This window comes from Mesoplodon mirus, assembly GCF_964341445.2.
Source record: "Mesoplodon mirus genome assembly, contig: SUPER_3_unloc_2, whole genome shotgun sequence".
In the NCBI taxonomy this organism is placed as follows: domain Eukaryota; kingdom Metazoa; phylum Chordata; class Mammalia; order Artiodactyla; family Ziphiidae; genus Mesoplodon; species Mesoplodon mirus.
The window spans coordinates 268,069-327,655 of record NW_028295808.1 but is presented as its reverse complement, the minus strand read 5'-3'; the positions used below and the strand labels follow the sequence as shown (position 1 = coordinate 327,655).

The 59,587-nt window shown below is 53.6% G+C and overlaps 8 protein-coding genes across 8 annotated transcripts; all 8 read left to right on the top strand.

Annotated features, from left to right (window-relative positions):
* Positions 1–3,100: 3,100 nt before the first annotated feature.
* Positions 3,101–3,913, top strand: LOC309801673 (Golgi-associated RAB2 interactor protein 4-like; the record flags this gene model as incomplete). The annotated part of the gene is made up of 1 exon (XM_082646748.1): positions 3,101–3,913. A coding segment is annotated over one exon (813 nt), but the record flags the coding sequence as incomplete, so codon positions are not given.
* Positions 3,914–8,700: 4,787 nt separating this feature from the next.
* On the top strand, positions 8,701–14,304 carry LOC309801672 (Golgi-associated RAB2 interactor protein 4-like; the record flags this gene model as incomplete). Its single annotated transcript, XM_082646747.1, has 2 exons — positions 8,701–9,543; positions 14,299–14,304. 2 exons carry the CDS (start codon positions 8,701–8,703, stop codon positions 14,302–14,304), a joined length of 849 nt encoding a protein of 282 aa, XP_082502873.1.
* LOC309801671 (Golgi-associated RAB2 interactor protein 4-like) lies at positions 14,301–15,080 on the top strand (the record flags this gene model as incomplete). The annotated part of the gene is made up of 1 exon (XM_082646746.1): positions 14,301–15,080. A coding segment is annotated over one exon (780 nt), but the record flags the coding sequence as incomplete, so codon positions are not given.
* Positions 15,081–19,905: 4,825 nt separating this feature from the next.
* Positions 19,906–27,845, top strand: LOC309801670 (Golgi-associated RAB2 interactor protein 4-like; the record flags this gene model as incomplete). Its single annotated transcript, XM_082646745.1, has 2 exons — positions 19,906–20,748; positions 27,831–27,845. 2 exons carry the CDS (start codon positions 19,906–19,908, stop codon positions 27,843–27,845), a joined length of 858 nt encoding a protein of 285 aa, XP_082502871.1.
* Positions 27,846–31,094: 3,249 nt separating this feature from the next.
* On the top strand, positions 31,095–33,429 carry LOC309801669 (Golgi-associated RAB2 interactor protein 4-like; the record flags this gene model as incomplete). The annotated part of the gene is made up of 2 exons (XM_082646744.1): positions 31,095–31,937; positions 33,415–33,429. 2 exons carry the CDS (start codon positions 31,095–31,097, stop codon positions 33,427–33,429), a joined length of 858 nt encoding a protein of 285 aa, XP_082502870.1.
* Positions 33,430–36,683: 3,254 nt separating this feature from the next.
* On the top strand, positions 36,684–44,620 carry LOC309801668 (Golgi-associated RAB2 interactor protein 4-like; the record flags this gene model as incomplete). Its single annotated transcript, XM_082646743.1, has 2 exons — positions 36,684–37,526; positions 44,606–44,620. 2 exons carry the CDS (start codon positions 36,684–36,686, stop codon positions 44,618–44,620), a joined length of 858 nt encoding a protein of 285 aa, XP_082502869.1.
* Positions 44,621–47,875: 3,255 nt separating this feature from the next.
* LOC309801667 (Golgi-associated RAB2 interactor protein 4-like) lies at positions 47,876–48,688 on the top strand (the record flags this gene model as incomplete). Its single annotated transcript, XM_082646742.1, has 1 exon — positions 47,876–48,688. A coding segment is annotated over one exon (813 nt), but the record flags the coding sequence as incomplete, so codon positions are not given.
* A 4,780-nt stretch (positions 48,689–53,468) lies between these two features.
* LOC309801666 (Golgi-associated RAB2 interactor protein 6-like) lies at positions 53,469–55,250 on the top strand (the record flags this gene model as incomplete). The annotated part of the gene is made up of 3 exons (XM_082646741.1): positions 53,469–54,191; positions 54,540–54,599; positions 54,855–55,250. 3 exons carry the CDS (start codon positions 53,469–53,471, stop codon positions 55,248–55,250), a joined length of 1,179 nt encoding a protein of 392 aa, XP_082502867.1.
* Between the last annotated feature and the right edge of the window lie 4,337 nt (positions 55,251–59,587).

Genomic DNA, 59,587 nt, shown 5'->3' with positions numbered 1-59,587 from the left:
GCACTCTCATCTAGACTTAGCCGTTCCCTGCCCAGGTATATACCCTGGAGAAACACACATGGTCTAAGAAACAACTCTGAGAATGTTTAGAGCAAAAATAACTTAACAGCACAACACGGGCAACAGCCCAAATTTCCATCAGCAGAATTCATACAGCAGGATAGGATGAGATTGGCATATTCAATAGTGAAAAATAAATGAGCTACACACATTAGCATAGATCAACTTCTCATGGTTTTTAAAAACATCAAAAGAATGGGATACAGTTCCACTCATGGAACCATTCTGAAACAAGCTCAAACAACGGATTGCATAGGGTCCATGTTTAAAAAAACGGTAGCTAAACCTGAGGGAAGAGTAAACACAAAATTGAGGACAGTTTACTCTAGGGTGGAAAGGCTAGCTCAAGGAGGTTGACACAAGGCTGTTAGTGCTGCTGGGAATTGTTCTGTCTCGGAAGCAAGATGGTAGGTACACAGGTGTTGTAGTTTTCACATTTTACTAACTCTGAAATCAGGATGGTCCTACAATCACCGTGGCAGTTGTGATGAAGTTATTGGCCAATGCCTTTCTCTTTTAATCACTTGTATTTATGCACAAAAATGATGTCAGAAAGGCTTGGCATCTTTAAAGGACATTTATTTAAGGTAAAGTACAAGAACACTTGTTTGGTTATTAGGAAAAGAAGGAACGATATGCCTATTTTACAGATGAGAACACTGAGGCTCAGAGAAGGTAACCTGCTGCAGTCGCACAATGGGATCTTTGCAGAACAGTGATCCACCAGCCCACTTCTCTATGCAAAGCCCTGTCTGTAGTATGCGAAGGAAACAAGCAAACAAGCCTGAGCTAGGACCAGCACAAGAACCCGCGGCACCACCATCCTTACCATCATGTTCCAACACTACAGAGATGAGCATCAATTTTACTAGATTGAGGGGAGGGAGGGGTGGGGGCCGGGAGCCGGTTTTCGAACTTCAGTGAGCTCACAGCTCTTAGCTGGCCTTATCTCGAGAGCATCCAGTCCACCCTTGAGCTGTGTCTGGCTCCCAGGCTTCTACCTCTAGCCTCTGGCATGACCCGGGCTGCGGCCAGAAACAGGCTCCCACCTGGAATTCCAGCGTTCACTCCTGGAACGTCCAGCATCCAGTCCTCCTCCAGCCACTAATTCAACTTTTGAATGCCCTGCTCACAAGGGTTTCTCCACACCAAATCTGCAGGAACTTTTTTCTTCTGGGGCTCCAAAACCAAATCCTTAAACCTCACATGAGGGAGAGTATTTGTTAGGTCAGAGCATCCTTGTTGATTGGACCTCCAGTTTGTGACTTCCACAGACCTCATCACGGGAGGCTGGGGAGAGGTCTCTTCTGTTGGTGGACGGAATGGTGGGCACTTGGTGGGGAGCACTGATGAGAAAGGGAGCCAGCCCAAGACCTACACATATGCACTGTTTCCCCTGGCCAAACAAGGTTCCTGACCCCAGAATTAACCCAGAGTTTCCCAGAAGACTAGGAGCTGCAGGGAGCCGCAATTAATGCTTTACTCTCCACCAGCTTTTCCTTGGACCCAAGGAGGAGAAATTACAAAAAGATCACATCACACTCCTTTGATCTGATGATTTCCACACAGGCAAGTGCAGGGAAACACTAGTCTGAAGGAAGAAAATGCATTAAAAACACGTGCACAGGGACTTCCCTGGTGGCGCAGTGGTTAAGGATCCGCCTGCCGACGCAGGGGACCCAGGTTCGAGCCCTGGTCCAGGAAGATCCCACATGCCACGGAGCAACTAAGCCCGTGCGCCACAACTACTGAGCCTGTGCTCTAGAGCCCGCGAGCCACAACTACCGAAGCCCGCACGCCTAGAGCCCGTGCTCCCCAACAAGAGAAGCCAACAATAAATAATAAAATAAATTTACGGGGAAAACAACACGTGCATAGCCCTTAGCTGTTTATAAAGTTCTTGAATGTGTGTGCCCCCTTCCGATTCTCACGTCTTTCCACTTTGCGGATAAGCAAGCGGAAGTTCAGAGCATTTGAAGGACTTGCTCAAGGTGGCAGGTGATGGTGCAGAGAGGGAGCTACCTCGGTGCAACAACTTTCAGACAGTGTGCCACCCCGGTCCCGCACAGAGGTACACAGATGGTGGAGGAGACAGGACAGCACGAGTCATGATCACAACTCTGAGTGACAAATACAATGAGAGACGTGTGTTTGGGGACTGGATCTATTCAGAGGAGGGGGTCTGGGGCATGGGAAGGAGTTCTGGGTTAGGGAAGGCTTCACAGGGGAACTGGCACTCACCATCGTCCACGTTTACTGAGATTTTATGAAAGGACAGAGTAAGGACCGCCACTGCCAACTCTGCCCTATTCGATACAATTAAACCATGAGCTTAAATGGTTCAAATTGATCCCATCGTCTTACATTGCTATAGATTTCATCCAGTAGCTGAATTTGGGGGAGGAAAAGAAAAAGGACCCACACAAAACTTTCCCACTTGAAGACATTTTTATTTTGGTAACGCACCTGAGTCCCTGGCAGGATGGGCCTGTCCTCCGTGGGGGCAATGGGGTGTTTGGGAGAGGATGGGGGCCCTGCCCTGAGGGGGCAGCTGGGGGATGAGGCAAAGGGCTCTGTGACAGTGATAGGTCACAAAGGGCTTTGTGACACTGATAGGTCACAAAGGGCATCAGAGGATAAATAGGCTGTGCCAGGGGGTTAGGCTGACAAAGTGGTTACTTCTCTCACTAGGACGGAAGTTCACCACAGCCTCTTGGGGAGATAAAAACCCAGAAGCAGAAGTGAGGTGAGGCGGAGGGGGAGCCTACCGTACCTCTCGACACACTTGAAGAGATTCAGCCTGGGCTCCAGGTGCCCTACAGCGTCCCAACTGTGATCATCTGTGCCCCTACACACACCCCTGCCTCTGGGAGACCCGGAGGCAAACGTGGGGGCCTGTGGGGCGGGCTTGGAAGACCTGCCACAGGGCCGCGTGTGTGACGCAGGAGCATCACAGCTCGCTCTTCTGCCAGTGAGGCCGAGGGAGGGAAGGGCCAGGGAGCCGCCTTAACCGCGCTGCCTGTCGTGATCAAAGACAGCCATGAGTGGGGACTCTCTGCTCCCGTATCACACGGCCCGGAGCAGCACCTGGGTGGACCTGTTCAACACCACCACGGGGAAGCTGCAGCAGCAACTGCACAAGGGCGAATACGACCACTTCAAGTACGCGCCGATATTCGAGAGCGACTTCATCCAGGTCACGAAGAGGGGAGAAGCGATTGACGTGCACAACTGGGGCGGCCTGGTGACCATGGGCATCACATCCACCAGCCCCGTCCTCCCGCTCCCAGACATCATGCTGCTGGCCCAACGGGCCACCGGCTGTGAAAAGCACGCCGAGTGCAGCCAGGCCACCAAGGGCAAGAGCCACAAGGCTGCAAAGACCTTAGAGCTCACCAGGCTCCTTCCCTTGGAGTTCGTGAGGATCTCCACTCACAATCGTGAGAAACAACAGCTGCGTGTGAAGCTTGCCACTGGCCGCTGCTTCTACCTGCAGCTGTGTCCCCCTCTGGACGCGCGGGAAGACCTCTTCGCCGATTGGGAACAGCTGATTTACCTCCTGCGAACACCAGTGGACAGTGAAAGCAACACCTATGCCGTTCCCGTCTGGGACATGCCCTGCATGCCTGTGTTCGGGGAGCAGCAGGACGGGAGGAGCCCGGCCGTGGAGGATTTCCAAGGAAAGGGGCATCAGGACCAGGTGAACGTCAGCAGCCTGCACACGTGCCCTGAGGTGGCCGGGGCCACGCCTGCAGCTTTTGCTGGGGGGCACGGAATCCAACTGGACTCCCACAAGCCCGATACCGTGCCCGATGTGGCCACTGCGAAAGCAAAACCTACTACAGGGCTCGACAAAGCATCAGCATCGCAGTCAACGATTAAGGTGGAGACAGCAGGGATGGCAGGAGGCACCGCAGCGGGTGCTTTGAGCATGGCAGTGATCAAGTCTCCTGCCGCTGAAGAGCGGAGCACGGCCATAGCAGCCACAGCCAGCGACGGGCCCGGAGGAAGCAAAACCAACAGAGCCACTGGGGACACTGCCACAACATCCCTGAGGAGCGGGAAAACGGCCTTGGCAGGTGCTGAGAACAATTCAGAGTATGCTTCCAGCACGTCCACCAGCCTCTCCCCAGGGGCCGGCATGACTGTGGTCGGAGCAGAACCTACCAGCAAGACTGTCAAAGCAAGAGCCGACAAGGACGATGAGGGGACCCTCGTCTCAAGCTTGCCACAGGAAGGCAAAGTGAGCGAACAGGATGGCAGCTCACAGAGAGTGTCCCAGGCCTGCAAGGGAAGAAGGGAGAGGAGGGAGCACTGGGGAGAGGACAGAGCTCTGACGAGCCCCAAGCTCTGCAGTTCCGTGGAAAGCCACCACAAGGCAGCGGGGAGCAAGACAATCCCCAAAGCAGCTGGCCCGTGCTCAGGCGGCCGCAGAGCCACTAGAGAGGACCAAAAGGCCAAAGGCCACGGCAGCCCGGGGGGCAGCGAGCAGGGCGCTGCTCCCAAAGGCATCAGCCGTGCTCCTATCACCAGTGAGTCCAAGACCTCGCACAAATCGGGCAGGAGCTTATCTCCAGCGCGTTCAGGTCCCACCACCAACATACTCAGCAGGATCAGCTCTTTCTTCAGGAATGTGAGAGCCAGACTTACAAAAAAGACAGTGGCCTCATCACGAAATAAACATGGGAGCATCCTGGCGGAGCCAGTGGAAGGGACCCGAGTGGAGGCCATGACAGAGACAGCAGAGAGTGGCCAGGGCCTGGAAATCACCGGTGTGACATCTGAGACCATGGAGCCAGTGACCGTTGAAGCCCATCAATAGGACCTAGAGCTGGGAGCTGCAAAGGGGAACAGGGCTCTGGGAAATACCCCTGGAGAGCCCATTTCAGCTTCCTTACTGCAATTTAAATAAAAAAAACATACAGTCTGAGAACGCATGCAGTGTTTTGTCTGAATTTCTAGGTCCCGAAGCCCAGCCGTAGCCTCACAGTGGATTCTGTGATGTCAGCTGTGCCACAGTCTGAGACCCAGTGTCCAGGCAAGGGCAGCCCCGCCTCACACGCATGCTCAGCGCCAACAGCACTGCTCCATCTGGCTTCCACTCCTTTCTGGCTTTGCCCCCCAGGGCCATGGCTCAAAGTCAGACTATGGTCTGGGAAGCTCTCCTTCACTATCCCGCTATTCTTTGATTTTTTTTTTTTTTTTTTTTTTTTTGCGGTACGCGGGCCACTCACTGTTGTGGCCTCTCCCGTCACGGAGCACAGGCTCCGGACACGCAGGCCCAGCGGCCATGGCTCACGGGCCCAGCCGCTCCGCGGCCTGTGGGATCTTCCAGGACCGGGGCACGAACTCATGTTCCCTGCATCCTCAGGTGGACTCTCAATGACTGCGCCACCAGGGAATGCCCGCCCCTATTCTTTTAATAAACGCTTATTCCCCCTGAAGGTCTGTAAACAGAGCCAGAACAGGACTCATGTCCCCTCGGGCTATTCAGTGGACAGAAATAAGGGCGGCAGTATTAGCTAGCAATCAGAACAGCAAGCACTCTCATCTAGACTTAGCCGTTCCCTGCCCAGGTATATACCCTGGAGAAACACACATGGTCTAAGAAACAACTCTGAGAATGTTTAGAGCAAAAATAACTTAACAGCACAACACGGGCAACAGCCCAAATTTCCATCAGCAGAATTCATACAGCAGGATAGGATGAGATTGGCATATTCAATAGTGAAAAATAAATGAGCTACACACATTAGCATAGATCAACTTCTCATGGTTTTTAAAAACATCAAAAGAATGGGATACAGTTCCACTCATGGAACCATTCTGAAACAAGCTCAAACAACGGATTGCATAGGGTCCATGTTTAAAAAAACGGTAGCTAAACCTGAGGGAAGAGTAAACACAAAATTGAGGACAGTTTACTCTAGGGTGGAAAGGCTAAGTCAAGGAGGTTGACACAAGGCTGTTAGTGCTGCTGGGAATTGTTCTGTCTCTGAAGCAAGATGGTAGGTACACAGGTGTTGTAGTTTTCACATTTTACTAACTCTGAAATCAGGATGGTCCTACAATCACCGTGGCAGTTGTGATGAAGTTATTGGCCAATGCCTTTCTCTTTTAATCATTGTATTTATGCACAAAAATGATGTCAGAAAGGCTTGGCATCTTTAAAGGACATTTATTTAAGGTAAAGTACAAGAACACTTGTTTGGTTATTAGGAAAAGAAGGAACGATATGCCCATTTTACAGATGAGAACACTGAGGCTCAGAGAAGGTAACCTGCTGCAGTCGCACAATGGGATCTTTGCAGAACAGTGATCCACCAGCCCACTTCTCTATGCAAAGCCCTGTCTGTTGTATGCGAAGGAAGCAAGCAAACAAGCCTGAGCTAGGACCAGCACAAGAACCCGTGGCACCACCATCCTTACCATCATGTTCCAACACTACAGAGATGAGCATCAATTTTACTAGATTGAGGGGAGGGAGGGGTGGGGGCCGGGAGCCGGTTTTCGAACTTCAGTGAGCTCACAGCTCTTAGCTGGCCTTATCTCGAGAGCATCCAGTCCACCCTTGAGCTGTGTCTGGCTCCCAGGCTTCTACCTCTAGCCTCTGGCATGACCCGGGCTGCGGCCAGAAACAGGCTCCCACCTGGAATTCCAGCGTTCACTCCTGGAACGTCCAGCATCCAGTCCTCCTCCAGCCACTAATTCAACTTTTGAATGCCCTGCTCACAAGGGTTTCTCCACACCAAATCTGCAGGAACTTTTCTCTTCTGGGGCTCCAAAACCAAATCCTTAAACCTCACATGAGGGAGAGTATTTGTTAGGTCAGAGCATCCTTGTTGATTGGACCTCCAGTTTGTGACTTCCACAGACCTCATCACGGGAGGCTGGGGAGAGGTCTCTTCTGTTGGTGGACGGAATGGTGGGCACTTGGTGGGGAGCACTGATGAGAAAGGGAGCCAGCCCAAGACCTACACATATGCACTGTTTCCCCTGGCCAAACAAGGTTCCTGACCCCAGAATTAACCCAGAGTTTCCCAGAAGACTAGGAGCTGCAGGGAGCCGCAATTAATGCTTTACTCTCCACCAGCTTTTCCTTGGACCCAAGGAGGAGAAATTACAAAAAGATCACATCACACTCCTTTGATCTGATGATTTCCACACAGGCAAGTGCAGGGAAACACTAGTCTGAAGGAAGAAAATGCATTAAAAACACGTGCACAGGGACTTCCCTGGTGGCGCAGTGGTTAAGGATCCGCCTGCCGACGCAGGGGACCCAGGTTCGAGCCCTGGTCCAGGAAGATCCCACATGCCACGGAGCAACTAAGCCCGTGCGCCACAACTACTGAGCCTGTGCTCTAGAGCCCGCGAGCCACAACTACCGAAGCCCGCACGCCTAGAGCCCGTGCTCCCCAACAAGAGAAGCCAACAATAAATAATAAAATAAATTTACGGGGAAAACAACACGTGCATAGCCCTTAGCTGTTTATAAAGTTCTTGAATGTGTGTGCCCCCTTCCGATTCTCACGTCTTTCCACTTTGCGGATAAGCAAGCGGAAGTTCAGAGCATTTGAAGGACTTGCTCAAGGTGGCAGGTGATGGTGCAGAGAGGGAGCTACCTCGGTGCAACAACTTTCAGACAGTGTGCCACCCCGGTCCCGCACAGAGGTACACAGATGGTGGAGGAGACAGGACAGCACGAGTCATGATCACAACTCTGAGTGACAAATACAATGAGAGACGTGTGTTTGGGGACTGGATCTATTCAGAGGAGGGGGTCTGGGGCATGGGAAGGAGTTCTGGGTTAGGGAAGGCTTCACAGGGGAACTGGCACTCACCATCGTCCACGTTTACTGAGATTTTATGAAAGGACAGAGTAAGGACCGCCACTGCCAACTCTGCCCTATTCGATACAATTAAACCATGAGCTTAAATGGTTCAAATTGATCCCATCGTCTTACATTGCTATAGATTTCATCCAGTAGCTGAATTTGGGGGAGGAAAAGAAAAAGGACCCACACAAAACTTTCCCACTTGAAGACATTTTTATTTTGGTAACGCACCTGAGTCCCTGGCAGGATGGGCCTGTCCTCCGTGGGGGCAATGGGGTGTTTGGGAGAGGATGGGGGCCCTGCCCTGAGGGGGAAGCTGGGGGATGAGGCAAAGGGCTCTGTGACAGTGATAGGTCACAAAGGGCTTTGTGACACTGATAGGTCACAAAGGGCATCAGAGGATAAATAGGCTGTGCCAGGGGGTTAGGCTGACAAAGTGGTTACTTCTCTCACTAGGACGGAAGTTCACCACAGCCTCTTGGGGAGATAAAAACCCAGAAGCAGAAGTGAGGTGAGGCGGAGGGGGAGCCTACCGTACCTCTCGACACACTTGAAGAGATTCAGCCTGGGCTCCAGGTGCCCTACAGCGTCCCAACTGTGATCATCTGTGCCCCTACACACACCCCTGCCTCTGGGAGACCCGGAGGCAAACGTGGGGGCCTGTGGGGCGGGCTTGGAAGACCTGCCACAGGGCCGCGTGTGTGACGCAGGAGCATCACAGCTCGCTCTTCTGCCAGTGAGGCCGAGGGAGGGAAGGGCCAGGGAGCCGCCTTAACCGCGCTGCCTGTCGTGATCAAAGACAGCCATGAGTGGGGACTCTCTGCTCCCGTATCACACGGCCCGGAGCAGCACCTGGGTGGACCTGTTCAACACCACCACGGGGAAGCTGCAGCAGCAACTGCACAAGGGCGAATACGACCACTTCAAGTACGCGCCGATATTCGAGAGCGACTTCATCCAGGTCACGAAGAGGGGAGAAGCGATTGACGTGCACAACTGGGGCGGCCTGGTGACCATGGGCATCACATCCACCAGCCCCGTCCTCCCGCTCCCAGACATCATGCTGCTGGCCCAACGGGCCACCGGCTGTGAAAAGCACGCCGAGTGCAGCCAGGCCACCAAGGGCAAGAGCCACAAGGCTGCAAAGACCTTAGAGCTCACCAGGCTCCTTCCCTTGGAGTTCGTGAGGATCTCCACTCACAATCGTGAGAAACAACAGCTGCGTGTGAAGCTTGCCACTGGCCGCTGCTTCTACCTGCAGCTGTGTCCCCCTCTGGACGCGCGGGAAGACCTCTTCGCCGATTGGGAACAGCTGATTTACCTCCTGCGAACACCAGTGGACAGTGAAAGCAACACCTATGCCGTTCCCGTCTGGGACATGCCCTGCATGCCTGTGTTCGGGGAGCAGCAGGACGGGAGGAGCCCGGCCGTGGAGGATTTCCAAGGAAAGGGGCATCAGGACCAGGTGAACGTCAGCAGCCTGCACACGTGCCCTGAGGTGGCCGGGGCCACGCCTGCAGCTTTTGCTGGGGGGCACGGAATCCAACTGGACTCCCACAAGCCCGATACCGTGCCCGATGTGGCCACTGCGAAAGCAAAACCTACTACAGGGCTCGACAAAGCATCAGCATCGCAGTCAACGATTAAGGTGGAGACAGCAGGGATGGCAGGAGGCACCGCAGCGGGTGCTTTGAGCATGGCAGTGATCAAGTCTCCTGCCGCTGAAGAGCGGAGCACGGCCATAGCAGCCACAGCCAGCGACGGGCCCGGAGGAAGCAAAACCAACAGAGCCACTGGGGACACTGCCACAACATCCCTGAGGAGCGGGAAAACGGCCTTGGCAGGTGCTGAGAACAATTCAGAGTATGCTTCCAGCACGTCCACCAGCCTCTCCCCAGGGGCCGGCATGACTGTGGTCGGAGCAGAACCTACCAGCAAGACTGTCAAAGCAAGAGCCGACAAGGACGATGAGGGGACCCTCGTCTCAAGCTTGCCACAGGAAGGCAAAGTGAGCGAACAGGATGGCAGCTCACAGAGAGTGTCCCAGGCCTGCAAGGGAAGAAGGGAGAGGAGGGAGCACTGGGGAGAGGACAGAGCTCTGACGAGCCCCAAGCTCTGCAGTTCCGTGGAAAGCCACCACAAGGCAGCGGGGAGCAAGACAATCCCCAAAGCAGCTGGCCCGTGCTCAGGCGGCCGCAGAGCCACTAGAGAGGACCAAAAGGCCAAAGGCCACGGCAGCCCGGGGGGCAGCGAGCAGGGCGCTGCTCCCAAAGGCATCAGCCGTGCTCCTATCACCAGTGAGTCCAAGACCTCGCACAAATCGGGCAGGAGCTTATCTCCAGCGCGTTCAGGTCCCACCACCAACATACTCAGCAGGATCAGCTCTTTCTTCAGGAATGTGAGAGCCAGACTTACAAAAAAGACAGTGGCCTCATCACGAAATAAACATGGGAGCATCCTGGCGGAGCCAGTGGAAGGGACCCGAGTGGAGGCCATGACAGAGACAGCAGAGAGTGGCCAGGGCCTGGAAATCACCGGTGTGACATCTGAGACCATGGAGCCAGTGACCGTTGAAGCCCATCAATAGGACCTAGAGCTGGGAGCTGCAAAGGGGAACAGGGCTCTGGGAAATACCCCTGGAGAGCCCATTTCAGCTTCCTTACTGCAATTTAAATAAAAAAAACATACAGTCTGAGAACGCATGCAGTGTTTTGTCTGAATTTCTAGGTCCCGAAGCCCAGCCGTAGCCTCACAGTGGATTCTGTGATGTCAGCTGTGCCACAGTCTGAGACCCAGTGTCCAGGCAAGGGCAGCCCCGCCTCACACGCATGCTCAGCGCCAACAGCACTGCTCCATCTGGCTTCCACTCCTTTCTGGCTTTGCCCCCCAGGGCCATGGCTCAAAGTCAGACTATGGTCTGGGAAGCTCTCCTTCACTATCCCGCTATTCTTTGATTTTTTTTTTTTTTTTTTTTTTTTTGCGGTACGCGGGCCACTCACTGTTGTGGCCTCTCCCGTCACGGAGCACAGGCTCCGGACACGCAGGCCCAGCGGCCATGGCTCACGGGCCCAGCCGCTCCGCGGCCTGTGGGATCTTCCAGGACCGGGGCACGAACTCATGTTCCCTGCATCCTCAGGTGGACTCTCAATGACTGCGCCACCAGGGAATGCCCGCCCCTATTCTTTTAATAAACGCTTATTCCCCCTGAAGGTCTGTAAACAGAGCCAGAACAGGACTCATGTCCCCTCGGGCTATTCAGTGGACAGAAATAAGGGCGGCAGTATTAGCTAGCAATCAGAACAGCAAGCACTCTCATCTAGACTTAGCCGTTCCCTGCCCAGGTATATACCCTGGAGAAACACACATGGTCTAAGAAACAACTCTGAGAATGTTTAGAGCAAAAATAACTTAACAGCACAACACGGGCAACAGCCCAAATTTCCATCAGCAGAATTCATACAGCAGGATAGGATGAGATTGGCATATTCAATAGTGAAAAATAAATGAGCTACACACATTAGCATAGATCAACTTCTCATGGTTTTTAAAAACATCAAAAGAATGGGATACAGTTCCACTCATGGAACCATTCTGAAACAAGCTCAAACAACGGATTGCATAGGGTCCATGTTTAAAAAAACGGTAGCTAAACCTGAGGGAAGAGTAAACACAAAATTGAGGACAGTTTACTCTAGGGTGGAAAGGCTAAGTCAAGGAGGTTGACACAAGGCTGTTAGTGCTGCTGGGAATTGTTCTGTCTCTGAAGCAAGATGGTAGGTACACAGGTGTTGTAGTTTTCACATTTTACTAACTCTGAAATCAGGATGGTCCTACAATCACCGTGGCAGTTGTGATGAAGTTATTGGCCAATGCCTTTCTCTTTTAATCATTGTATTTATGCACAAAAATGATGTCAGAAAGGCTTGGCATCTTTAAAGGACATTTATTTAAGGTAAAGTACAAGAACACTTGTTTGGTTATTAGGAAAAGAAGGAACGATATGCCCATTTTACAGATGAGAACACTGAGGCTCAGAGAAGGTAACCTGCTGCAGTCGCACAATGGGATCTTTGCAGAACAGTGATCCACCAGCCCACTTCTCTATGCAAAGCCCTGTCTGTTGTATGCGAAGGAAGCAAGCAAACAAGCCTGAGCTAGGACCAGCACAAGAACCCGTGGCACCACCATCCTTACCATCATGTTCCAACACTACAGAGATGAGCATCAATTTTACTAGATTGAGGGGAGGGAGGGGTGGGGGCCGGGAGCCGGTTTTCGAACTTCAGTGAGCTCACAGCTCTTAGCTGGCCTTATCTCGAGAGCATCCAGTCCACCCTTGAGCTGTGTCTGGCTCCCAGGCTTCTACCTCTAGCCTCTGGCATGACCCGGGCTGCGGCCAGAAACAGGCTCCCACCTGGAATTCCAGCGTTCACTCCTGGAACGTCCAGCATCCAGTCCTCCTCCAGCCACTAATTCAACTTTTGAATGCCCTGCTCACAAGGGTTTCTCCACACCAAATCTGCAGGAACTTTTCTCTTCTGGGGCTCCAAAACCAAATCCTTAAACCTCACATGAGGGAGAGTATTTGTTAGGTCAGAGCATCCTTGTTGATTGGACCTCCAGTTTGTGACTTCCACAGACCTCATCACGGGAGGCTGGGGAGAGGTCTCTTCTGTTGGTGGACGGAATGGTGGGCACTTGGTGGGGAGCACTGATGAGAAAGGGAGCCAGCCCAAGACCTACACATATGCACTGTTTCCCCTGGCCAAACAAGGTTCCTGACCCCAGAATTAACCCAGAGTTTCCCAGAAGACTAGGAGCTGCAGGGAGCCGCAATTAATGCTTTACTCTCCACCAGCTTTTCCTTGGACCCAAGGAGGAGAAATTACAAAAAGATCACATCACACTCCTTTGATCTGATGATTTCCACACAGGCAAGTGCAGGGAAACACTAGTCTGAAGGAAGAAAATGCATTAAAAACACGTGCACAGGGACTTCCCTGGTGGCGCAGTGGTTAAGGATCCGCCTGCCGACGCAGGGGACCCAGGTTCGAGCCCTGGTCCAGGAAGATCCCACATGCCACGGAGCAACTAAGCCCGTGCGCCACAACTACTGAGCCTGTGCTCTAGAGCCCGCGAGCCACAACTACCGAAGCCCGCACGCCTAGAGCCCGTGCTCCCCAACAAGAGAAGCCAACAATAAATAATAAAATAAATTTACGGGGAAAACAACACGTGCATAGCCCTTAGCTGTTTATAAAGTTCTTGAATGTGTGTGCCCCCTTCCGATTCTCACGTCTTTCCACTTTGCGGATAAGCAAGCGGAAGTTCAGAGCATTTGAAGGACTTGCTCAAGGTGGCAGGTGATGGTGCAGAGAGGGAGCTACCTCGGTGCAACAACTTTCAGACAGTGTGCCACCCCGGTCCCGCACAGAGGTACACAGATGGTGGAGGAGACAGGACAGCACGAGTCATGATCACAACTCTGAGTGACAAATACAATGAGAGACGTGTGTTTGGGGACTGGATCTATTCAGAGGAGGGGGTCTGGGGCATGGGAAGGAGTTCTGGGTTAGGGAAGGCTTCACAGGGGAACTGGCACTCACCATCGTCCACGTTTACTGAGATTTTATGAAAGGACAGAGTAAGGACCGCCACTGCCAACTCTGCCCTATTCGATACAATTAAACCATGAGCTTAAATGGTTCAAATTGATCCCATCGTCTTACATTGCTATAGATTTCATCCAGTAGCTGAATTTGGGGGAGGAAAAGAAAAAGGACCCACACAAAACTTTCCCACTTGAAGACATTTTTATTTTGGTAACGCACCTGAGTCCCTGGCAGGATGGGCCTGTCCTCCGTGGGGGCAATGGGGTGTTTGGGAGAGGATGGGGGCCCTGCCCTGAGGGGGCAGCTGGGGGATGAGGCAAAGGGCTCTGTGACAGTGATAGGTCACAAAGGGCTTTGTGACACTGATAGGTCACAAAGGGCATCAGAGGATAAATAGGCTGTGCCAGGGGGTTAGGCTGACAAAGTGGTTACTTCTCTCACTAGGACGGAAGTTCACCACAGCCTCTTGGGGAGATAAAAACCCAGAAGCAGAAGTGAGGTGAGGCGGAGGGGGAGCCTACCGTACCTCTCGACACACTTGAAGAGATTCAGCCTGGGCTCCAGGTGCCCTACAGCGTCCCAACTGTGATCATCTGTGCCCCTACACACACCCCTGCCTCTGGGAGACCCGGAGGCAAACGTGGGGGCCTGTGGGGCGGGCTTGGAAGACCTGCCACAGGGCCGCGTGTGTGACGCAGGAGCATCACAGCTCGCTCTTCTGCCAGTGAGGCCGAGGGAGGGAAGGGCCAGGGAGCCGCCTTAACCGCGCTGCCTGTCGTGATCAAAGACAGCCATGAGTGGGGACTCTCTGCTCCCGTATCACACGGCCCGGAGCAGCACCTGGGTGGACCTGTTCAACACCACCACGGGGAAGCTGCAGCAGCAACTGCACAAGGGCGAATACGACCACTTCAAGTACGCGCCGATATTCGAGAGCGACTTCATCCAGGTCACGAAGAGGGGAGAAGCGATTGACGTGCACAACTGGGGCGGCCTGGTGACCATGGGCATCACATCCACCAGCCCCGTCCTCCCGCTCCCAGACATCATGCTGCTGGCCCAACGGGCCACCGGCTGTGAAAAGCACGCCGAGTGCAGCCAGGCCACCAAGGGCAAGAGCCACAAGGCTGCAAAGACCTTAGAGCTCACCAGGCTCCTTCCCTTGGAGTTCGTGAGGATCTCCACTCACAATCGTGAGAAACAACAGCTGCGTGTGAAGCTTGCCACTGGCCGCTGCTTCTACCTGCAGCTGTGTCCCCCTCTGGACGCGCGGGAAGACCTCTTCGCCGATTGGGAACAGCTGATTTACCTCCTGCGAACACCAGTGGACAGTGAAAGCAACACCTATGCCGTTCCCGTCTGGGACATGCCCTGCATGCCTGTGTTCGGGGAGCAGCAGGACGGGAGGAGCCCGGCCGTGGAGGATTTCCAAGGAAAGGGGCATCAGGACCAGGTGAACGTCAGCAGCCTGCACACGTGCCCTGAGGTGGCCGGGGCCACGCCTGCAGCTTTTGCTGGGGGGCACGGAATCCAACTGGACTCCCACAAGCCCGATACCGTGCCCGATGTGGCCACTGCGAAAGCAAAACCTACTACAGGGCTCGACAAAGCATCAGCATCGCAGTCAACGATTAAGGTGGAGACAGCAGGGATGGCAGGAGGCACCGCAGCGGGTGCTTTGAGCATGGCAGTGATCAAGTCTCCTGCCGCTGAAGAGCGGAGCACGGCCATAGCAGCCACAGCCAGCGACGGGCCCGGAGGAAGCAAAACCAACAGAGCCACTGGGGACACTGCCACAACATCCCTGAGGAGCGGGAAAACGGCCTTGGCAGGTGCTGAGAACAATTCAGAGTATGCTTCCAGCACGTCCACCAGCCTCTCCCCAGGGGCCGGCATGACTGTGGTCGGAGCAGAACCTACCAGCAAGACTGTCAAAGCAAGAGCCGACAAGGACGATGAGGGGACCCTCGTCTCAAGCTTGCCACAGGAAGGCAAAGTGAGCGAACAGGATGGCAGCTCACAGAGAGTGTCCCAGGCCTGCAAGGGAAGAAGGGAGAGGAGGGAGCACTGGGGAGAGGACAGAGCTCTGACGAGCCCCAAGCTCTGCAGTTCCGTGGAAAGCCACCACAAGGCAGCGGGGAGCAAGACAATCCCCAAAGCAGCTGGCCCGTGCTCAGGCGGCCGCAGAGCCACTAGAGAGGACCAAAAGGCCAAAGGCCACGGCAGCCCGGGGGGCAGCGAGCAGGGCGCTGCTCCCAAAGGCATCAGCCGTGCTCCTATCACCAGTGAGTCCAAGACCTCGCACAAATCGGGCAGGAGCTTATCTCCAGCGCGTTCAGGTCCCACCACCAACATACTCAGCAGGATCAGCTCTTTCTTCAGGAATGTGAGAGCCAGACTTACAAAAAAGACAGTGGCCTCATCACGAAATAAACATGGGAGCATCCTGGCGGAGCCAGTGGAAGGGACCCGAGTGGAGGCCATGACAGAGACAGCAGAGAGTGGCCAGGGCCTGGAAATCACCGGTGTGACATCTGAGACCATGGAGCCAGTGACCGTTGAAGCCCATCAATAGGACCTAGAGCTGGGAGCTGCAAAGGGGAACAGGGCTCTGGGAAATACCCCTGGAGAGCCCATTTCAGCTTCCTTACTGCAATTTAAATAAAAAAAACATACAGTCTGAGAACGCATGCAGTGTTTTGTCTGAATTTCTAGGTCCCGAAGCCCAGCCGTAGCCTCACAGTGGATTCTGTGATGTCAGCTGTGCCACAGTCTGAGACCCAGTGTCCAGGCAAGGGCAGCCCCGCCTCACACGCATGCTCAGCGCCAACAGCACTGCTCCATCTGGCTTCCACTCCTTTCTGGCTTTGCCCCCCAGGGCCATGGCTCAAAGTCAGACTATGGTCTGGGAAGCTCTCCTTCACTATCCCGCTATTCTTTTTTTTTTTTTTTTTTTTTTTTTTTTTTTTTTTGCGGTACGCGGGCCACTCACTGTTGTGGCCTCTCCCGTCACGGAGCACAGGCTCCGGACACGCAGGCCCAGCGGCCATGGCTCACGGGCCCAGCCGCTCCGCGGCCTGTGGGATCTTCCAGGACCGGGGCACGAACTCATGTTCCCTGCATCCTCAGGTGGACTCTCAATGACTGCGCCACCAGGGAATGCCCGCCCCTATTCTTTTAATAAACGCTTATTCCCCCTGAAGGTCTGTAAACAGAGCCAGAACAGGACTCATGTCCCCTCGGGCTATTCAGTGGACAGAAATAAGGGCGGCAGTATTAGCTAGCAATCAGAACAGCAAGCACTCTCATCTAGACTTAGCCGTTCCCTGCCCAGGTATATACCCTGGAGAAACACACATGGTCTAAGAAACAACTCTGAGAATGTTTAGAGCAAAAATAACTTAACAGCACAACACGGGCAACAGCCCAAATTTCCATCAGCAGAATTCATACAGCAGGATAGGATGAGATTGGCATATTCAATAGTGAAAAATAAATGAGCTACACACATTAGCATAGATCAACTTCTCATGGTTTTTAAAAACATCAAAAGAATGGGATACAGTTCCACTCATGGAACCATTCTGAAACAAGCTCAAACAACGGATTGCATAGGGTCCATGTTTAAAAAAACGGTAGCTAAACCTGAGGGAAGAGTAAACACAAAATTGAGGACAGTTTACTCTAGGGTGGAAAGGCTAAGTCAAGGAGGTTGACACAAGGCTGTTAGTGCTGCTGGGAATTGTTCTGTCTCTGAAGCAAGATGGTAGGTACACAGGTGTTGTAGTTTTCACATTTTACTAACTCTGAAATCAGGATGGTCCTACAATCACCGTGGCAGTTGTGATGAAGTTATTGGCCAATGCCTTTCTCTTTTAATCATTGTATTTATGCACAAAAATGATGTCAGAAAGGCTTGGCATCTTTAAAGGACATTTATTTAAGGTAAAGTACAAGAACACTTGTTTGGTTATTAGGAAAAGAAGGAACGATATGCCCATTTTACAGATGAGAACACTGAGGCTCAGAGAAGGTAACCTGCTGCAGTCGCACAATGGGATCTTTGCAGAACAGTGATCCACCAGCCCACTTCTCTATGCAAAGCCCTGTCTGTTGTATGCGAAGGAAGCAAGCAAACAAGCCTGAGCTAGGATCAGCACAAGAACCCGTGGCACCACCATCCTTACCATCATGTTCCAACACTACAGAGATGAGCATCAATTTTACTAGATTGAGGGGAGGGAGGGGTGGGGGCCGGGAGCCGGTTTTCGAACTTCAGTGAGCTCACAGCTCTTAGCTGGCCTTATCTCGAGAGCATCCAGTCCACCCTTGAGCTGTGTCTGGCTCCCAGGCTTCTACCTCTAGCCTCTGGCATGACCCGGGCTGCGGCCAGAAACAGGCTCCCACCTGGAATTCCAGCGTTCACTCCTGGAACGTCCAGCATCCAGTCCTCCTCCAGCCACTAATTCAACTTTTGAATGCCCTGCTCACAAGGGTTTCTCCACACCAAATCTGCAGGAACTTTTCTCTTCTGGGGCTCCAAAACCAAATCCTTAAACCTCACATGAGGGAGAGTATTTGTTAGGTCAGAGCATCCTTGTTGATTGGACCTCCAGTTTGTGACTTCCACAGACCTCATCACGGGAGGCTGGGGAGAGGTCTCTTCTGTTGGTGGACGGAATGGTGGGCACTTGGTGGGGAGCACTGATGAGAAAGGGAGCCAGCCCAAGACCTACACATATGCACTGTTTCCCCTGGCCAAACAAGGTTCCTGACCCCAGAATTAACCCAGAGTTTCCCAGAAGACTAGGAGCTGCAGGGAGCCGCAATTAATGCTTTACTCTCCACCAGCTTTTCCTTGGACCCAAGGAGGAGAAATTACAAAAAGATCACATCACACTCCTTTGATCTGATGATTTCCACACAGGCAAGTGCAGGGAAACACTAGTCTGAAGGAAGAAAATGCATTAAAAACACGTGCACAGGGACTTCCCTGGTGGCGCAGTGGTTAAGGATCCGCCTGCCGACGCAGGGGACCCAGGTTCGAGCCCTGGTCCAGGAAGATCCCACATGCCACGGAGCAACTAAGCCCGTGCGCCACAACTACTGAGCCTGTGCTCTAGAGCCCACGAGCCACAACTACCGAAGCCCGCACGCCTAGAGCCCGTGCTCCCCAACAAGAGAAGCCAAAAATAAATAATAAAATAAATTTACGGGAAAAACAACACGTGCATAGCCCTTAGCTGTTTATAAAGTTCTTGAATGTGTGTGCCCCCTTCCGATTCTCACGTCTTTCCACTTTGCGGATAAGCAAGCGGAAGTTCAGAGCATTTGAAGGACTTGCTCAAGGTGGCAGGTGATGGTGCAGAGAGGGAGCTACCTCGGTGCAACAACTTTCAGACAGTGTGCCACCCCGGTCCCGCACAGAGGTACACAGATGGTGGAGGAGACAGGACAGCACGAGTCATGATCACAACTCTGAGTGACAAATACAATGAGAGACGTGTGTTTGTGGACTGGATCTATTCAGAGGAGGGGGTCTGGGGCATGGGAAGGAGTTCTGGGTTAGGGAAGGCTTCACAGGGGAACTGGCACTCACCATCGTCCACGTTTACTGAGATTTTATGAAAGGACAGAGTAAGGACCGCCACTGCCAACTCTGCCCTATTCGATACAATTAAACCATGAGCTTAAATGGTTCAAATTGATCCCATCGTCTTACATTGCTATAGATTTCATCCAGTAGCTGAATTTGGGGGAGGAAAAGAAAAAGGACCCACACAAAACTTTCCCACTTGAAGACATTTTTATTTTGGTAACGCACCTGAGTCCCTGGCAGGATGGGCCTGTCCTCCGTGGGGGCAATGGGGTGTTTGGGAGAGGATGGGGGCCCTGCCCTGAGGGGGCAGCTGGGGGATGAGGCAAAGGGCTCTGTGACAGTGATAGGTCACAAAGGGCTTTGTGACACTGATAGGTCACAAAGGGCATCAGAGGATAAATAGGCTGTGCCAGGGGGTTAGGCTGACAAAGTGGTTACTTCTCTCACTAGGACGGAAGTTCACCACAGCCTCTTGGGGAGATAAAAACCCAGAAGCAGAAGTGAGGTGAGGCGGAGGGGGAGCCTACCGTACCTCTCGACACACTTGAAGAGATTCAGCCTGGGCTCCAGGTGCCCTACAGCGTCCCAACTGTGATCATCTGTGCCCCTACACACACCCCTGCCTCTGGGAGACCCGGAGGCAAACGTGGGGGCCTGTGGGGCGGGCTTGGAAGACCTGCCACAGGGCCGCGTGTGTGACGCAGGAGCATCACAGCTCGCTCTTCTGCCAGTGAGGCCGAGGGAGGGAAGGGCCAGGGAGCCGCCTTAACCGCGCTGCCTGTCGTGATCAAAGACAGCCATGAGTGGGGACTCTCTGCTCCCGTATCACACGGCCCGGAGCAGCACCTGGGTGGACCTGTTCAACACCACCACGGGGAAGCTGCAGCAGCAACTGCACAAGGGCGAATACGACCATTTCAAGTACGCGCCGATATTCGAGAGCGACTTCATCCAGGTCACGAAGAGGGGAGAAGCGATTGACGTGCACAACTGGGGCGGCCTGGTGACCATGGGCATCACATCCACCAGCCCCGTCCTCCCGCTCCCAGACATCATGCTGCTGGCCCAACGGGCCACCGGCTGTGAAAAGCACGCCGAGCGCAGCCAGGCCACCAAGGGCAAGAGCCACAAGGCTGCAAAGACCTTAGAGCTCACCAGGCTCCTTCCCTTGGAGTTCGTGAGGATCTCCACTCACAATCGTGAGAAACAACAGCTGCGTGTGAAGCTTGCCACTGGCCGCTGCTTCTACCTGCAGCTGTGTCCCCCTCTGGACGCGCGGGAAGACCTCTTCGCCGAGTGGGAACAGCTGATTTACCTCCTGCGACCACCAGTGGACAGTGAAAGCAACACCTATGCCGTTCCCGTCTGGGACATGCCCTGCATGCCTGTGTTCGGGGAGCAGCAGGACGGGAGGAGCCCGGCCGTGGAGGATTTCCAAGGAAAGGGGCATCAGGACCAGGTGAATGTCAGCAGCCTGCACACGTGCCCTGAGGTGGCCGGGGCCACGCCTGCAGCTTTTGCTGGGGGGCACGGAATCCAACTGGACTCCCACAAGCCCGATACCATGCCCGATGTGGCCACTGCGAAAGCAAAACCTACTACAGGGCTCGACAAAGCATCAGCATCGCAGTCAACGATTAAGGTGGAGACAGCAGGGATGGCAGGAGGCACCGCAGCGGGTGCTTTGAGCATGGCAGTGATCAAGTCTCCTGCCGCTGAAGAGCGGAGCACGGCCATAGCAGCCACAGCCAGCGACGGGCCCGGAGGAAGCAAAACCAACAGAGCCACTGGGGACACTGCCACAACATCCCTGAGGAGCGGGAAAACGGCCTTGGCAGGTGCTGAGAACAATTCAGAGTATGCTTCCAGCACGTCCACCAGCCTCTCCCCAGGGGCCGGCATGACTGTGGTCGGAGCAGAACCTACCAGCAAGACTGTCAAAGCAAGAGCCGACAAGGACGATGAGGGGACCCTCGTCTCAAGCTTGCCACAGGAAGGCAAAGTGAGCGAACAGGATGGCAGCTCACAGAGAGTGTCCCAGGCCCGCAAGGGAAGAAGGGAGAGGAGGGAGCACTGGGGAGAGGACAGAGCTCTGACGAGCCCCAAGCTCTGCAGTTCCGTGGAAAGCCACCACAAGGCAGCGGGGAGCAAGACAATCCCCAAAGCAGCTGGCCCGTGCTCAGGCGGCCGCAGAGCCACTAGAGAGGACCAAAAGGCCAAAGGCCACGGCAGCCCGGGGGGCAGCGAGCAGGGCGCTGCTCCCAAAGGCATCAGCCGTGCTCCTATCACCAGTGAGTCCAAGACCTCGCACAAATCGGGCAGGAGCTTATCTCCAGCGCGTTCAGGTCCCACCACCAACATACTCAGCAGGATCAGCTCTTTCTTCAGGAATGTGAGAGCCAGACTTACAAAAAAGACAGTGGCCTCATCACGAAATAAACATGGGAGCATCCTGGCGGAGCCAGTGGAAGGGACCCGAGTGGAGGCCATGACAGAGACAGCAGAGAGTGGCCAGGGCCTGGAAATCACCGGTGTGACATCTGAGACCATGGAGCCAGTGACCGTTGAAGCCCATCAATAGGACCTAGAGCTGGGAGCTGCAAAGGGGAACAGGGCTCTGGGAAATACCCCTGGAGAGCCCATTTCAGCTTCCTTACTGCAATTTAAATAAAAAAAACATACAGTCTGAGAACGCATGCAGTGTTTTGTCTGAATTTCTAGGTCCCGAAGCCCAGCCGTAGCCTCACAGTGGATTCTGTGATGTCAGCTGTGCCACAGTCTGAGACCCAGTGTCCAGGCAAGGGCAGCCCCGCCTCACACGCATGCTCAGCGCCAACAGCACTGCTCCATCTGGCTTCCACTCCTTTCTGGCTTTGCCCCCCAGGGCCATGGCTCAAAGTCAGACTATGGTCTGGGAAGCTCTCCTTCACTATCCCGCTATTCTTTTTTTTTTTTTTTTTTTTTTTGCGGTACGCGGGCCACTCACTGTTGTGGCCTCTCCCGTCACGGAGCACAGGCTCCGGACACGCAGGCCCAGCGGCCATGGCTCACGGGCCCAGCCGCTCCGCGGCCTGTGGGATCTTCCAGGACCGGGGCACGAACTCATGTTCCCTGCATCCTCAGGTGGACTCTCAATGACTGCGCCACCAGGGAATGCCCACCCCTATTCTTTTAATAAACGCTTATTCCCCCTGAAAGTCTGTAAACAGAGCCAGAACAGGACTCATGTCCCCTCGGGCTATTCAGTGGACAGAAATAAGGGCGGCAGTATTAGCTAGCAATCAGAACAGCAAGCACTCTCATCTAGACTTAGCCGTTCCCTGCCCAGGTATATACCCTGGAGAAACACACATGGTCTAAGAAACAACTCTGAGAATGTTTAGAGCAAAAATAACTTAACAGCACAACACGGGCAACAGCCCAAATTTCCATCAGCAGAATTCATACAGCAGGATAGGATGAGATTGGCATATTCAATAGTGAAAAATAAATGAGCTACACACATTAGCATAGATCAACTTCTCATGGTTTTTAAAAACATCAAAAGAATGGGATACAGTTCCACTCATGGAACCATTCTGAAACAAGCTCAAACAACGGATTGCATAGGGTCCATGTTTAAAAAAACGGTAGCTAAACCTGAGGGAAGAGTAAACACAAAATTGAGGACAGTTTACTCTAGGGTGGAAAGGCTAGCTCAAGGAGGTTGACACAAGGCTGTTAGTGCTGCTGGGAATTGTTCTGTCTCGGAAGCAAGATGGTAGGTACACAGGTGTTGTAGTTTTCACATTTTACTAACTCTGAAATCAGGATGGTCCTACAATCACCGTGGCAGTTGTGATGAAGTTATTGGCCAATGCCTTTCTCTTTTAATCACTTGTATTTATGCACAAAAATGATGTCAGAAAGGCTTGGCATCTTTAAAGGACATTTATTTAAGGTAAAGTACAAGAACACTTGTTTGGTTATTAGGAAAAGAAGGAACGATATGCCCATTTTACAGATGAGAACACTGAGGCTCAGAGAAGGTAACCTGCTGCAGTCGCACAATGGGATCTTTGCAGAACAGTGATCCACCAGCCCACTTCTCTATGCAAAGCCCTGTCTGTAGTATGCGAAGGAAACAAGCAAACAAGCCTGAGCTAGGACCAGCACAAGAACCCGCGGCACCACCATCCTTACCATCATGTTCCAACACTACAGAGATGAGCATCAATTTTACTAGATTGAGGGGACGGAGGGGTGGGGGCCGGGAGCTGGTTTTCGAACTTCAGTGAGCTCACAGCTCTTAGCTGGCCTTATCTCGAGAGCATCCAGTCCACCCTTGAGCTGTGTCTGGCTCCCAGGCTTCTACCTCTAGCCTCTGGCATGACCCGGGCTGCGGCCAGAAACAGGCTCCCACCTGGAATTCCAGCGTTCACTCCTGGAACGTCCAGCATCCTGTCCTCCTCCAGCCACTAATTCAACTTTTGAATGCCCTGCTCACAAGGGTTTCTCCACACCAAATCTGCAGGAACTTTTTTCTTCTGGGGCTCCAAAACCAAATCCTTAAACCTCACATGAGGGAGAGTATTTGTTCGGTCAGAACATCCTTGTTGATTGGACCTCCAGTTTGTGACTTCCACAGACCTCATCACGGGAGGCTGGGGAGAGGTCTCTTCTGTTGGTGGACGGAATGGTGGGCACTTGGTGGGGAGCACTGATGAGAAAGGGAGCCAGCCCAAGACCTACACATATGCACTGTTTCCCCTGGCCAAACAAGGTTCCTGACCCCAGAATTAACCCAGAGTTTCCCAGAAGACTAGGAGCTGCAGGGAGCCGCAATTAATGCTTTACTCTCCACCAGCTTTTCCTTGGACCCAAGGAGGAGAAATTACAAAAAGATCACATCACACTCCTTTGATCTGATGATTTCCACACAGGCAAGTGCAGGGAAACACTAGTCTGAAGGAAGAAAATGCATTAAAAACACGTGCACAGGGACTTCCCTGGTGGCGCAGTGGTTAAGGATCCGCCTGCCGACGCAGGGGACCCAGGTTCGAGCCCTGGTCCAGGAAGATCCCACATGCCACGGAGCAACTAAGCCCGTGCGCCACAACTACTGAGCCTGTGCTCTAGAGCCCGCGAGCCACAACTACCGAAGCCCGCACGCCTAGAGCCCGTGCTCCCCAACAAGAGAAGCCAACAATAAATAATAAAATAAATTTACGGGGAAAACAACACGTGCATAGCCCTTAGCTGTTTATAAAGTTCTTGAATGTGTGTGCCCCCTTCCGATTCTCACGTCTTTCCACTTTGCGGATAAGCAAGCGGAAGTTCAGAGCATTTGAAGGACTTGCTCAAGGTGGCAGGTGATGGTGCAGAGAGGGAGCTACCTCGGTGCAACAACTTTCAGACAGTGTGCCACCCCGGTCCCGCACAGAGGTACACAGATGGTGGAGGAGACAGGACAGCACGAGTCATGATCACAACTCTGAGTGACAAATACAATGAGAGACGTGTGTTTGGGGACTGGATCTATTCAGAGGAGGGGGTCTGGGGCATGGGAAGGAGTTCTGGGTTAGGGAAGGCTTCACAGGGGAACTGGCACTCACCATCGTCCACGTTTACTGAGATTTTATGAAAGGACAGAGTAAGGACCGCCACTGCCAACTCTGCCCTATTCGATACAATTAAACCATGAGCTTAAATGGTTCAAATTGATCCCATCGTCTTACATTGCTATAGATTTCATCCAGTAGCTGAATTTGGGGGAGGAAAAGAAAAAGGACCCACACAAAACTTTCCCACTTGAAGATATTTTTATTTTGGTAACGCACCTGAGTCCCTGGCAGGATGGGCCTGTCCTCCGTGGGGGCAATGGGGTGTTTGGGAGAGGATGGGGGCCCTGCCCTGAGGGGGCAGCTGGGGGATGAGGCAAAGGGCTCTGTGACAGTGATAGGTCACAAAGGGCTTTGTGACACTGATAGGTCACAAAGGGCATCAGAGGATAAATAGGCTGTGCCAGGGGGTTAGGCTGACAAAGTGGTTACTTCTCTCACTAGGACGGAAGTTCACCACAGCCTCTTGGGGAGATAAAAACCCAGAAGCAGAAGTGAGGTGAGGCGGAGGGGGAGGCTACCGTACCTCTCGACACACTTGAAGAGATTCAGCCTGGGCTCCAGGTGCCCTACAGCGTCCCAACTGTGATCATCTGTGCCCCTACACACACCCCTGCCTCTGGGAGACCCGGAGGCAAACGTGGGGGCCTGTGGGGCGGGCTTGGAAGACCTGCCACAGGGCCGCGTGTGTGACGCAGGAGCATCACAGCTCGCTCTTCTGCCAGTGAGGCCGAGGGAGGGAAGGGCCAGGGAGCCGCCTTAACCGCGCTGCCTGTCGTGATCAAAGACAGCCATGAGTGGGGACTCTCTGCTCCCGTATCACACGGCCCGGAGCAGCACCTGGGTGGACCTGTTCAACACCACCACGGGGAAGCTGCAGCAGCAACTGCACAAGGGCGAATACGACCACTTCAAGTACGCGCCGATATTCGAGAGCGACTTCATCCAGGTCACGAAGAGGGGAGAAGCGATTGACGTGCACAACTGGGGCGGCCTGGTGACCATGGGCATCACATCCACCAGCCCCGTCCTCCCGCTCCCAGACATCATGCTGCTGGCCCAACGGGCCACCGGCTGTGAAAAGCACGCCGAGTGCAGCCAGGCCACCAAGGGCAAGAGCCACAAGGCTGCAAAGACCTTAGAGCTCACCAGGCTCCTTCCCTTGGAGTTCGTGAGGATCTCCACTCACAATCGTGAGAAACAACAGCTGCGTGTGAAGCTTGCCACTGGCCGCTGCTTCTACCTGCAGCTGTGTCCCCCTCTGGACGCGCGGGAAGACTTCTTCGCCGATTGGGAACAGCTGATTTACCTCCTGCGAACACCAGTGGACAGTGAAAGCAACACCTATGCCGTTCCCGTCTGGGACATGCCCTGCATGCCTGTGTTCGGGGAGCAGCAGGACGGGAGGAGCCCGGCCGTGGAGGATTTCCAAGGAAAGGGGCATCAGGACCAGGTGAACGTCAGCAGCCTGCACACGTGCCCTGAGGTGGCCGGGGCCACGCCTGCAGCTTTTGCTGGGGGGCACGGAATCCAACTGGACTCCCACAAGCCCGATACCGTGCCCGATGTGGCCACTGCGAAAGCAAAACCTACTACAGGGCTCGACAAAGCATCAGCATCGCAGTCAACGATTAAGGTGGAGACAGCAGGGATGGCAGGAGGCACCGCAGCGGGTGCTTTGAGCATGGCAGTGATCAAGTCTCCTGCCGCTGAAGAGCGGAGCACGGCCATAGCAGCCACAGCCAGCGACGGGCCCGGAGGAAGCAAAACCAACAGAGCCACTGGGGACACTGCCACAACATCCCTGAGGAGCGGGAAAACGGCCTTGGCAGGTGCTGAGAACAATTCAGAGTATGCTTCCAGCACGTCCACCAGCCTCTCCCCAGGGGCCGGCATGACTGTGGTCGGAGCAGAACCTACCAGCAAGACTGTCAAAGCAAGAGCCGACAAGGACGATGAGGGGACCCTCGTCTCAAGCTTGCCACAGGAAGGCAAAGTGAGCGAACAGGATGGCAGCTCACAGAGAGTGTCCCAGGCCTGCAAGGGAAGAAGGGAGAGGAGGGAGCACTGGGGAGAGGACAGAGCTCTGACGAGCCCCAAGCTCTGCAGTTCCGTGGAAAGCCACCACAAGGCAGCGGGGAGCAAGACAATCCCCAAAGCAGCTGGCCCGTGCTCAGGCGGCCGCAGAGCCACTAGAGAGGACCAAAAGGCCAAAGGCCACGGCAGCCCGGGGGGCAGCGAGCAGGGCGCTGCTCCCAAAGGCATCAGCCGTGCTCCTATCACCAGTGAGTCCAAGACCTCGCACAAATCGGGCAGGAGCTTATCTCCAGCGCGTTCAGGTCCCACCACCAACATACTCAGCAGGATCAGCTCTTTCTTCAGGAATGTGAGAGCCAGACTTACAAAAAAGACAGTGGCCTCATCACGAAATAAACATGGGAGCATCCTGGCGGAGCCAGTGGAAGGGACCCGAGTGGAGGCCATGACAGAGACAGCAGAGAGTGGCCAGGGCCTGGAAATCACCGGTGTGACATCTGAGACCATGGAGCCAGTGACCGTTGAAGCCCATCAATAGGACCTAGAGCTGGGAGCTGCAAAGGGGAACAGGGCTCTGGGAAATACCCCTGGAGAGCCCATTTCAGCTTCCTTACTGCAATTTAAATAAAAAAAACATACAGTCTGAGAACGCATGCAGTGTTTTGTCTGAATTTCTAGGTCCCGAAGCCCAGCCGTAGCCTCACAGTGGATTCTGTGATGTCAGCTGTGCCACAGTCTGAGACCCAGTGTCCAGGCAAGGGCAGCCCCGCCTCACACGCATGCTCAGCGCCAACAGCACTGCTCCATCTGGCTTCCACTCCTTTCTGGCTTTGCCCCCCAGGGCCATGGCTCAAAGTCAGACTATGGTCTGGGAAGCTCTCCTTCACTATCCCGCTATTCTTTGTTTTTTTTTTTTTTTTTTTTTTTTTTGCAGTACGCGGGCCACTCACTGTTGTGGCCTCTCCCGTCACGGAGCACAGGCTCCGGACACGCAGGCCCAGCGGCCATGTCTCACGGGCCCAGCCGCTCCGCGGCCTGTGGGATCTTCCAGGACCGGGGCACCAACTCATGTTCCTTGCATCCTCAGGTGGACTCTCAATGACTGCGCCACCAGGGAATGCCCGCCCCTATTCTTTTAATAAACGCTTATTCCCCCTGAAGGTCTGTAAACAGAGCCAGAACAGGACTCATGTCCCCTCGGGCTATTCAGTGGACAGAAATAAGGGCGGCAGTATTAGCTAGCAAACAGAACAGCAAGCACTCTCAACTAGACTTAGCCCTTCCCTGCCCAGGTATATACCCTGGAGAAACACACATGGTCTAAGAAACAACTCTGAGAATGTTTAGAGCAAAAATAACTTAACAGCACAACACGGGCAACAGCCCAAATTTCCATCAGCAGAATTCATACAGCAGGATAGGATGAGATTGGCATATTCAATAGTGAAAAATAAATGAGCTACACACATTAGCATAGATCAACTTCTCATGGTTTTTAAAAACATCAAAAGAATGGGATACAGTTCCACTCATGGAACCATTCTGAAACAAGCTCAAACAACGGATTGCATAGGGTCCATGTTTAAAAAAACGGTAGCTAAACCTGAGGGAAGAGTAAACACAAAATTGAGGACAGTTTAGGGTGGAAAGGCTAAGTCAAGGAGGTTGACACAAGGCTGTTAGTGCTGCTGGGAATTGTTCTGTCTCTGAAGCAAGATGGTAGGTACACAGGTGTTGTAGTTTTCACATTTTACTAACTCTGAAATCAGGATGGTCCTACAATCACCGTGGCAGTTGTGATGAAGTTATTGGCCAATGCCTTTCTCTTTTAATCATTGTATTTATGCACAAAAATGATGTCAGAAAGGCTTGGCATCTTTAAAGGACATTTATTTAAGGTAAAGTACAAGAACACTTGTTTGGTTATTAGGAAAAGAAGGAACGATATGCCCATTTTACAGATGAGAACACTGAGGCTCAGAGAAGGTAACCTGCTGCAGTCGCACAATGGGATCTTTGCAGAACAGTGATCCACCAGCCCACTTCTCTATGCAAAGCCCTGTCTGTTGTATGCGAAGGAAGCAAGCAAACAAGCCTGAGCTAGGACCAGCACAAGAACCCGTGGCACCACCATCCTTACCATCATGTTCCAACACTACAGAGATGAGCATCAATTTTACTAGATTGAGGGGAGGGAGGGGTGGGGGCCGGGAGCCGGTTTTCGAACTTCAGTGAGCACACAGCTCTTAGCTGGCCTTATCTCGAGAGCATCCAGTCCACCCTTGAGCTGTGTCTGGCTCCCAGGCTTCTACCTCTAGCCTCTGGCATGACCCGGGCTGCGGCCAGAAACAGGCTCCCACCTGGAATTCCAGCGTTCACTCCTGGAACGTCCAGCATCCTGTCCTCCTCCAGCCACTAATTCAACTTTTGAATGCCCTGCTCACAAGGGTTTCTCCACACCAAATCTGCAGGAACTTTTTTCTTCTGGGGCTCCAAAACCAAATCCTTAAACCTCACATGAGGGAGAGTATTTGTTAGGTCAGAGCATCCTTGTTGATTGGACCTCCAGTTTGTGACTTCCACAGACCTCATCACGGGAGGCTGGGGAGAGGTCTCTTCTGTTGGTGGACGGAATGGTGGGCACTTGGTGGGGAGCACTGATGAGAAAGGGAGCCAGCCCAAGACCTACACATATGCACTGTTTCCCCTGGCCAAACAAGGTTCCTGACCCCAGAATTAACCCAGAGTTTCCCAGAAGACTAGGAGCTGCAGGGAGCCGCAATTAATGCTTTACTCTCCACCAGCTTTTCCTTGGACCCAAGGAGGAGAAATTACAAAAAGATCACATCACACTCCTTTGATCTGATGATTTCCACACAGGCAAGTGCAGGGAAACACTAGTCTGAAGGAAGAAAATGCATTAAAAACACGTGCACAGGGACTTCCCTGGTGGCGCAGTGGTTAAGGATCCGCCTGCCGATGCAGGGGACCCAGGTTCGAGCCCTGGTCCAGGAAGATCCCACATGCCACGGAGCAACTAAGCCCGTGCGCCACAACTACTGAGCCTGTGCTCTAGAGCCCGCGAGCCACAACTACCGAAGCCCGCACGCCTAGAGCCCGTGCTCCCCAACAAGAGAAGCCAACAATAAATAATAAAATAAATTTACGGGAAAAACAACACGTGCATAGCCCTTAGCTGTTTATAAAGTTCTTGAATGTGTGTGCCCCCTTCCGATTCTCACGTCTTTCCACTTTGCGGATAAGCAAGCGGAAGTTCAGAGCATTTGAAGGACTTGCTCAAGGTGGCAGGTGATGGTGCAGAGAGGGAGCTACCTCGGTGCAACAACTTTCAGACAGTGTGCCACCCCGGTCCCACACAGAGGTACACAGATGGTGGAGGAGACAGGACAGCACGAGTCATGATCACAACTCTGAGTGACAAATACAATGAGAGACGTGTGTTTGGGGACTGGATCTATTCAGAGGAGGGGGTCTGGGGCATGGGAAGGAGTTCTGGATTAGGGAAGGCTTCACAGGGGAACTGGCACTCACCATCGTCCACGTTTACTGAGATTTTATGAAAGGACAGAGTAAGGACCGCCACTGCCAACTCTGCCCTATTCGATACAATTAAACCATGAGCTTAAATGGTTCAAATTGATCCCATCGTCTTACATTGCTATAGATTTCATCCAGTAGCTGAATTTGGGGGAGGAAAAGAAAAAGGACCCACACAAAACTTTCCCACTTGAAGACATTTTTATTTTGGTAACGCACCTGAGTCCCTGGCAGGATGGGCCTGTCCTCCGTGGGGGCAATGGGGTGTTTGGGAGAGGATGGGGGCCCTGCCCTGAGGGGGCAGCTGGGGGATGAGGCAAAGGGCTCTGTGACAGTGATAGGTCACAAAGGGCTTTGTGACACTGATAGGTCACAAAGGGCATCAGAGGATAAATAGGCTGTGCCAGGGGGTTAGGCTGACAAAGTGGTTACTTCTCTCACTAGGACGGAAGTTCACCACAGCCTCTTGGGGAGATAAAAACCCAGAAGCAGAAGTGAGGTGAGGCGGAGGGGGAGCCTACCGTACCTCTCGACACACTTGAAGAGATTCAGCCTGGGCTCCAGGCGCCCTACAGCGTCCCAACTGTGATCATCTGTGCCCCTACACACACCCCTGCCTCTGGGAGACCCGGAGGCAAACGTGGGGGCCTGTGGGGCGGGCTTGGAAGACCTGCCACAGGGCCGCGTGTGTGACGCAGGAGCATCACAGCTCGCTCTTCTGCCAGTGAGGCCGAGGGAGGGAAGGGCCAGGGAGCCGCCTTAACCGCGCTGCCTGTCGTGATCAAAGACAGCCATGAGTGGGGACTCTCTGCTCCCGTATCACACGGCCCGGAGCAGCACCTGGGTGGACCTGTTCAACACCACCACGGGGAAGCTGCAGCAGCAACTGCACAAGGGCGAATACGACCATTTCAAGTACGCGCCGATATTCGAGAGCGACTTCATCCAGGTCACGAAGAGGGGAGAAGCGATTGACGTGCACAACTGGGGCGGCCTGGTGACCATGGGCATCACATCCACCAGCCCCGTCCTCCCGCTCCCAGACATCATGCTGCTGGCCCAACGGGCCACCGGCTGTGAAAAGCACGCCGAGCGCAGCCAGGCCACCAAGGGCAAGAGCCACAAGGCTGCAAAGACCTTAGAGCTCACCAGGCTCCTTCCCTTGGAGTTCGTGAGGATCTCCACTCACAATCGTGAGAAACAACAGCTGCGTGTGAAGCTTGCCACTGGCCGCTGCTTCTACCTGCAGCTGTGTCCCCCTCTGGACGCGCGGGAAGACCTCTTCGCCGAGTGGGAACAGCTGATTTACCTCCTGCGACCACCAATGGACAGTGAAAGCAACACCTATGCCGTTCCCGTCTGGGACATGCCCTGCATGCCTGTGTTCAGGGAGCAGCAGGACGGGAGGAGCCCGGCCGTGGAGGATTTCCAAGGAAAGGGGCATCAGGACCAGGTGAACGTCAGCAGCCTGCACACGTGCCCTGAGGTGGCCGGGGCCACGCCTGCAGCTTTTGCTGGGGGGCACGGAATCCAACTGGACTCCCACAAGCCCGATACCATGCCCGATGTGGCCACTGCGAAAGCAAAACCTACTACAGGGCTCGACAAAGCATCAGCATCGCAGTCAACGATTAAGGTGGAGACAGCAGGGATGGCAGGAGGCACCGCAGCGGGTGCTTTGAGCACGGCAGTGATCAAGTCTCCTGCCACTGAAGAGCGGAGCACGGCCGTAGCAGCCACAGCCAGCGACGGGCCCGGAGGAAGCAAAACCAACAGAGCCACTGGGGACACTGCCACAACATCCCTGAGGAGCGGGAAAACGGCCTTGGCAGGTGCTGAGAACAATTCAGAGTATGCTTCCAGCACGTCCACCAGCCTCTCCCCAGGGGCCGGCATGACTGTGGTCGGAGCAGAACCTACCAGCAAGACTGTCAAAGCAAGAGCCGACAAGGACGATGAGGGGACCCTCGTCTCAAGCTTGCCACAGGAAGGCAAAGTGAGCGAACAGGATGGCAGCTCACAGAGAGTGTCCCAGGCCCGCAAGGGAAGAAGGGAGAGGAGGGAGCACTGGGGAGAGGACAGAGCTCTGACGAGCCCCAAGCTCTGCAGTTCCGTGGAAAGCCACCACAAGGCAGCGGGGAGCAAGACAATCCCCAAAGCAGCTGGCCCGTGCTCAGGCGGCCGCAGAGCCACTAGAGAGGACCAAAAGGCCAAAGGCCACGGCAGCCCGGGGGGCAGCGAGCAGGGCGCTGCTCCCAAAGGCATCAGCCGTGCTCCTATCACCAGTGAGTCCAAGACCTCGCACAAATCGGGCAGGAGCTTATCTCCAGCGCGTTCAGGTCCCACCACCAACATACTCAGCAGGATCAGCTCTTTCTTCAGGAATGTGAGAGCCAGACTTACAAAAAAGACAGTGGCCTCATCACGAAATAAACATGGGAGCATCCTGGCGGAGCCAGTGGAAGGGACCCGAGTGGAGGCCATGACAGAGACAGCAGAGAGTGGCCAGGGCCTGGAAATCACCGGTGTGACATCTGAGACCATGGAGCCAGTGACCGTTGAAGCCCATCAATAGGACCTAGAGCTGGGAGCTGCAAAGGGGAACAGGGCTCTGGGAAATACCCCTGGAGAGCCCATTTCAGCTTCCTTACTGCAATTTAAATAAAAAAAACATACAGTCTGAGAACGCATGCAGTGTTTTGTCTGAATTTCTAGGTCCCGAAGCCCAGCCGTAGCCTCACAGTGGATTCTGTGATGTCAGCTGTGCCACAGTCTGAGACCCAGTGTCCAGGCAAGGGCAGCCCCGCCTCACACGCATGCTCAGCGCCAACAGCACTGCTCCATCTGGCTTCCACTCCTTTCTGGCTTTGCCCCCCAGGGCCATGGCTCAAAGTCAGACTATGGTCTGGGAAGCTCTCCTTCACTATCCCGCTATTCTTTGTTTTTTTTTTTTTTTGCAGTACGCGGGCCACTCACTGTTGTGGCCTCTCCCGTCACGGAGCACAGGCTCCGGACACGCAGGCCCAGCGGCCATGGCTCACGGGCCCAGCCGCTCCGCGGCCTGTGGGATCTTCCAGGACCGGGGCACCAACTCATGTTCCTTGCATCCTCAGGTGGACTCTCAATGACTGCGCCACCAGGGAATGCCCGCCCCTATTCTTTTAATAAACGCTTATTCCCCCTGAAGGTCTGTAAACAGAGCCAGAACAGGACTCATGTCCCCTCGGGCTATTCAGTGGACAGAAATAAGGGCGGCAGTATTAGCTAGCAAACAGAACAGCAAGCACTCTCAACTAGACTTAGCCGTTCCCTGCCCAGGTATATACCCTGGAGAAACACACATGGTCTAAGAAACAACTCTGAGAATGTTTAGAGCAAAAATAACTTAACAGCACAACACGGGCAACAGCCCAAATTTCCATCAGCAGAATTCATACAGCAGGATAGGATGAGATTGGCATATTCAATAGTGAAAAATAAATGAGCTACACACATTAGCATAGATCAACTTCTCATGGTTTTTAAAAACATCAAAAGAATGGGATACAGTTCCACTCATGGAACCATTCTGAAACAAGCTCAAACAACGGATTGCATAGGGTCCATGTTTAAAAAAACGGTAGCTAAACCTGAGGGAAGAGTAAACACAAAATTGAGGACAGTTTACTCTAGGGTGGAAAGGCTAGCTCAAGGAGGTTGACACAAGGCTGTTAGTGCTGCTGGGAATTGTTCTGTCTCGGAAGCAAGATGGTAGGTACACAGGTGTTGTAGTTTTCACATTTTACTAACTCTGAAATCAGGATGGTCCTACAATCACCGTGGCAGTTGTGATGAAGTTATTGGCCAATGCCTTTCTCTTTTAATCATTGTATTTATGCACAAAAATGATGTCAGAAAGGCTTGGCATCTTTAAAGGACATTTATTTAAGGTAAAGTACAAGAACACTTGTTTGGTTATTAGGAAAAGAAGGAACGATATGCCTGTTTTACAGATGAGAACACTGAGGCTCAGAGAAGGTAACCTGCTGCAGTCGCACAATGGGATCTTTGCAGAACAGTGATCCACCAGCCCACTTCTCTATGCAAAGCCCTGTCTGTTGTATGCGAAGGAAGCAAGCAAACAAGCCTGAGCTAGGACCAGCACAAGAACCCGTGGCACCACCATCCTTACCATCATGTTCCAACACTACAGAGATGAGCATCAATTTTACTAGATTGAGGGGAGGGAGGGGTGGGGGCCGGGAGCCGGTTTTCGAACTTCAGTGAGCACACAGCTCTTAGCTGGCCTTATCTCGAGAGCATCCAGTCCACCCTTGAGCTGTGTCTGGCTCCCAGGCTTCTACCTCTAGCCTGTGGCATGACCCGGGCTGCGGCCAGAAACAGGCTCCCACCTGGAATTCCAGCGTTCACTCCTGGAACGTCCAGCATCCTGTCCTCCTCCAGCCACTAATTCAACTTTTGAATGCCCTGCTCACAAGGGTTTCTCCACACCAAATCTGCAGGAACTTTTTTCTTCTGGGGCTCCAAAACCAAATCCTTAAACCTCACATGAGGGAGAGTATTTGTTCGGTCAGAGCATCCTTGTTGATTGGACCTCCAGTTTGTGACTTCCACAGACCTCATCACGGGAGGCTGGGGAGAGGTCTCTTCTGTTGGTGGACGGAATGGTGGGCACTTGGTGGGGAGCACTGATGAGAAAGGGAGCCAGCCCAAGACCTACACATATGCACTGTTTCCCCTGGCCAAACAAGGTTCCTGACCCCAGAATTAACCCAGAGTTTCCCAGAAGACTAGGAGCTGCAGGGAGCCGCAATTAATGCTTTACTCTCCACCAGCTTTTCCTTGGACCCAAGGAGGAGAAATTACAAAAAGATCACATCACACTCCTTTGATCTGATGATTTCCACACAGGCAAGTGCAGGGAAACACTAGTCTGAAGGAAGAAAATGCATTAAAAACACGTGCACAGGGACTTCCCTGGTGGCGCAGTGGTTAAGGATCCGCCTGCCGACGCAGGGGACCCAGGTTCGAGCCCTGGTCCAGGAAGATCCCACATGCCACGGAGCAACTAAGCCCGTGCGCCACAACTACTGAGCCTGTGCTCTAGAGCCCGCGAGCCACAACTACCGAAGCCCGCACGCCTAGAGCCCGTGCTCCCCAACAAGAGAAGCCAACAATAAATAATAAAATAAATTTACGGGAAAAACAACACGTGCATAGCCCTTAGCTGTTTATAAAGTTCTTGAATGTGTGTGCCCCCTTCCGATTCTCACGTCTTTCCACTTTGCGGATAAGCAAGCGGAAGTTCAGAGCATTTGAAGGACTTGCTCAAGGTGGCAGGTGATGGTGCAGAGAGGGAGCTACCTCGGTGCAACAACTTTCAGACAGTGTGCCACCCCGGTCCCGCACAGAGGTACACAGATGGTGGAGGAGACAGGACAGCACGAGTCATGATCACAACTCTGAGTGACAAATACAATGAGAGACGTGTGTTTGGGGACTGGATCTATTCAGAGGAGGGGGTCTGGGGCATGGGAAGGAGTTCTGGGTTAGGGAAGGCTTCACAGGGGAACTGGCACTCACCATCGTCCACGTTTACTGAGATTTTATGAAAGGACAGAGTAAGGACCGCCACTGCCAACTCTGCCCTATTCGATACAATTAAACCATGAGCTTAAATGGTTCAAATTGATCCCATCGTCTTACATTGCTATAGATTTCATCCAGTAGCTGAATTTGGGGGAGGAAAAGAAAAAGGACCCACACAAAACTTTCCCACTTGAAGACATTTTTATTTTGGTAACGCACCTGAGTCCCTGGCAGGATGGGCCTGTCCTCCGTGGGGGCAATGGGGTGTTTGGGAGAGGATGGGGGCCCTGCCCTGAGGGGGCAGCTGGGGGATGAGGCAAAGGGCTCTGTGACAGTGATAGGTCACAAAGGGCTTTTTGACACTGATAGGTCACAAAGGGCATCAGAGGATAAATAGGATGTGCCAGGGGGTTAGGCTGACAAAGTGGTTACTTCTCTCACTAGGACGGAAGTTCACCACAGCCTCTTGGGGAGATAAAAACCCAGAAGCAGAAGTGAGGTGAGGCGGAGGGGGAGCCTACCGTACCTCTCGACACACTTGAAGAGATTCAGCCTGGGCTCCAGGCGCCCTACAGCGTCCCAACTGTGATCATCTGTGCCCCTACACACACCCCTGCCTCTGGGAGACCCGGAGGCAAACGTGGGGGCCTGTGGGGCGGGCTTGGAAGACCTGCCACAGGGCCGCGTGTGTGACGCAGGAGCATCACAGCTCGCTCTTCTGCCAGTGAGGCCGAGGGAGGGAAGGGCCAGGGAGCCGCCTTAACCGCGCTGCCTGTCGTGATCAAAGACAGCCATGAGTGGGGACTCTCTGCTCCCGTATCACACGGCCCGGAGCAGCACCTGGGTGGACCTGTTCAACACCACCACGGGGAAGCTGCAGCAGCAACTGCACAAGGGCGAATACGACCATTTCAAGTACGCGCCGATATTCGAGAGCGACTTCATCCAGGTCACGAAGAGGGGAGAAGCGATTGACGTGCACAACTGGGGCGGCCTGGTGACCATGGGCATCACATCCACCAGCCCCGTCCTCCCGCTCCCAGACATCATGCTGCTGGCCCAACGGGCCACCGGCTGTGAAAAGCACGCCGAGCGCAGCCAGGCCACCAAGGGCAAGAGCCACAAGGCTGCAAAGACCTTAGAGCTCACCAGGCTCCTTCCCTTGGAGTTCGTGAGGATCTCCACTCACAATCGTGAGAAACAACAGCTGCGTGTGAAGCTTGCCACTGGCCGCTGCTTCTACCTGCAGCTGTGTCCCCCTCTGGACGCGCGGGAAGACCTCTTCGCCGAGTGGGAACAGCTGATTTACCTCCTGCGACCACCAATGGACAGTGAAAGCAACACCTATGCCGTTCCCGTCTGGGACATGCCCTGCATGCCTGTGTTCAGGGAGCAGCAGGACGGGAGGAGCCCGGCCGTGGAGGATTTCCAAGGAAAGGGGCATCAGGACCAGGTGAACGTCAGCAGCCTGCACACGTGCCCTGAGGTGGCCGGGGCCACGCCTGCAGCTTTTGCTGGGGGTCACGGAATCCAACTGGACTCCCACAAGCCCGATACCATGCCCGATGTGGCCACTGCGAAAGCAAAACCTACTACAGGGCTCGACAAAGCATCAGCATCGCAGTCAACGATTAAGGTGGAGACAGCAGGGATGGCAGGAGGCACCGCAGCGGGTGCTTTGAGCACGGCAGTGATCAAGTCTCCTGCCACTGAAGAGCGGAGCACGGCCGTAGCAGCCACAGCCAGCGACGGGCCCGGAGGAAGCAAAACCAACAGAGCCACTGGGGACACTGCCACAACATCCCTGAGGAGCGGGAAAACGGCCTTGGCAGGTGCTGAGAACAATTCAGAGTATGCTTCCAGCACGTCCACCAGCCTCTCCCCAGGGGCCGGCATGACTGTGGTCGGAGCAGAACCTACCAGCAAGACTGTCAAAGCAAGAGCCGACAAGGACGATGAGGGGACCCTCGTCTCAAGCTTGCCACAGGAAGGCAAAGTGAGCGAACAGGATGGCAGCTCACAGAGAGTGTCCCAGGCCCGCAAGGGAAGAAGGGAGAGGAGGGAGCACTGGGGAGAGGACAGAGCTCTGACGAGCCCCAAGCTCTGCAGTTCCGTGGAAAGCCACCACAAGGCAGCGGGGAGCAAGACAATCCCCAAAGCAGCTGGCCCGTGCTCAGGCGGCCGCAGAGCCACTAGAGAGGACCAAAAGGCCAAAGGCCACGGCAGCCCGGGGGGCAGCGAGCAGGGCGCTGCTCCCAAAGGCATCAGCCGTGCTCCTATCACCAGTGAGTCCAAGACCTCGCACAAATCGGGCAGGAGCTTATCTCCAGCGCGTTCAGGTCCCACCACCAACATACTCAGCAGGATCAGCTCTTTCTTCAGGAATGTGAGAGCCAGACTTACAAAAAAGACAGTGGCCTCATCACGAAATAAACATGGGAGCATCCTGGCGGAGCCAGTGGAAGGGACCCGAGTGGAGGCCATGACAGAGACAGCAGAGAGTGGCCAGGGCCTGGAAATCACCGGTGTGACATCTGAGACCATGGAGCCAGTGACCGTTGAAGCCCATCAATAGGACCTAGAGCTGGGAGCTGCAAAGGGGAACAGGGCTCTGGGAAATACCCCTGGAGAGCCCATTTCAGCTTCCTTACTGCAATTTAAATAAAAAAAACATACAGTCTGAGAACGCATGCAGTGTTTTGTCTGAATTTCTAGGTCCCGAAGCCCAGCCGTAGCCTCACAGTGGATTCTGTGATGTCAGCTGTGCCACAGTCTGAGACCCAGTGTCCAGGCAAGGGCAGCCCCGCCTCACACGCATGCTCAGCGCCAACAGCACTGCTCCATCTGGCTTCCACTCCTTTCTGGCTTTGCCCCCCAGGGCCATGGCTCAAAGTCAGACTATGGTCTGGGAAGCTCTCCTTCACTATCCCGCTATTCTTTTTTTTTTTTTTTTTTTTTTTTTGCGGTACGCGGGCCTCTCACTGTTGTGGCCTCTCCCGTCATGGAGCACAGGCTCCGGACACGCAGGCCCAGCGGCCATGGCTCACGGGCCCAGCCGCTCCGCGGCCTGTGGGATCTTCCAGGACCGGGGCACGAACTCATGTTCCCTGCATCCTCAGGTGGACTCTCAATGACTGCGCCACCAGGGAATGCCCACCCCTATTCTTTTAATAAACGCTTATTCCCCCTGAAAGTCTGTAAACAGAGCCAGAACAGGACTCATGTCCCCTCGGGCTATTCAGTGGACAGAAATAAGGGCGGCAGTATTAGCTAGCAATCAGAACAGCAAGCACTCTCATCTAGACTTAGCCGTTCCCTGCCCAGGTATATACCCTGGAGAAACACACATGGTCTAAGAAACAACTCTGAGAATGTTTAGAGCAAAAATAACTTAACAGCACAACACGGGCAACAGCCCAAATTTCCATCAGCAGAATTCATACAGCAGGATAGGATGAGATTGGCATATTCAATAGTGAAAAATAAATGAGCTACACACATTAGCATAGATCAACTTCTCATGGTTTTTAAAAACATCAAAAGAATGGGATACAGTTCCACTCATGGAACCATTCTGAAACAAGCTCAAACAACGGATTGCATAGGGTCCATGTTTAAAAAAACGGTAGCTAAACCTGAGGGAAGAGTAAACACAAAATTGAGGACAGTTTACTCTAGGGTGGAAAGGCTAGCTCAAGGAGGTTGACACAAGGCTGTTAGTGCTGCTGGGAATTGTTCTGTCTCTGAAGCAAGATGGTAGGTACACAGGTGTTGTAGTTTTCACATTTTACTAACTCTGAAATCAGGATGGTCCTACAATCACCGTGGCAGTTGTGATGAAGTTATTGGCCAATGCCTTTCTCTTTTAATCACTTGTATTTATGCACAAAAATGATGTCAGAAAGGCTTGGCATCTTTAAAGGACATTTATTTAAGGTAAAGTACAAGAACACTTGTTTGGTTATTAGGAAAAGAAGGAACGACATGCCCATTTTACAGATGAGAACACTGAGGCTCAGAGAAGGTAACCTGCTGCAGTCGCACAATGGGATCTTTGCAGAACAGTGATCCACCAGCCCACTTCTCTATGCAAAGCCCTGTCTGTAGTATGCGAAGGAAACAAGCAAACAAGCCTGAGCTAGGACCAGCACAAGAACCCGCGGCACCACCATCCTTACCATCATGTTCCAACACTACAGAGATGAGCATCAATTTTACTAGATTGAGGGGAGGGAGGGGTGGGGGCCGGGAGCCGGTTTTCGAACTTCAGTGAGCTCACAGCTCTTAGCTGGCCTTATCTCGAGAGCATCCAGTCCACCCTTGAGCTGTGTCTGGCTCCCAGGCTTCTACCTCTAGCCTCTGGCATGACCCGGGCTGCGGCCAGAAACAGGCTCCCACCTGGAATTCCAGCGTTCACTCCTGGAACGTCCAGCATCCAGTCCTCCTCCAGCCACTAATTCAACTTTTGAATGCCCTGCTCACAAGGGTTTCTCCACACCAAATCTGCAGGAACTTTTTTCTTCTGGGGCTCCAAAACCAAATCCTTAAACCTCACATGAGGGAGAGTATTTGTTAGGTCAGAGCATCCTTGTTGATTGGACCTCCAGTTTGTGACTTCCACAGACCTCATCACGGGAGGCTGGGGAGAGGTCTCTTCTGTTGGTGGACGGAATGGTGGGCACTTGGTGGGGAGCACTGATGAGAAAGGGAGCCAGCCCAAGACCTACACATATGCACTGTTTCCCCTGGCCAAACAAGGTTCCTGACCCCAGAATTAACCCAGAGTTTCCCAGAAGACTAGGAGCTGCAGGGAGCCGCAATTAATGCTTTACTCTCCACCAGCTTTTCCTTGGACCCAAGGAGGAGAAATTACAAAAAGATCACATCACACTCCTTTGATCTGATGATTTCCACACAGGCAAGTGCAGGGAAACACTAGTCTGAAGGAAGAAAATGCATTAAAAACACGTGCACAGGGACTTCCCTGGTGGCGCAGTGGTTAAGGATCCGCCTGCCGACGCAGGGGACCCAGGTTCGAGCCCTGATCCAGGAAGATCCCACATGCCACGGAGCAACTAAGCCCGTGCGCCACAACTACTGAGCCTGTGCTCTAGAGCCCGCGAGCCACAACTACCGAAGCCCGCACGCCTAGAGCCCGTGCTCCCCAACAAGAGGAGCCAACAATAAAAAATAAAATAAATTTACGGGAAAAACAACACGTGCATAGCCCTTAGCTGTTTATAAAGTTCTTGAATGTGTGTGCCCCCTTCCGATTCTCACGTCTTTCCACTTTGCGGATAAGCAAGCGGAAGTTCAGAGCATTTGAAGGACTTGCTCAAGGTGGCAGGTGATGGTGCAGAGAGGGAGCTACCTCGGTGCAACAACTTTCAGACAGTGTGCCACCCCGGTCCTGCACAGAGGTACACAGATGGTAGAGGAGACAGGACAGCACGAGTCATGATCACAACTCTGAGTGACAAATACAATGAGAGACGTGTGTTTGGGGACTGGATCTATTCAGAGGAGGGGGTCTGGGGCATGGGAAGGAGTTCTGGGTTAGGGAAGGCTTCACAGGGGAACTGGCACTCACCATCGTCCACGTTTACTGAGATTTTATGAAAGGACAGAGTAAGGACCGCCACTGCCAACTCTGCCCTATTCGATACAATTAAACCATGAGCTTAAATGGTTCAAATTGATCCCATCGTCTTACATTGCTATAGATTTCATCCAGTAGCTGAATTTGGGGGAGGAAAAGAAAAAGGACCCACACAAAACTTTCCCACTTGAAGACATTTTTATTTTGGTAACGCACCTGAGTCCCTGGCAGGATGGGCCTGTCCTCCGTGGGGGCAATGGGGTGTTTGGGAGAGGATGGGGGCCCTGCCCTGAGGGGGCAGCTGGGGGATGAGGCAAAGGGCTCTGTGACAGTGATAGGTCACAAAGGGCTTTTTGACACTGATAGGTCACAAAGGGCATCAGAGGATAAATAGGCTGTGCCAGGGGGTTAGGCTGACAAAGTGGTTACTTCTCTCACTAGGACGGAAGTTCACCACAGCCTCTTGGGGAGATAAAAACCCAGAAGCAGAAGTGAGGTGAGGCGGAGGGGGAGCCTACCGTACCTCTCGACACACTTGAAGAGATTCAGCCTGGGCTCCAGGTGCCCTACAGCGTCCCAACTGTGATCATCTGTGCCCCTACACACACCCCTGCCTCTGGGAGACCCGGAGGCAAACGTGGGGGCCTGTGGGGCGGGCTTGGAAGACCTGCCACAGGGCCGCGTGTGTGACGCAGGAGCATCACAGCTCGCTCTTCTGCCAGTGAGGCCGAGGGAGGGAAGGGCCAGGGAGCCGCCTTAACTGCGCTGCCTGTCGTGATCAAAGACAGCCATGAGTGGGGACTCTCTGCTCCCGTATCACACGGCCCAGAGCAGCACCTGGGTGGACCTGTTCAACACCACCACGGGGAAGCTGCAGCAGCAACTGCACAAGGGCGAATACGACCATTTCAAGTACGTGCCGATATTCGAGAGCGACTTCATCCAGGTCACGAAGAGGGGAGAAGCGATTGACGTGCACAACTGGGGCGGCCTGGTGACCATGGGCATCACATCCACCAGCCCCGTCCTCCCGCTCCCAGACATCATGCTGCTGGCCCAACGGGCCACCGGCTGTGAAAAGCACGCCGAGCGCAGCCAGGCCACCAAGGGCAAGAGCCACAAGGCTGCAAAGACCTTAGAGCTCACCAGGCTCCTTCCCTTGGAGTTCGTGAGGATCTCCACTCACAATCGTGAGAAACAACAGCTGCGTGTGAAGCTTGCCACTGGCCGCTGCTTCTACCTGCAGCTGTGTCCCCCTCTGGACGCGCGGGAAGACCTCTTCGCCGATTGGGAACAGCTGATTTACCTCCTGCGACCACCAGTGGACAGTGAAAGCAACACCTATGCCGTTCCCGTCTGGGACATGCCCTGCATGCCTGTGTTCGGGGAGCAGCAGGACGGGAGGAGCCCGGCCGTGGAGGATTTCCAAGGAAAGGGGCATCAGGACCAGGTGAACGTCAGCAGCCTTCACACGTGCCCTGAGGTGGCCGGGGCCACGCCTGCAGCTTTTGCTGGGGGGCACGGAATCCAACTGGACTCCCACAAGCCCGATACCATGCCCGATGTGGCCACTGCGAAAGCAAAACCTACTACAGGGCTCGACAAAGCATCAGCATCGCAGTCAACGATTAAGGTGGAGACAGCAGGGATGGCAGGAGGCACCGCAGCGGGTGCTTTGAGCACGGCAGTGATCAAGTCTCCTGCCGCTGAAGAGCGGAGCACGGCCATAGCAGCCACAGCCAGCGACGGGCCCGGAGGAAGCAAAACCAACAGAGCCACTGGGGACACTGCCACAACATCCCTGAGGAGCGGGAAAACGGCCTTGGCAGGTGCTGAGAACAATTCAGAGTATGCTTCCAGCACGTCCACCAGCCTCTCCCCAGGGGCCGGCATGACTGTGGTCGGAGCAGAACCTACCAGCAAGACTGTCAAAGCAAGAGCCGACAAGGACGATGAGGGGACCCTCGTCTCAAGCTTGCCACAGGAAGGCAAAGTGAGCGAACAGGATGGCAGCTCACAGAGAGTGTCCCAGGCCCGCAAGGGAAGAAGGGAGAGGAGGGAGCACTGGGGAGAGGACAGAGCTCTGACGAGCCCCAAGCTCTGCAGTTCCGTGGAAAGCCACCACAAGGCAGCGGGGAGCAAGACAATCCCCAAAGCAGCTGGCCCGTGCTCAGGCGGCAGCAGAGCCACTAGAGAGGACCAAAAGGCCAAAGGCCACGGCAGCCCGGGGGGCAGCGAGCAGGGCGCTGCTCCCAAAGGCATCAGCCGTGCTCCTATCACCAGTGAGTCCAAGACCTCGCACAAATCGGGCAGGAGCTTATCTCCAGCGCGTTCAGGTCCCACCACCAACATACTCAGCAGGATCAGCTCTTTCTTCAGGAATGTGAGAGCCAGACTTACAAAAAAGACAGTGGCCTCATCACGAAATAAACATGGGAGCATCCTGGCGGAGCCAGTGGAAGGGACCCGAGTGGAGGCCATGACAGAGACAGCAGAGAGTGGCCAGGGCCTGGAAATCACCGGTGTGACATCTGAGACCATGGAGCCAGTGACCGTTGAAGCCCATCAATAGGACCTAGAGCTGGGAGCTGCAAAGGGGAACAGGGCTCTGGGAAATACCCCTGGAGAGCCCATTTCAGCTTCCTTACTGCAATTTAAATAAAAAAAACATACAGTCTGAGAACGCATGCAGTGTTTTGTCTGAATTTCTAGGTCCCGAAGCCCAGCCGTAGCCTCACAGTGGATTCTGTGATGTCAGCTGTGCCACAGTCTGAGACCCAGTGTCCAGGCAAGGGCAGCCCCGCCTCACACGCATGCTCAGCGCCAACAGCACTGCTCCATCTGGCTTCCACTCCTTTCTGGCTTTGCCCCCCAGGGCCATGGCTCAAAGTCAGACTATGGTCTGGGAAGCTCTCCTTCACTATCCCGCTATTCTTTTTTTTTTTTTTTTTTTTTTTTTGCGGTACGCGGGCCACTCACTGTTGTGGCCTCTCCCGTCACGGAGCACAGGCTCCGGACACGCAGGCCCAGCGGCCATGGCTCACGGGCCCAGCCACTCCGCGGCCTGTGGGATCTTCCAGGACCGGGGCACCAACTCATGTTCCCTACATCCTCAGGTGGACTCTCAATGACTGCGCCACCAGGGAATGCCCGCCCCTATTCTTTTAATAAACGCTTATTCCCCCTGAAAGTCTGTAATCAGAGCCAGAACAGGACTCATGTCCCCTCGGGCTATTCAGTGGACAGAAATAAGGGCGGCAGTATTAGCTAGCAATCAGAACAGCAAGCACTCTCATCTAGACTTAGCCGTTCCCTGCCCAGGTATATACCCTGGAGAAACACACATGGTCTAAGAAACAACTCTGAGAATGTTTAGAGCAAAAATAACTTAACAGCACAACACGGGCAACAGCCCAAATTTCCATCAGCAGAATTCATACAGCAGGATAGGATGAGATTGGCATATTCAATAGTGAAAAATAAATGAGCTACACACATTAGCATAGATCAACTTCTCATGGTTTTTAAAAACATCAAAAGAATGGGATACAGCTCCACTCATGGAACCATTCTGAAACAAGCTCAAACAACGGATTGCATAGGGTCCATGTTTAAAAAAACGGTAGCTAAACCTGAGGGAAGAGTAAACACAAAATTGAGGACAGTTTACTCTAGGGTGGAAAGGCTAGCTCAAGGAGGTTGACACAAGGCTGTTAGTGCTGCTGGGAATTGTTCTGTCTCGGAAGCAAGATGGTAGGTACACAGGTGTTGTAGTTTTCACATTTTACTAACTCTGAAATCAGGATGGTCCTACAATCACCGTGGCAGTTGTGATGAAGTTATTGGCCAATGCCTTTCTCTTTTAATCACTTGTATTTATGCACAAAAATGATGTCAGAAAGGCTTGGCATCTTTAAAGGACATTTATTTAAGGTAAAGTACAAGAACACTTGTTTGGTTATTAGGAAAAGAAGGAACGATATGCCCATTTTACAGATGAGAACACTGAGGCTCAGAGAAGGTAACCTGCTGCAGTCGCACAATGGGATCTTTGCAGAACAGTGATCCACCAGCCCACTTCTCTATGCAAAGCCCTGTCTGTAGTATGCGAAGGAAACAAGCAAACAAGCCTGAGCTAGGACCAGCACAAGAACCCGCGGCACCACCATCCTTACCATCATGTTCCAACACTACAGAGATGAGCATCAATTTTACTAGATTGAGGGGAGGGAGGGGTGGGGGCCGGGAGCCGGTTTTCGAACTTCAGTGAGCTCACAGCTCTTAGCTGGCCTTATCTCGAGAGCATCCAGTCCACCCTTGAGCTGTGTCTGGCTCCCCCGCTTCTACCTCTAGCCTCTGGCATGACCCGGGCTGCGGCCAGAAACAGGCTCCCACCTGGAATTCCAGCGTTCACTCCTGGAACGTCCAGCATCCAGTCCTCCTCCAGCCACTAATTCAACTTTTGAATGCCCTGCTCACAAGGGTTTCTCCACACCAAATCTGCAGGAACTTTTTTCTTCTGGGGCTCCAAAACCAAATCCTTAAACCTCACATGAGGGAGAGTATTTGTTAGGTCAGAGCATCCTTGTTGATTGGACCTCCAGTTTGTGACTTCCACAGACCTCATCACGGGAGGCTGGGGAGAGGTCTCTTCTGTTGGTGGACGGAATGGTGGGCACTTGGTGGGGAGCACTGATGAGAAAGGGAGCCAGCCCAAGACCTACACATATGCACTATTTCCCCTGGCCAAACAAGGTTCCTGACCCCAGAATTAACCCAGAGTTTCCCAGAAGACTAGGAGCTGCAGGGAGCCGCAATTAATGCTTTACTCTCCACCAGCTTTTCCTTGGACCCAAGGAGGAGAAATTACAAAAAGATCACATCACACTCCTTTGATCTGATGATTTCCACACAGGCAAGTGCAGGGAAACACTAGTCTGAAGGAAGAAAATGCATTAAAAACACGTGCACAGGGACTTCCCTGGTGGCGCAGTGGTTAAGGATCCGCCTGCCGACGCAGGGGACCCAGGTTCGAGCCCTGGTCCAGGAAGATCCCACATGCCACGGAGCAACTAAGCCCGTGCGCCACAACTACTGAGCCTGTGCTCTAGAGCCCGCGAGCCACAACTACCGAAGCCCGCATGCCTAGAGCCCGTGCTCCCCAACAAGAGAAGCCAACAATAAATAATAAAATAAATTTACGGGAAAAACAACACGTGCATAGCCCTTAGCTGTTTATAAAGTTCTTGAATGTGTGTGCCCCCTTCCGATTCTCACGTCTTTCCACTTTGCGGATAAGCAAGCGGAAGTTCAGAGCATTTGAAGGACTTGCTCAAGGTGGCAGGTGATGGTGCAGAGAGGGAGCTACCTCGGTGCAACAACTTTCAGACAGTGTGCCACCCCGGTCCCGCACAGAGGTACACAGATGGTGGAGGAGACAGGACAGCACGAGTCATGATCACAACTCTGAGTGACAAATACAATGAGAGACGTGTGTTTGGGGACTGGATCTATTCAGAGGAGGGGGTCTGGGGCATGGGAAGGAGTTCTGGGTTAGGGAAGGCTTCACAGGGGAACTGGCACTCACCATCGTCCACGTTTACTGAGATTTTATGAAAGGACAGACTAAGGACCGCCACTGCCAACTCTGCCCTATTCGATACAATTAAACCATGAGCTTAAATGGTTCAAATTGATCCCATCGTCTTACATTGCTATAGATTTCATCCAGTAGCTGAATTTGGGGGAGGAAAAGAAAAAGGACCCACACAAAACTTTCCCACTTGAAGACATTTTTATTTTGGTAACGCACCTGAGTCCCTGGCAGGATGGGCCTGTCCTCCGTGGGGGCAATGGGGTGTTTGGGAGAGGATGGGGGCCCTGCCCTGAGGGGGCAGCTGGGGGATGAGGCAAAGGGCTCTGTGACAGTGATAGGTCACAAAGGGCTTTGTGACACTGATAGGTCACAAAGGGCATCAGAGGATAAATAGGCTGTGCCAGGGGGTTAGGCTGACAAAGTGGTTACTTCTCTCACTAGGACGGAAGTTCACCACAGCCTCTTGGGGAGATAAAAACCCAGAAGCAGAAGTGAGGTGAGGCGGAGGGGGAGCCTACCGTACCTCTCGACACACTTGAAGAGATTCAGCCTGGGCTCCAGGCGCCCTACAGCGTCCCAACTGTGATCATCTGTGCCCCTACACACACCCCTGCCTCTGGGAGACCCGGAGGCAAACGTGGGGGCCTGTGGGGCGGGCTTGGAAGACCTGCCACAGGGCCGCGTGTGTGACGCAGGAGCATCACAGCTCGCTCTTCTGCCAGTGAGGCCGAGGGAGGGAAGGGCCAGGGAGCCGCCTTAACCGCGCTGCCTGTCGTGATCAAAGACAGCCATGAGTGGGGACTCTCTGCTCCCGTATCACACGGCCCGGAGCAGCACCTGGGTGGACCTGTTCAACACCACCACGGGGAAGCTGCAGCAGCAACTGCACAAGGGCGAATACGACCATTTCAAGTACGCGCCGATATTCGAGAGCGACTTCATCCAGGTCACGAAGAGGGGAGAAGCGATTGACGTGCACAACTGGGGCGGCCTGGTGACCATGGGCATCACATCCACCAGCCCCGTCCTCCCGCTCCCAGACATCATGCTGCTGGCCCAACGGGCCACCGGCTGTGAAAAGCACGCCGAGCGCAGACAGGCCACCAAGGGCAAGAGCCACAAGGCTGCAAAGACCTTAGAGCTCACCAGGCTCCTTCCCTTGGAGTTCGTGAGGATCTCCACTCACAATCGTGAGAAACAACAGCTGCGTGTGAAGCTTGCCACTGGCCATTGCTTCTACCTGCAGCTGTGTCCCCCTCTGGACGCGCGGGAAGACCTCTTCGCCGAGTGGGAACAGCTGATTTACCTCCTGCGACCACCAGTGGACAGTGAAAGCAACACCTATGCCGTTCCCGTCTGGGACATGCCCTGCATGCCTGTGTTCGGGGAGCAGCAGGACGGGAGGAGCCCGGCCGTGGAGGATTTCCAAGGAAAGGGGCATCAGGACCAGGTGAACGTCAGCAGCCTGCACACGTGCCCTGAGGTGGCCGGGGCCACGCCTGCAGCTTTTGCTGGGGGGCACGGAATCCAACTGGACTCCCACAAGCCCGATACCATGCCCGATGTGGCCACTGCGAAAGCAAAACCTACTACAGGGCTCGACAAAGCATCAGCATCGCAGTCAACGATTAAGGTGGAGACAGCAGGGATGGCAGGAGGCACCGCAGCGGGTGCTTTGAGCACGGCAGTGATCAAGTCTCCTGCCGCTGAAGAGCGGAGCACGGCCATAGCAGCCACAGCCAGCGACGGGCCCGGAGGAAGCAAAACCAACAGAGCCACTGGGGACACTGCCACAACATCCCTGAGGAGCGGGAAAACGGCCTTGGCAGGTGCTGAGAACAATTCAGAGTATGCTTCCAGCACGTCCACCAGCCTCTCCCCAGGGGCCGGCATGACTGTGGTCAGAGCAGAACCTACCAGCAAGACTGTCAAAGCAAGAGCCGACAAGGACGATGAGGGGACCCTCGTCTCAAGCTTGCCACAGGAAGGCAAAGTGAGCGAACAGGATGGCAGCTCACAGAGAGTGTCCCAGGCCCGCAAGGGAAGAAGGGAGAGGAGGGAGCACTGGGGAGAGGACAGAGCTCTGACGAGCCCCAAGCTCTGCAGTTCCGTGGAAAGCCACCACAAGGCAGCGGGGAGCAAGACAATCCCCAAAGCAGCTGGCCCGTGCTCAGGCGGCCGCAGAGCCACTAGAGAGGACCAAAAGGCCAAAGGCCACGGCAGCCCGGGGGGCAGCGAGCAGGGCGCTGCTCCCAAAGGCATCAGCCGTGCTCCTATCACCAGTGAGTCCAAGACCTCGCACAAATCGGGCAGGAGCTTATCTCCAGCGCGTTCAGGTCCCACCACCAACATACTCAGCAGGATCAGCTCTTTCTTCAGGAATGTGAGAGCCAGACTTACAAAAAAGACAGTGGCCTCATCACGAAATAAACATGGGAGCATCCTGGCGGAGCCAGTGGAAGGGACCCGAGTGGAGGCCATGACAGAGACAGCAGAGAGTGGCCAGGGCCTGGAAATCACCAGTGTGACATCTGAGACCATGGAGCCAGTGACCGTTGAAGCCCATCAATAGGACCTAGAGCTGGGAGCTGCAAAGGGGAACAGGGCTCTGGGAAATACCCCTGGAGAGCCCATTTCAGCTTCCTTACTGCAATTTAAATAAAAAATCATACAGTCTGAGAACGCATGCAGTGTTTTGTCTGAATTTCTAGGTCCCGAAGCCCAGCCGTAGCCTCACAGTGGATTCTGTGATGTCAGCTGTGCCACAGTCTGAGACCCAGTGTCCAGGCAAGGGCAGCCCCGCCTCACACGCATGCTCAGCGCCAACAGCACTGCTCCATCTGGCTTCCACTCCTTTCTGGCTTTGCCCCCCAGGGCCATGGCTCAAAGTCAGACTATGGTCTGGGAAGCTCTCCTTCACTATCCCGCTATTCTTTTTTTTTTTTTTTTTTTTTTTGCGGTACGCGGGCCACTCACTGTTGTGGCCTCTCCCGTCATGGAGCACAGGCTCCGGACACGCAGGCCCAGCGGCCATGGCTCACGGGCCCAGCCACTCCGCGGCCTGTGGGATCTTCCAGGACCGGGGCACGAACTCATGTTCCCTGCATCCTCAGGTGGACTCTCAATGACTGCGCCACCAGGGAATGCCCACCCCTATTCTTTTAATAAACGCTTATTCCCCCTGAAAGTCTGTAAACAGAGCCAGAACAGGACTCATGTCCCCTCGGGCTATTCAGTGGACAGAAATAAGGGCGGCAGTATTAGCTAGCAATCAGAACAGCAAGCACTCTCATCTAGACTTAGCCGTTCCCTGCCCAGGTATATACCCTGGAGAAACACACATGGTCTAAGAAACAACTCTGAGAATGTTTAGAGCAAAAATAACTTAACAGCACAACACGGGCAACAGCCCAAATTTCCATCAGCAGAATTCATACAGCAGGATAGGATGAGATTGGCATATTCAATAGTGAAAAATAAATGAGCTACACACATTAGCATAGATCAACTTCTCATGGTTTTTAAAAACATCAAAAGAATGGGATACAGTTCCACTCATGGAACCATTCTGAAACAAGCTCAAACAACGGATTGCATAGGGTCCATGTTTAAAAAAACGGTAGCTAAACCTGAGGGAAGAGTAAACACAAAATTGAGGACAGTTTACTCTAGGTTGGAAAGGCTAGCTCAAGGAGGTTGACACAAGGCTGTTAGTGCTGCTGGGAATTGTTCTGTCTCGGAAGCAAGATGGTAGGTACACAGGTGTTGTAGTTTTCACATTTTACTAACTCTGAAATCAGGATGGTCCTACAATCACCGTGGCAGTTGTGATGAAGTTATTGGCCAATGCCTTTCTCTTTTAATCACTTGTATTTATGCACAAAAATGATGTCAGAAAGGCTTGGCATCTTTAAAGGACATTTATTTAAGGTAAAGTACAAGAACACTTGTTTGGTTATTAGGAAAAGAAGGAACGATATGCCCATTTTACAGATGAGAACACTGAGGCTCAGAGAAGGTAACCTGCTGCAGTCGCACAATGGGATCTTTGCAGAACAGTGATCCACCAGCCCACTTCTCTATGCAAAGCCCTGTCTGTAGTATGCGAAAGAAGCAAGCAAACAAGCCTGAGCTAGGACCAGCACAAGAACCCGCGGCACCACCATCCTTACCATCATGTTCCAACACTACAGAGATGAGCATCAATTTTACTAGATTGAGGGGAGGGAGGGGTGGGGGCCGGGAGCCGGTTTTCGAACTTCAGTGAGCTCACAGCTCTTAGCTGGCCTTATCTCGAGAGCATCCAGTCCACCCTTGAGCTGTGTCTGGCTCCCAGGCTTCTACCTCTAGCCTGTGGCATGACCCGGGCTGCGGCCAGAAACAGGCTCCCACCTGGAATTCCAGCGTTCACTCCTGGAACGTCCAGCATCCAGTCCTCCTCCAGCCACTAATTCAACTTTTGAATGCCCTGCTCACAAGGGTTTCTCCACACCAAATCTGCAGGAACTTTTTTCTTCTGGGGCTCCAAAACCAAATCCTTAAACCTCACATGAGGGAGAGTATTTGTTAGGTCAGAGCATCCTTGTTGATTGGACCTCCAGTTTGTGACTTCCACAGACCTCATCACGGGAGGCTGGGGAGAGGTCTCTTCTGTTGGTGGACGGAATGGTGGGCACTTGGTGGGGAGCACTGATGAGAAAGGGAGCCAGCCCAAGACCTACACATATGCACTGTTTCCCCTGGCCAAACAAGGTTCCTGACCCCAGAATTAACCCAGAGTTTCCCAGAAGACTAGGAGCTGCAGGGAGCCGCAATTAATGCTTTACTCTCCACCAGCTTTTCCTTGGACCCAAGGAGGAGAAATTACAAAAAGATCACATCACACTCCTTTGATCTGATGATTTCCACACAGGCAAGTGCAGGGAAACACTAGTCTGAAGGAAGAAAATGCATTAAAAACACGTGCACAGGGACTTCCCTGGTGGCGCAGTGGTTAAGGATCCGCCTGCCGACGCAGGGGACCCAGGTTCGAGCCCTGGTCCAGGAAGATCCCACATGCCACGGAGCAACTAAGCCCGTGCGCCACAACTACTGAGCCTGTGCTCTAGAGCTCGCGAGCCACAACTACCGAAGCCCGCACGCCTAGAGCCCGTGCTCCCCAACAAGAGAAGCCAACAATAAAAAATAAAATAAATTTACGGGAAAAACAACACGTGCATAGCCCTTAGCTGTTTATAAAGTTCTTGAATGTGTGTGCCCCCTTCCGATTCTCACGTCTTTCCACTTTGCGGATAAGCAAGCGGAAGTTCAGAGCATTTGAAGGACTTGCTCAAGGTGGCAGGTGATGGTGCAGAGAGGGAGCTACCTCGGTGCAACAACTTTCAGACAGTGTGCCACCCCGGTCCTGCACAGAGGTACACAGATGGTGGAGGAGACAGGACAGCACGAGTCATGATCACAACTCTGAGTGACAAATACAATGAGAGACGTGTGTTTGGGGACTGGATCTCTTCAGAGGAGGGGGTCTGGGGCATGGGAAGGAGTTCTGGGTTAGGGAAGGCTTCACAGGGGAACTGGCACTCACCATCGTCCACGTTTACTGAGATTTTATGAAAGGACAGAGTAAGGACCGCCACTGCCAACTCTGCCCTATTCGATACAATTAAACCATGAGCTTAAATGGTTCAAATTGATCCCATCGTCTTACATTGCTATAGATTTCATCCAGTAGCTGAATTTGGGGGAGGAAAAGAAAAAGGACCCACACAAAACTTTCCCACTTGAAGACATTTTTATTTTGGTAACGCACCTGAGTCCCTGGCAGGATGGGCCTGTCCTCCGTGGGGGCAATGGGGTGTTTGGGAGAGGATGGGGGCCCTGCCCTGAGGGGGCAGCTGGGGGATGAGGCAAAGGGCTCTGTGACAGTGATAGGTCACAAAGGGCTTTGTGACACTGATAGGTCACAAAGGGCATCAGAGGATAAATAGGCTGTGCCAGGGGGTTAGGCTGACAAAGTGGTTACTTCTCTCACTAGGACGGAAGTTCACCACAGCCTCTTGGGGAGATAAAAACCCAGAAGCAGAAGTGAGGTGAGGCGGAGGGGGAGCCTACCGTACCTCTCGACACACTTGAAGAGATTCAGCCTGGGCTCCAGGCGCCCTACAGCGTCCCAACTGTGATCATCTGTGCCCCTACACACACCCCTGCCTCTGGGAGACCCGGAGGCAAACGTGGGGGCCTGTGGGGCGGGCTTGGAAGACCTGCCACAGGGCCGCGTGTGTGACGCAGGAGCATCACAGCTCGCTCTTCTGCCAGTGAGGCCGAGGGAGGGAAGGGCCAGGGAGCCGCCTTAACCGCGCTGCCTGTCGTGATCAAAGACAGCCATGAGTGGGGACTCTCTGCTCCCGTATCACACGGCCCGGAGCAGCACCTGGGTGGACCTGTTCAACACCACCACGGGGAAGCTGCAGCAGCAACTGCACAAGGGCGAATACGACCATTTCAAGTACGCGCCGATATTCGAGAGCGACTTCATCCAGGTCACGAAGAGGGGAGAAGCGATTGACGTGCACAACTGGGGCGGCCTGGTGACCATGGGCATCACATCCACCAGCCCCGTCCTCCCGCTCCCAGACATCATGCTGCTGGCCCAACGGGCCACCGGCTGTGAAAAGCACGCCGAGCGCAGCCAGGCCACCAAGGGCAAGAGCCACAAGGCTGCAAAGACCTTAGAGCTCACCAGGCTCCTTCCCTTGGAGTTCGTGAGGATCTCCACTCACAATCGTGAGAAACAACAGCTGCGTGTGAAGCTTGCCACTGGCCGCTGCTTCTACCTGCAGCTGTGTCCCCCTCTGGACGCGCGGGAAGACCTCTTCGCCGATTGGGAACAGCTGATTTACCTCCTGCGACCACCAGTGGACAGTGAAAGCAACACCTATGCCGTTCCCGTCTGGGACATGCCCTGCATGCCTGTGTTCGGGGAGCAGCAGGACGGGAGGAGCCCGGCCGTGGAGGATTTCCAAGGAAAGGGGCATCAGGACCAGGTGAACGTCAGCAGCCTGCACACGTGCCCTGAGGTGGCCGGGGCCACGCCTGCAGCTTTTGCTGGGGGGCACGGAATCCAACTGGACTCCCACAAGCCCGATACCATGCCCGATGTGGCCACTGCGAAAGCAAAACCTACTACAGGGCTCGACAAAGCATCAGCATCGCAGTCAACGATTAAGGTGGAGACAGCAGGGATCGCAGGAGGCACCGCAGCGGGTGCTTTGAGCACGGCAGTGATCAAGTCTCCTGCCGCTGAAGAGCAGAGCACGGCCATAGCAGCCACAGCCAGCGACGGGCCCGGAGGAAGCAAAACCAACAGAGCCACTGGGGACACTGCCACAACATCCCTGAGGAGCGGGAAAACGGCCTTGGCAGGTGCTGAGAACAATTCAGAGTATGCTTCCAGCACGTCCACCAGCCTCTCCCCAGGGGCCGGCATGACTGTGGTCGGAGCAGAACCTACAAGCAAGACTGTCAAAGCAAGAGCCGACAAGGACGATGAGGGGACCCTCGTCTCAAGCTTGCGACAGGAAGGCAAAGTGAGCGAACAGGATGGCAGCTCACAGAGAGTGTCCCAGGCCCGCAAGGGAAGAAGGGAGAGGAGGGAGCACTGGGGAGAGGACAGAGCTCTGACGAGCCCCAAGCTCTGCAGTTCCGTGGAAAGCCACCACAAGGCAGCGGGGAGCAAGACAATCCCCAAAGCAGCTGGCCCGTGCTCAGGCGGCCGCAGAGCCACTAGAGAGGACCAAAAGGCCAAAGGCCACGGCAGCCCGGGGGGCAGCGAGCAGGGCGCTGCTCCCAAAGGCATCAGCCGTGCTCCTATCACCAGTGAGTCCAAGACCTCGCACAAATCGGGCAGGAGCTTATCTCCAGCGCGTTCAGGTCCCACCACCAACATACTCAGCAGGATCAGCTCTTTCTTCAGGAATGTGAGAGCCAGACTTACAAAAAAGACAGTGGCCTCATCACGAAATAAACATGGGATCATCCTGGCGGAGCCAGTGGAAGGGACCCGAGTGGAGGCCATGACAGAGACAGCAGAGAGTGGCCAGGGCCTGGAAATCACCGGTGTGACATCTGAGACCATGGAGCCAGTGACCGTTGAAGCCCATCAATAGGACCTAGAGCTGGGAGCTGCAAAGGGGAACAGGGCTCTGGGAAATACCCCTGGAGAGCCCATTTCAGCTTCCTTACTGCAATTTAAATAAAAAAAACATACAGTCTGAGAACGCATGCAGTGTTTTGTCTGAATTTCTAGGTCCCGAAGCCCAGCCGTAGCCTCACAGTGGATTCTGTGATGTCAGCTGTGCCACAGTCTGAGACCCAGTGTCCAGGCAAGGGCAGCCCCGCCTCACACGCATGCTCAGCGCCAACAGCACTGCTCCATCTGGCTTCCACTCCTTTCTGGCTTTGCCCCCCAGGGCCATGGCTCAAAGTCAGACTATGGTCTGGGAAGCTCTCCTTCACTATCCCGCTATTCTTTGATTTTTTTTTTTTTTTTTTTTTTTTTTGCGGTACGCGGGCCACTCACTGTTGTGGCCTCTCCCGTCACGGAGCACAGGCTCCGGACACGCAGGCCCAGCGGCCATGGCTCACGGGCCCAGCCGCTCCGCGGCCTGTGGGATCTTCCAGGACCGGGGCACGAACTCATGTTCCCTGCATCCTCAGGTGGACTCTCAATGACTGCGCCACCAGGGAATGCCCGCCCCTATTCTTTTAATAAACGCTTATTCCCCCTGAAGGTCTGTAAACAGAGCCAGAACAGGACTCATGTCCCCTCGGGCTATTCAGTGGACAGAAATAAGGGCGGCAGTATTAGCTAGCAATCAGAACAGCAAGCACTCTCATCTAGACTTAGCCGTTCCCTGCCCAGGTATATACCCTGGAGAAACACACATGGTCTAAGAAACAACTCTGAGAATGTTTAGAGCAAAAATAACTTAACAGCACAACACGGGCAACAGCCCAAATTTCCATCAGCAGAATTCATACAGCAGGATAGGATGAGATTGGCATATTCAATAGTGAAAAATAAATGAGCTACACACATTAGCATAGATCAACTTCTCATGGTTTTTAAAAACATCAAAAGAATGGGATACAGTTCCACTCATGGAACCATTCTGAAACAAGCTCAAACAACGGATTGCATAGGGTCCATGTTTAAAAAAACGGTAGCTAAACCTGAGGGAAGAGTAAACACAAAATTGAGGACAGTTTACTCTAGGGTGGAAAGGCTAGCTCAAGGAGGTTGACACAAGGCTGTTAGTGCTGCTGGGAATTGTTCTGTCTCGGAAGCAAGATGGTAGGTACACAGGTGTTGTAGTTTTCACATTTTACTAACTCTGAAATCAGGATGGTCCTACAATCACCGTGGCAGTTGTGATGAAGTTATTGGCCAATGCCTTTCTCTTTTAATCACTTGTATTTATGCACAAAAATGATGTCAGAAAGGCTTGGCATCTTTAAAGGACATTTATTTAAGGTAAAGTACAAGAACACTTGTTTGGTTATTAGGAAAAGAAGGAACGATATGCCCATTTTACAGATGAGAACACTGAGGCTCAGAGAAGGTAACCTGCTGCAGTCGCACAATGGGATCTTTGCAGAACAGTGATCCACCAGCCCACTTCTCTATGCAAAGCCCTGTCTGTAGTATGCGAAGGAAACAAGCAAACAAGCCTGAGCTAGGACCAGCACAAGAACCCGCGGCACCACCATCCTTACCATCATGTTCCAACACTACAGAGATGAGCATCAATTTTACTAGATTGAGGGGACGGAGGGGTGGGGGCCGGGAGCCGGTTTTCGAACATCAGTGAGCTCACAGCTCTTAGCTGGCCTTATCTCGAGAGCATCCAGTCCACCCTTGAGCTGTGTCTGGCTCCCAGGCTTCTACCTCTAGCCTCTGGCATGACCCGGGCTGCGGCCAGAAACAGGCTCCCACCTGGAATTCCAGCGTTCACTCCTGGAACGTCCAGCATCCAGTCCTCCTCCAGCCACTAATTCAACTTTTGAATGCCCTGCTCACAAGGGTTTCTCCACACCAAATCTGCAGGAACTTTTTTCTTCTGGGGCTCCAAAACCAAATCCTTAAACCTCACATGAGGGAGAGTATTTGTTAGGTCAGAGCATCCTTGTTGATTGGACCTCCAGTTTGTGACTTCCACAGACCTCATCACGGGAGGCTGGGGAGAGGTCTCTTCTGTTGGTGGACGGAATGGTGGGCACTTGGTGGGGAGCACTGATGAGAAAGGGAGCCAGCCCAAGACCTACACATATGCACTGTTTCCCCTGGCCAAACAAGGTTCCTGACCCCAGAATTAACCCAGAGTTTCCCAGAAGACTAGGAGCTGCAGGGAGCCGCAATTAATGCTTTACTCTCCACCAGCTTTTCCTTGGACCCAAGGAGGAGAAATTACAAAAAGATCACATCACACTCCTTTGATCTGATGATTTCCACACAGGCAAGTGCAGGGAAACACTAGTCTGAAGGAAGAAAATGCATTAAAAACACGTGCACAGGGACTTCCCTGGTGGCGCAGTGGTTAAGGATCCGCCTGCCGACGCAGGGGACCCAGGTTCGAGCCCTGGTCCAGGAAGATCCCACATGCCACGGAGCAACTAAGCCCGTGCGCCACAACTACTGAGCCTGTGCTCTAGAGCCCGCGAGCCACAACTACCGAAGCCCGCACGCCTAGAGCCCGTGCTCCCCAACAAGAGAAGCCAACAATACAAAATAAAATAAATTTACGGGAAAAACAACACGTGCATAGCCCTTAGCTGTTTATAAAGTTCTTGAATGTGTGTGCCCCCTTCCGATTCTCACGTCTTTCCACTTTGCGGATAAGCAAGCGGAAGTTCAGAGCATTTGAAGGACTTGCTCAAGGTGGCAGGTGATGGTGCAGAGAGGGAGCTACCTCGGTGCAACAACTTTCAGACAGTGTGCCACCCCGGTCCTGCACAGAGGTACACAGATGGTGGAGGAGACAGGACAGCACGAGTCATGATCACAACTCTGAGTGACAAATACAATGAGAGACGTGTGTTTGGGGACTGGATCTCTTCAGAGGAGGGGGTCTGGGGCATGGGAAGGAGTTCTGGGTTAGGGAAGGCTTCACAGGGGAACTGGCACTCACCATCGTCCACGTTTACTGAGATTTTATGAAAGGACAGAGTAAGGACCGCCACTGCCAACTCTGCCCTATTCGATACAATTAAACCATGAGCTTAAATGGTTCAAATTGATCCCATCGTCTTACATTGCTATAGATTTCATCCAGTAGCTGAATTTGGGGGAGGAAAAGAAAAAGGACCCACACAAAACTTTCCCACTTGAAGACATTTTTATTTTGGTAACGCACCTGAGTCCCTGGCAGGATGGGCCTGTCCTCCGTGGGGGCAATGGGGTGTTTGGGAGAGGATGGGGGCCCTGCCCTGAGGGGGCAGCTGGGGGATGAGGCAAAGGGCTCTGTGACAGTGATAGGTCACAAAGGGCTTTGTGACACTGATAGGTCACAAAGGGCATCAGAGGATAAATAGGCTGTGCCAGGGGGTTAGGCTGACAAAGTGGTTACTTCTCTCACTAGGACGGAAGTTCACCACAGCCTCTTGGGGAGATAAAAACCCAGAAGCAGAAGTGAGGTGAGGCGGAGGGGGAGCCTACCGTACCTCTCGACACACTTGAAGAGATTCAGCCTGGGCTCCAGGCGCCCTACAGCGTCCCAACTGTGATCATCTGTGCCCCTACACACACCCCTGCCTCTGGGAGACCCGGAGGCAAACGTGGGGGCCTGTGGGGCGGGCTTGGAAGACCTGCCACAGGGCCGCGTGTGTGACGCAGGAGCATCACAGCTCGCTCTTCTGCCAGTGAGGCCGAGGGAGGGAAGGGCCAGGGAGCCGCCTTAACCGCGCTGCCTGTCGTGATCAAAGACAGCCATGAGTGGGGACTCTCTGCTCCCGTATCACACGGCCCGGAGCAGCACCTGGGTGGACCTGTTCAACACCACCACGGGGAAGCTGCAGCAGCAACTGCACAAGGGCGAATACGACCATTTCAAGTACGCGCCGATATTCGAGAGCGACTTCATCCAGGTCACGAAGAGGGGAGAAGCGATTGACGTGCACAACTGGGGCGGCCTGGTGACCATGGGCATCACATCCACCAGCCCCGTCCTCCCGCTCCCAGACATCATGCTGCTGGCCCAACGGGCCACCGGCTGTGAAAAGCACGCCGAGCGCAGCCAGGCCACCAAGGGCAAGAGCCACAAGGCTGCAAAGACCTTAGAGCTCACCAGGCTCCTTCCCTTGGAGTTCGTGAGGATCTCCACTCACAATCGTGAGAAACAACAGCTGCGTGTGAAGCTTGCCACTGGCCGCTGCTTCTACCTGCAGCTGTGTCCCCCTCTGGACGCGCGGGAAGACCTCTTCGCCGATTGGGAACAGCTGATTTACC